This window comes from Pezoporus wallicus, unplaced genomic scaffold (genome assembly GCF_028554395.1).
Source record: "Pezoporus wallicus isolate ANWC-B61680 ecotype Strahan unplaced genomic scaffold, APGP_CSIRO_Pwel_v1 contig_4131, whole genome shotgun sequence".
Taxonomy (NCBI): domain Eukaryota; kingdom Metazoa; phylum Chordata; class Aves; order Psittaciformes; family Psittacidae; genus Pezoporus; species Pezoporus wallicus.
Genome location: NW_026641950.1, coordinates 2706758 through 2778226, shown reverse-complemented (window position 1 = coordinate 2778226; position 71469 = coordinate 2706758). Strand labels below are relative to the sequence as shown.

The 71469-nt window shown below is 42.6% G+C and overlaps 3 protein-coding genes and 1 long non-coding RNA gene across 4 annotated transcripts in view; 1 reads left to right on the top strand and 3 right to left on the bottom strand.

Annotated features, from left to right (window-relative positions):
- The window catches only part of VXN (vexin), a 16716-nt gene extending 3272 nt beyond the window's left edge, over positions 1-13444 (bottom strand). The window contains exons 1-4 of the mRNA XM_057426237.1: positions 12323-13444; positions 9580-9635; positions 4189-4351; positions 311-372 (exon numbers count right to left, since the gene is read on the bottom strand). Of these exons, the coding sequence (XP_057282220.1) occupies positions 311-372; positions 4189-4351; positions 9580-9635; positions 12323-12389 (348 nt within the window). The 5' untranslated portion in view covers positions 12390-13444. The remainder of the gene's footprint in view (positions 1-310; positions 373-4188; positions 4352-9579; positions 9636-12322) is intronic.
- Positions 13445-24601: 11157 nt separating this feature from the next.
- ADHFE1 (alcohol dehydrogenase iron containing 1) lies at positions 24602-42809 on the bottom strand. Its single transcript, XM_057426169.1, has 14 exons — positions 42700-42809; positions 42240-42277; positions 39946-39989; positions 39700-39753; positions 38316-38470; positions 37954-38150; positions 37496-37573; positions 36264-36369; positions 34868-35020; positions 33641-33739; positions 32333-32411; positions 31779-31875; positions 28498-28655; positions 24602-25115 (listed from the first exon to the last, which is right to left on the bottom strand). Exons 1-14 carry the CDS (start codon positions 42792-42794, stop codon positions 25032-25034), a joined length of 1437 nt encoding a protein of 478 aa, XP_057282152.1. The 5' UTR covers positions 42795-42809; the 3' UTR covers positions 24602-25031.
- Positions 42810-44202: 1393 nt separating this feature from the next.
- On the bottom strand, positions 44203-45511 carry RRS1 (ribosome biogenesis regulator 1 homolog). The gene has a single exon (XM_057426217.1). It carries the CDS (start codon positions 45407-45409, stop codon positions 44330-44332), a length of 1080 nt encoding a protein of 359 aa, XP_057282200.1. The 5' UTR covers positions 45410-45511; the 3' UTR covers positions 44203-44329.
- Positions 45512-55932: 10421 nt separating this feature from the next.
- On the top strand, positions 55933-68259 carry LOC130608284 (uncharacterized). Its single transcript, XR_008974499.1, has 4 exons — positions 55933-56014; positions 60043-60182; positions 64831-64882; positions 67511-68259. It is a non-coding gene; the product is annotated as an uncharacterized LOC130608284 (long non-coding RNA).
- Positions 68260-71469: the final 3210 nt, after the last annotated feature.

The following is a 71469-nucleotide window of genomic DNA, read 5'->3' as shown; positions in this document are numbered from 1 at the left end:
AAATGATTTATTTTCCCCAATATGTGAAATTCCCTGAGAAACAAGAGGATAATTCCTCCCAGGTCTTGCGGGTGGCTGAGCCTACCTGTTTCCATCCCACCACCCTTCCTTGAGGGGAGCTGTCCTGTGCCAGTCTCCTCTCCTAGCTAAGGTTCCTCTGGCATAAATCATGTCTCAAGGCCTTAACAAAGACTGCAAAATCTGCACATGCTACAAGAGACTGACATGCTGCACATGATTAATGTGGGACACGTTGACAGGTTTTAAGATGCATCAGACAGTGGTAATTGGTCTTGCTGTATTTACTTACCAAAGATTTTCCATCCAATGGGTGATTACAGGACTTGGATGATTCTCGTTCAGTAATTCCCACTGCAAAGGGTAAGAAATGTGGCATTATTGGTAATTATCCCATTGGCACAGCTTGTATTAAAAGCCTCCTTCCATGAACAGAGCCTAGATTCAGGTTAGACTCCAACCAGACTTGATTATAGCCAAAAGTGCGGAAGTTTCTTTATTATGATCATCTCCTGACATTCCTGCTAGTTGTGCTGAGGAAATAAACGAGGGAGGGATGCCAGATTTTTCATGGAGCCAAATCCTCCTGTTTGGATGTCAGATCGTGGAGGTACCTTATTTATATATTTATTTATTTATTTCTGTTCCTGGCTGCTTTTGGTGTCTGCTGTTCCTTAAAGGATATTCAGGTAAGTGAAGAGCAAGAGAAGTATCTACAGAAACACCAAGATTCATCAAGTCTTCAAGAATATGATTTACAACCGGTGTAACCAATGGAATATATATAATGAGAGCAAACATCAGAAATAGCCATGGCACTGCTTATAGTGCTGCCTCTGGCATGAGATAGTGATCAGTACTTCTCCTTCTGGGGGCAATATTTGACTGTAAGAAATATTTTCACCAGCCTCTCTCTTCCTGCTCCCTGCCCCTGCCAGTAATTCCATTAGATACTTAGCTGTATCCCTCATGTCAAAGTTTAATTCTATTACCTCTTGTCATCTTGCATATTAGGTACTAACAGTATTCAGCAAGTGGCTCCAGGCACTAGTGCTTGGAGCCTGTCCAGCCACTGATGTCCATATCCTTTTTCCCCCTTTCTTATTTGATTTGGTTTTGTTTTGTTTGCCCTTGTATTGCCTGATTTTTCCCTTCAGCTGCGCCTCTGCTTGACAGATACTGAACATGTTCTAGCAAACTTGTAGCAGAATATCCAAACAAATGTAGGTCCTTGTGGCTTCAGCCTTATAAGTGGTCCCCTCAGGATAGCGGTGGTGGAGTGTGGTGTGAATTCTGCTTCCAGAAGGTGCTACGAATGCCCAAGCCTGGACAAGGGTTGCTTCTCATCAGTTGTTCTGACTTGCCCTATGTTTCCAAGATGAGTGCTTATACAAGAACTTGGTACAAAGCTGAGTATTTCTGTCCTGGAGAAGTGTGATTTTTGTTTTGGTTTGTTTTCAGCTGTCCATCCTGTGTAACAAAGCACAGCTTTCAATGCAATCAGTTTCTTCTTGTGGCCTCCTGCTACACTTGCTTCCTTCACAGCCAGGTTGGATGGGGCTTTGAGTGACCTGGTCTAGTCAAAGATGTCCCTGCCCATGGCAGGAGTTGGAACTAGATGATCTTTAAGGTCCCTTCCAACCCAAGCCATTCTATGATGCTTTGATACTTGTGTAGGGTTTCTGATGCTGGCAATACATGTGCTGATGGTCTTAACTGTGCTCTTGTTTACACATTTTCCCCTTACTCTGGAAATTGAATTGTTCAGATTTCAACTTGTGCTTTACCAAATCTGAAGTCCCTTTCATATTCAGCAGTACTTATTTATGGAGCAAACATGGAAACTCTATAGACACAACTATTTCCAGTAAGAAAGCTGAAGGACATTTTTGAAGGGTAAAATTTACATGGAGGCAACATTTGTAGAGAGATGATACATATCCATATGTTTATCTCACTTTGTATCACATAATGCTGGCTTTCCAGCTGTTGAGAAACAGTTGGAGAAACCTTTCTGGACTCTCTCATGGTACCCTATTCTCTGTGTAGGTGTTATTAGTACAGTTAGTACAGAAACAGGACACTGCAGCACATCATAACAAAGAACTATTTGGTCATACAAAGATTCACCAACACTTCTACCTTCCTTCCCTTAAAATGCCAAATCTGTCACTCAAAAGTTATGGAACACCAGGACTGGATCAAAGTGATTTTATCCCCCAAACGACCTAGACACTGAGATTCATTCTCTAATTTGTGATCAGCAACCGTTTTTCCATAGACTTTCTGTTTCACTCACATAGACAGTGTTCACTCAGAAAGCAGCTGATCAGTGCACAGTCCTGTGCTTGCTTTCCCCCCCACTGAATCCTCTGAGGGAAGAACTGTTAATATTTTCACAGGCTCCTCTGTGTTGCTGATCACCGTGGTCAACATCTGCATGGATGTTTTTAAAAAACAGCTTCATCACCTCCTGGGGGACAAGGAGTCACATCAGGAAAGCAGAGGTGGGTGCTGAGTACAAGATTAGAAGGTCTTGGGATCCAGTTTTTCAGAGACTTGAGCAGGACACAGCACTGCTCAGAGCCAAAGCAAATTTTAGTGCATCAGCAACTGAGCGTTCCCCAGTGTCACAGCCAGAGGTGTGAAGCAGGCACCCAGAAAAGGGGAATGCATCGGCTCTGTGAGGTGATGAGCATCGCTGAGGAGTCTGGTGGCAGTGACGGACAGAACTTAGGGGGCTGTTGCAGGAGGTGTCTTGCCATGGTCCCTGAGCATCCCCTGTACTGGGGGGAACAGAGATCTGACAAACAGCCTTGCCATGCTGCACAAGCTTAGGCAGCCCTGCAGGAGCTCTTGTGTCTTGTCCAGATGATCCTGGTGAGTTTGCCTTGTCCTGCTCTTCTCGTTCCCTCCTTTCACTCCTCAGCCAGTCCATTTTGTCTCTCTTTTGTTTTAACTTAAACCCAGTTTCTCACTCTTTCCTATACAGCATCCCAGTTTCTTTGCCCACTCACTTCCTTTTCACCCCTATGAGAACTGTTTCTTCATTTTCTGCTCTTCTTTCTGGATTCCTCCATCTTTTCTCCTGCTCACACCTCTCTGTCACCCTTTACAGCAGAGACCAGCAGTCCTCCCTTCTTTCTCCCCACTGGCTCTCTGCCATCCTTTGCCCTGCAGCTGGTTCCAGAAACTCCTCCTCCTCTCTCTGCTCCAGCCCTGAAGCCCCAGTTCTTTGTTCAGCCATAGCTTGGCTCTGGTCCTGGTTTGAGATCTCTCCCTATCTTCCCAAGGTCAGTTTCTTCCTTCCCAGTTTCCCAGGCCCCACTCTTGTCTGCTCTGTGCTCCTAATGGCATGGCTAATGCGCAGTGCAGCTGCAGACTGGGGGTGTGAAGAACATGCACCTTCACGGTAGTATCTGCTTCACAGATTTAGCACCTTTGCACAGCTAAATGTCCAATATCTCCACCAAACACGTGCCATACCAGATTTTTTCAAAGGATTATGACTTGACTGCATCTGGGTTGTTTTTCAAGGGAGAGCAGAAGATGAGTTTTTGATTAAAAGGCCACCCCTTGCCAAACTGCATCGCCCTGCTCCAGCTTCAACCTTCCAAACGTCAGCGATGAAGGAGCTGAATGACCAGTCTGTTTATGTTTACTCATTTCCTTGGTTTTGCTTTGAAAACCTCTCTTTCCCCTTCACTAGTTCTCACAAATATGTTGAACAAGTTTTGTCTGGAAAACCAAAATCAAGTCTGTGGCCAACATACAGAATCTAAAATTTCATCCCAAATTGTTGTGTTCTGGCAAGTTCCAAGCAACTGAACAGGGATCTTATATAATAAGATGACTCAGGCAAACTCAGTAATTCACAAAATATCATGCCTAAAATATCATCACCCTTTGGAAAGGGAGCGCTCATAGCTCCAAATAAAGTGAGTTTATGACTCTGAATAAAGTGAATTTGACTCTGAATAAAGCGAGTTTATGACTCTGAATAAAGCAAGAGCTACGCAATGCCATGGCTATTTTCTCATTAATTCCACTGGACATTTTAAGCATGAAAGTATCCTTCAGATCCATAACAAATTGCCTGCAAACTGGCAGACTGCAGTATCTAACAATGTTCATAAGTCGCAGAGGAATAAAGCCATTGTGCAGACTCACCGTGCTGGGCAGCACCCTTGGCAGGGCAGGGTCCCCGCTGCTGGCTCTGCAGGCAGCCCAAGCCCTGCACCTCTTCTCCGTTGTACAGCACCTGGAGGAGGTCACCCTGGTGAGGATGCAGCTTCTCGGTCCTGTGGGGCCGGTGGTTGGATATGGCTACCACCTACAGCGAAAGGAAAAGCCATCCTGTTATACATGGCCTTGGAGACGGGGAGCAGTATAGTGTTTGCTCTTCCCACTGCTTTCCCATCATCTGAAGGGATTTGTTGGGTGGGATTTGTGGTGTTTGTTTTGTTTGGCTCCTGCCTCTGTGCACGAGATATATAAGAGTATGGGAAAGCCACATGGGGTCTCTCTGGAACCCACTACTTTGATGCAGCTCTCTGTATTCTCCTCAGGAGAAATGTGGTTCTTTTCAAGATCAATATGCCTTTGAGACAGCTCAAATTGAATTTCTTATTGCATCATGTCTTGGGCAATCAGTTAAATGTGAACTACAAATGTTATTTTTTCATGGCCTTTCCCATCTTTTAGACTTACTTACATTTTATACCTGGTAATGATTACAGAGGGTACAAGGCAATGAATAATTGTGCTCCCAGGGGTTAATGTTCACAGACATTAGCTTGCACAAACAAAACTCACTGAGAGCTGCATCTTTGAACACTACCCCCCTGTATCAGGCTAATGTGAGTTAAAAAAAACAGGAACAGGCTCCAAGAGCAAGTGGATCCATCAGGACTGTTACCCAGGATGATTCAGAAACAGTTTTCTCAAGAAGATTAAAGTCTTTGGGAAAAGGAAGCAGGATTTTTAACTGCATTAATAACAGGAATTACTTAGGCACATTACTGCATCAAAAGGAGCATGACCAGCAGGTCGAAGAAGGTGATTCTGCCCCTTTACTCTGCTCTTGTGAGACCTCACTTGGAGTATTGTGTGCAGTTCTGGTGTCCTCAACATAAAAAGGACATGGAACTGTTGGAACAAGTCCAGAGAAGGGCCACGAGGATGATCAGGGGACTGGAGCACCTCCTGTATGAAGATAGACTGAGAAAGTTGGGGCTGTTCAGCCTGGAGAAGAAAAGGCTGCATGGAGACCTCATAGCAGCCTTCCAGTATCTGAAGGGGGCCTATAGGGATGCTGGGGAGGGACTCTTCATTAGGGACTGTAGTGATAGGACAAGGGGTAACGGGTAAAAACTTAAACAGGGGAAGTTTAGATCGGCTATAAGGAGGAAATTCTTTCCTGTGAGGGTGGTGAGGCACTGGAATGGGTTGCCCAGGGAGGTTGTGAATGCTCCATCCCTGGCAGTGTTCAGTACCAGGTTCGACGAGGCCTTGGGTGATACGGTTTAGTGTGAGGTGTCCCTGCCCATGGCAGGGGGGTTGGAACTTGATGATCTTAAGGTCCTTTCCAACCCTAACTATTCTATGATTCTATTATTTTCTATGTTTCCAAGATTCCTTTTTAGATGTCATGTCAGTAATACCAAAATGCTAAAAAGCAGAATCTTTATACATAAGCTACAGTGCCATTTTCCATTACAGCTGGAGACAACAGCACAATCTCTATAGCATATCTTTCATGAACATCTTAGTTTGCAGCATTTGGCTGTAGCACATTTTAGTGTTCCTTATCTCCTAATTCAAGATTTCACCGTGACTTTGGCTACCTCACCCATTACTGTAATATGTGAAGACTTATCTAGGTCAGGAAACTAAACCTGCTGTAGCACAGTTTTGATCTAAACTGGAGCTGACATTTCTCTAGGGTGCCTAGGGTAAGGCAGAAGGATTAGCTGCAAGTCACTTTTCTTTTCTAGACATACCAGAGAATTAAAACCTGTGTGAATGGCAGAGCCAGCCAAACTATGCAGAATTAGTGTACTGCTCTCTAAAGAGCTACTGGTTTAAGAACCTGTATGTCCCTTGACCTGCTCAGTTTGTTTGCAGGACACCAACTCTGAATTCAGAGCTTACCAAAGTCTCTTTTGTGGACTTTACATACATGTGAGAGCATTCAGGCCTGGCATACCTGCTGTCAGAATTAGCTATGTTAAGCAGGGAGCACAGATGACACAGGAAGGTTGCAGAGCAGAGCAGAGGCTGTTCCAACAATGCTGCTCCTAGACCCAAAATCCCGCTGCCAAACCAACAACCAACCAGAAAAGGTGACAATTAAACATCTGGCTTATAATAAAGCTTTGAAGCTGAAAGGCTGAACAACAAGGTGCTTTGCAGAGTTAAGCCTTTTTTGATAGTCTAATGGTGATCTCATTTTTAATGTGGCAGCACTAGCATGCACAGAGGGATTTGACATTTTTATGCAAAGTAGCCAGGTACTGACATCCAGACAGTTCCACCTGAAGAATTTTGGGGCTAGAAGAGCAAGAGAAGAGAAGAGAAGGATCTACTATCACTTGAAATAACTCCTAACAGGGCAATAGGAACTGCAAATAAGTGTATTGGTGAAACACTCTAGTGAAAAAAAAGATGTTTCCCCTCTCTCTCATCCTTCCATACTCCTGACTGTGCTTTTGGGATGGGTTCTTGAATGTGATGAAAGTTACCCCCGAAGGTCAGTCATTTGACTGTTAAATCACTTAATGCTGCACTGCTTGAGTATTTCTGCAGCAAAAAATAGGTCTGGCAGATGTCCACCTTGCTTGCTATTTTTGCCCTTGCTAAGGATTAAAGTTGTGCATCCACTGCAATCACCAGACCAGGAGATTTCACATTAGCTGGGAGCATTTCCACAGCACTGACTGCAGGCGCAGGTGTAAAAGTGAAAACCAAACAATCATTCTGCTACTTTTCTGTGAGTCTAGAAATTGGCAATCACAACTTCCTCACAGGCATGTGTATTCCAGTACAGGCAATGTGTTTGAACGCTTGTGCAGGAGCTGCAAGCAGCTGCATCATATACTGAAGAAGGGGAATGCACAAAGAGCTGACTGTGCCAGCTGCTCTGGTTTGAGAGCCTTGCTTCTTTTCTCAACTGGAGCTGCAGACTATTCCTCAGGCTCGATGCTCCCACTGCTAATGATGCTGCCTGCATCATGGCTAAAGGCCAATCAAAGGACATCTTTAATTGGGGTCAGGAAAGCCCCAAAGGGAAAAAAAAAACCCTCTAAAAATACAGCAACAAAACAGGGACTTTCTTATCTTACTTTCTTAGACCTTTGTAAGTACTGTACTGTTACAGCAGCTGATCGAATCCAAGTTAAATATCAGAGGTTCCCATTTAGCAAATACAACTCCCTATCTGCTGAGTTCTGGAACTTTGACATACAGGTGCCATATATTTCAATGAGAACTAGCTGAAAATTTTCCAGCTGAATAGTTTTATGAGAAATTCTTGTTAGAAATCTGGTCACTTTGTTGTAAAGTATAAATTTTGTCAAAAAAAAAGAAAGATAAATTATCTGAGCATTCTGTTCCATTAAATCAGAGCAGTTAACTTTTAGATTGGACTTTGATGCTGTTTTTGTAAACATAGAACATATGAATATAAACATATGCTGTTTTGTAAACATAGAAAACAAAATATACCAAAGACGTAACAAATAAAAAAGGGGTATCCCAAAATGGCTTATTTTGAGTAAGACTCCAGCACCCTGACTTTCATCCTCCTTTGGAATGAAAGGTCATTTTGAAACCTGAGCCTGAGTTATAGGACAAAAATGAGATTTTCACAAATTGAGAAAATACACACATACAGAGTTTCTACCCAGACATGACAGACACATTACTGATCCTTCCTGGGTACCGCTTCAGGCATCCTGTGAAGTACTGGGATCCTGTGGTCTGCCATAATAACCAAGTGAGGGGATGGGATTGTGAGTGGTAAGTTTTTTTCCAGCTGCAGGTAAGTGTGGTAAGTAGGGGTGTCCTGGGTTCAGCAGTAGCAGTCATTTTTCTCTGTCTTAGTAGCTGGTGCAGTGCTGTGTTTTTGACTGGCAGCCTGGGAACAGCACTGGTAACATCGATATTTTTAGTTGCTGCTCAGTAATGTTTACTCTGACCAAGGACTTTCTGAGTCTCATGCTCTGCCAGGGCGGAGGGGAAGCTGGGAGGAAGCAGAGACAGGACACCTGACCCAAACTAGCCAAAGGGGTATTCCAAACCACAGCATGTCATGCCCACTATATAAACTGGGGGCAGTTATCCGGAACAGTTAGATCACTGCTCAGGTCGGGCTGGGTATCGGTCAGCAGATGGAGAGCGGCTGTATTCTCTTCCCTTGTTATTTCCGTTATCATTATTATTATTGGTGGTAGCAGTAGTGATCTGTGTTATACCTTAGTTACTAAACTGTTCTTATCTCAACCCGTGGGAGTTACATTCTTTCGATTCTCCTCCCCATCCCTCTGGGAGAGGGGGAAGAGGAGTGGGAAGTGAGTGAGCAGCTGTGTGGCTCTGAGCTGGGCTTAAATAACGACAAGGGGGGACCCACAGTGTTGTGAGGAGATCGGGGAATCATGAATATGAAGAAGAGGCTATTTACAAATAAGGATGGGGCTTCAAAGTGGGATAGGGCATGGAAAAAGAGAAGGCCACGGAGCAAAATATTTTGACAGTGCTAGTGAAGAGACAGGTCTGTAGTGAGAAGAAATGCTTCAGCAGAAGAGTCTCAAAGCTTGTTAAAAGTGCTGTGATATGCACAAGAGAAACAGGCAGTCATTCCTGTAAATCAGAACTGCGATGAGAGGACCATGGTAGGGGTTGTGAATGATTCAAGTGGATTGAAGGAGGGAAAACTAGCTCTAAAGACAGGAAAACTCAGCCCCATGTGTCAAAGTGCCCAGACTTGGAAAGCACCACCTGCAGGGAGCAGGTAAAGCTCCAGCTGTGTACTCTGTGCCAGCGCACAGGAGGTGAGTCGAGGGCAGGAAGCACCTCGGGATCAAGGGACAAGCATCCTCCTGTGGCTCTCTCAGAGCCATCTCTTTGAGTTGAGGTTACAGTTCATTGCTTGGTGTTTTTCTCCCACATTCCTCAGGGAATGGGATACTGGCTCCTTGGTTAATGCATACAGGTAGTGATACAACTTGTTTGCTTTTCATCCCTGGCTGTCCCTCTGGTGTTATCATTAAGGCTTTATGGATAAGAATTAAGTCTGTGATTCCCTCAGATAAGCTGCTGTGCTCATTTTGACTGGCTATGCATAGCAAGACCATAGTTTTTGAAGTTTCAAAGTGCTTCTGTAAATAAACTATAGCTTTACAGAAACTCCCCTTTCTGTTTCTCACCCCACTCCCTGCATCAGACACTGATACACTTTGCCCTGGAAGATGTGCTTCCCATTTATCCATGGCATTTTTAAGAGTAAGTGTATTCAACTAGAATGGAAAAAAAGAGAGGGAGAGAAAGGGAGGTTTTTCTTACGCTCTTTGTTAGGATGTGCTGCGTACTTTTGGCTCGTCTTCGGGCAGGACTACATGCTGTGAAAGAAGAACAGGAACAAGGTCAGGATGAAGGATGCAGTGGAAAGGTACAAGATGAGGTTACACATCCCTCTAGAAGTTCTGCATGAGAATATATTGGGGGGCATGGGGGGGGGAAGGGGGGAAGAAGTAAGGGTTTAAGGAGCATTCCAGCTGAGACAACCCAAAAGAAAGTACTCTTTAATGTCATCTCAGAGACCATGCTCTAGCTGTGCAACTGTGCAATGTGGGCACAGGGCAACAGCATTCCCCAAGTTTCTTCAGCTCTCCCATAGGCTTCAAGGAGGAACCATGCTTCTCCTTCCTGAGTTTTGATCTGGCCTCCCACCTGCCAATGTTTTCAACTTTGGAGAGGCCTATCCTTTTGGCTGCACTGAAGTGACTGGTTGGAGTGAGGTGTTTTTTTTTTTGGACAAAGTGAAGAGTGTTTAAACACTTGTTGTTTCAGTTTGACTTGAAACTGGCCTGAAAGACTCTGTGATAGCCCCAGCTCTCCCTCTCATCATATCTAACCCTTTGCTCTTTAAAGTTATTACCCTCCCCTGTGTTCAGGCTACAGGATTTAGCAGCCACTGACAGAAACAGGCCAGCAAAAACCTGCCAAATGGGGTGAATTAACTGCAATTCTAAAGGTTGACCCCGAGGGCAACACACATGAATGGGGGTTTCCTATTCAAGCTCCATGCATAATCCAAAGGCTTTGAAGAGCCAGGAAGGTTTGTTATGGGATGAGAGGTGACTCTTACTCTCCAGGTGAGCTTTCCATTACATTTTTGGCATACATTCAAATCCAGGAGTTTCAGTGCTTATCACTGCCATGTACAAATTTTTGTAATGAGTTTTGAAGCTGTGGAAGCAGCTGGAGGTCATCCAAGGCTGCTTGTACTGCAGCCAAATGCCTCTCCTCTGATGGCAAGAGTAAGGGACTGGGCTTTCCAGGCTTTGGTACAAGCAGAGCTGGCAGTGGGATCACTCTTCTTAGACAGCTTCTGTTTCCCTAAAAGCCATCCCTTGATGCCCCAGTGAGGTTGTAAGTACTGAGTATTAGGTCTCCACTGGACAGAAACACAGTTTTGGGCTTATCTCTGCCCTCAGTGAAAGAGGACAGTGACAGGGGTGGTGATGGATCTTGTCCAGGGTCCCTGCCAGTGACCCATTGCAGCACAGTGTACTTCCACATGGAACTCATCACAAGTAAGTTATCTCCTGGCATAGAGCTTGAGAGCGTGCTAAGCTGTCAGTTCAATTACAGTCTGTTTTGCATGGTGTAATAACCTCAGGGAACCTGCTGCCTTCTCCTGCAGGGCATGTTTTATATTTTAAACCCTGGTGAGTGGGGGATGAAAACCAGATCAGCACCATGAAGCTGGGCTTTTTCCTAGGAATATGTCGTAAGTTGTTTTGGAAGCTGCTGCGATCAACTTTAGGAATTTCACTGTGTGAGAACTTAACTAATTGCTCACAAGCAAAACACTCAAGTGCAGAGAAGTTTAGCGTTGCAAAGCATTATCTTCTTGTCTCTTACGTGTTTTATGGATTTTACTGGGCAGTGTGAGCAGCACAGTTTATGTAGGTACTGAAAAGGAGCAAGTAATTTTGTGCTGTTACTGGTACCCAGGCCAGTGCACAAGGGACCACAATAAATGTGGCAAACGGCAATAAATTTGCGTATTTTCCGAGTACGTATGATCCACAGCACAACTCACTGCCTGTTGTCTGCCAGAGCAAGAGGCTTACAGGGGCTGAAGAAAGGCAAGGCATGAAAGGGAAGTCCCAGCACCAGCAAACATGCAATTACTTGAATAGCCATTGAAAGAAGAGTGAATCATGGAGGTAGCCAGCAGTGACCCACTTGTGCAGGCGTACAAAGGCAGCAATGCAAACAGTGCTCTCCCTGCAAACATCATTTTCTGCAGGGAGTGGGAGCAGGAAGGGAAGAATGAATCCTTGCAGATGATGTTTCTGGGTTTGCCTGCAAAAGGATGTCTGTACGTACAGACCCAGGTTTCAGGCAACAAAAACAATTACAGTGATGGTTCACTTTGTCATTTCCACTTATATTCTGAAATTAAGCAGCTGAAAGCTCATGCTCGCAGCTTGCAAGTAAAGATCTGACCTGGCCCCACAATTTGTTTTCCCTGTTTTTACCTGCTTTCTTGTTGCTGAAATATGCAGCCATTGAGTTTAAACTAATTTGTTCAATCAAATGCAGACTGGGCTTTGTCCGGTTCTTACTCTTCATTACAAGCAATTAATGTTAATCATGCATTCATTTCCAGGGCATGGCTTTGGAAATGTTCCACTTATTGAGCCAGCAGACTTAAATTCAACATTCATGCAGTTCACCCACTTCATCTGAGCTGCTAACTGCTAGCAGAGCTTCATTTTCTTTTCTATTACACAGAATAGCCACACAGTTGCAAGCTGTCACTTTAGCAATTACCTCATAGGTATATCAACACTGATTCCAGATCTCCCAGTTTTGCCAGTGCAAAGATTTTACACAGCCACAATGTCGAAGCACCTGCACGGATTAGCTCCAGAAACAAGCAGCAAGCACTGGACCGCGAGCAGAGCACAGCAGAACAGATAAGCTGCTCACTTCAGAGATTTTCCTGATGCTAAACACCCCATCCATCTAAAAGACAACCCCGCAGAGGTTGTTACAGTTTTGATGTACTCACATTTGGATGAAATCACAGTGGTGAAAACTTCTAAATTCTCGTCGCTGCAGCTGTAAATCTGGTGCATTTTCCACCTCTCCTTACTGACTGCCTTTCTGCTTCATGCAACCGCTCTGAACTTCTGGTAAATAGGTTTCACTAATCCAATCTGGCTCTGTGATCATTGTCCAGATCTACAAAGGACAGACTGATGCTGTGATCTCATCTCATTCCATATTCTTCATTGCAACATTTTCTGCTCCCATCTGCCTTTCTATGAATACTATTAATGCAAAGATTTAATTTAGCTGTTACTTAAGCATCTACTCAGATAAGAGCATTTTATTTTACGTCTCCTTTTACCCATTTGGAGAATCCTCTGCAATAAATGGCTAATAATTAAAGTCTGTTCTGTGAAGCCAATGTATGGGCGAATAAACATTGACAGAAGTTCTGCCAGGACTTTTAAAATCAGCTGGGTTAATACTTTGTGTACTTTAACACATTTGTTGTAAAAATTGCTCCTCCCATATAATGAGGAGCTGATTCTGAGCATATTAAGAAAAGCATTTTGTGTTTTACCTTTTAAGTTCATAAATTTACACCTGAATCCTGATCTTCTTTAGTCATCTGCAATTTCAAATGCACATGACGAAAGAAGGGCTCGTCAGGCAGACATGCGGATGTCTATATGCCCCCCTGCTTCAGTGGCTGCAGAGGGAGGGCAGGTGGCTCAGTCATAGATGGGTTCCTACATGACTTAGGTTCTGGGGTCTAAGTCCATATTTATACACTTCAATAAAGGGTCTTGTTGCCAAAGCTTTTAATTCCTTAATGCTCCCATCAGAAACTGTTCTTTTCCCCATTTATGACAATCAGCCCCCCCAACTTCTGGTGACTCACTGCTGCCATGGACACCTAGGATAGAAAATACTGGCTCATGGGCTCCAGCAGCTGATGTGGCAGAAACACTTTCAAGTGTGAATAATGATATTAAATTATATCAGTCTAATGAATAGCCTTCATTACTAGCACGTGTGTGTTAATTAACACAAAAACTAGTGCTGTCTTCTCCTATAGACGTCTGCCACCAACAGTCCTAGATGGAAAGTGCCAGCGAACATGTGCTGTCACTGTCTTATCCATGTAGTGTTTCTTATTTGAAATATAAATATTGGTCAAATAACACATCCTGAGCATGGAAGCATTTTTTCGAGTGGAAGGCATCACTGTTTCAAGAAAGAAACGAATGAAGAGAAGCTGATATCACTTGTCACCTCCCATAGGCAGCAAAACCACTGCAGGGTCGGGGGTATTGTCCCAGGAAACAGCACCATGTTTGAAACGGGCAGTGGGACGGCAATGTAATCAAGCAAAAGTTCAATTAGGTTTTGATTTATTGCGCCACATGTTCTGCTTGTATGACTGATGTCATTAACATCAGGCTCGGCTGGCGTGTTCATCTGTCCCTGACTGGCTCCCTCTGAAGGCGCACACGCTCAACAGATGGGGAGCTGCATGGGCGCGAATGCAATTGTTTATCCCTCTATTGTTCCTGTGTCAAGCAATCAAACCAAATCCATTACCCACCGAGAAAAAGATCAGCGCACCGTCCACTCAGCAGTGAATGGAGCAGAGGCAGTTACGGAGGGAGGCTTTAAAGCTTTCAAAAGGATAGAAAAAATAATGAAGAGCAACACTGAATAGTTGACCAAAAAAAAAGAGAAAAAAAGCTATAACAAATCTAACTCACCCTTTATTTCACCTTGGGATACTCAGAGTCCAACGAGAAGGGGCACTTCTGGATCTGAGTCACTGTTTTCCTAATTGTAGGTATGACCTAAAGGTATTTAAAAATCATAGCTGGTGTTTAACATTAGAACAAACACTTGGTGTTTCATTGTGTTGATGGGCAGGGGGATGTGGAAACTGAAGTGAGATTCAAGAGCTGGTTACCAGCTGGCATTTGTTGTGCTATAGGTTAGGTTTTAAGAAGACAGGCTTTGAACACCTATCTTTACAGGGCACATGATGCTCTGGGGACGAGTCACTGTGCAGAGAGCTGACAAAAGGTTCTTGCATTACTTCTACACAGAAAAATACGGCTTAGAAGGGCCCTGTTTTGTGACATGCTTTATGTGGAATTCTCATCTGGGAATGAATTTTCCACTGTTCATTGAAAGGAGTTTGTGGCTTCCTACTGCCCAGAGCTTACAGAGTAGTTGAGCACTATGAATGCCCTGGGTTTTACAGGTAGTCTTCATGTTGCTGCAAGAGGAGGACTGCCCATATTGAATCATAGAATAGTTTAGGTTGGAAGGGACCTTAAAGATCACCAGGCAGGTCCCTCTGCCATGGGCAGGGACACCATTTTTTTAGCTTTATTTATTCATAGAGTTATTTGGGACAAATGTTTTGGTTTATCTAGCTAAAAAAAATAGGTGTGATAACACCTGCCAAGAAAGTGTACTACAGAGCTCAACTGCATGCAACCTGCTGAAGAGCTGAGGAAGCTGAGGAAGGTGCTCTCCACATCTCCAACCAAGGAACTGCTTGCATAGCAGCATCACACAATTTCACATGGTATCTCCTTTCGGATCCTTACTGACTCAGCAAGAGTCCAGCCTGTGGTGGGAGCAGGAAACCAAACAGTTATTGATTCTACAGATCATTACATAAAATACTTAGAAACTAGGCTCAGTGTTTTTCTCACTGCTAAGCACAATTTATAAGCTATGAATTTAATTCCTGTGGTGCCACTGCAGCCATGAGAAGACCCTGAAATACTTTTGCACTGGGGTACATCTTTGACTGAAGACTCCTGGGTGAACATGCAGAATCCATTCCTTGCTGTGGGTTGTGTTTACCAAATACCTGAACTCCCAGTTGTTGTCAGTAAATGATCAAAACATCTGGTGCAAGAACTTGGCAACCAAAGGTGAACAGAGACACCTGAGGAGAAAGACAACTCAGCACACAAGAACAGATATACGGTGTCTGAAAAAACATCCATCTAACCTGATCTGCAGGTGCAGGATGAGGAAGCTATTTGATTTTTGGGAATGTGGGCAGAAAGGAGGGAAATGTGGAAAAGGCGAAGAGAGGCAAGATGAGGCTGAGGGGAAAACAACTGGTGGAAACAGCAGAAGGCCCAGCGAACCTTGTGAATGGGGCAGAACATCCTAGAAAACTGGCAAAATGTCCTTCTGGAGAGATGGCAAAGATGCTTTTCCCATAGGCTGGATCTGTTCAGCTGCATTTGGAAGAAACAAGTGTAGACACTTGTCCTATTTCCCAAGTAAGCCAGAGCTGGTAAGCTTAAAAGGAAACAAATAACAAAATACTAATTACGGTTACAAAAACTGTAATTAACACTTTGAGTGATTTAATGTAAGTATCAGAAACCTCTAGACCTTGTTTATCCTGGCCTTTGGAAACAAATGCCTTTCCAGTGCAGCATTCTTCCAGTGAAGTCAGTGGGAAGCATCCTGGCATATGCAAGAGACATTGCCAAGGGATTCCCTGGCTCACAGAGGGCAGAGCTCTTCATGAGGCTTCTCCCTGGATCTTGCACCCTGTTGCATAAGAGGTGAATCTAATCCATACTGAGCCACTTGAGCCTATTTCTTACCGTTAGCTGGGCAATATGATAAGGATAACCCCAGGTATTTTTGGAATAGGATTGTGAACAAGAGGTATGCACAGTTTAAAAATAAGATGGGATAAAACTCCACATGCACACTGCAGGCACTAACTCTAAAACACGTCTGTGCAATGCAATGCAAGTGGCATCTTTCGAGGAAGGAAAATCTCTTTGCTTCATTTTAGGACCACACAATTTCAATTGCTAATGACTGAAAAGGAAAACCAACAACAACAAAAAAAAAACCTAAACATAAAGCGAGATTCTCATACATAGTTTGTTGTTTTTCTCTAAATGAAAGAAGAGAGATACGTGATCAACAACTTTGCCTCAAACTTACAGCAGTCTGCAATACCAGTTCAAAATTGAGGTAGCACTGCATGGCTGAAAGCTCTGTGAGTAAGTAAAGAATTATCAAACCTAGCATTTTAATTTGCACCTGGCTGGAAGCTGCCATAACAGATTTTATCCAAAAGGCCGTAAGATCGAGGCATTTATAAAACATTCTGAACTTTAAATTCACCATAGGGGACCAGGAGAGAGGGATGCGAGAGTTGTGCAGTTTGAATGGGCTAACGCACTGCCTTCTCTGTTGATCAGGAAAGGAAACACCAGCTGGAGCTGGAAGCCAGGCTGAACACATCCCCCCACTAGTTACAGAAAGATACTGCAGGATCCAGAGCTAAAAAAAAGAAGTCTGGCTGGCTCCTCTTAAAAAAGTTACATATAGATAATTGGACCTTCACAAATTTGCCCTAAGCTTGTAAAACACACTTGAGTAAGCCCATACAATGATTAGCGAGAAACACAATGCCCAGCACTGCAAGGTTTAAGTCCCGCGGACCTTGTGCCAGCAGCAGAGATTGCACTAAGCCAGCATTAAAGCTAGGGCCAGGCTGAGCACGTGGAGGCTTAACAAGCTTTCATATACTGGTTGCGTACTGGTAATCCACAGAAAGCATTAAAAATGTCAACAAAAGAGTGATATGTTCAAACTGGGCTGTGACAACAATAGCTTATTAAGATGCTAAACTTCAACTTTGTCCTTGATTTATTCATTTTTCAAGCTAATTGATCAGTGAGGTCTTTATTCCTCTGATAAAGCACAGTGATTTTTGGATGAGGCTTTTTCACTCCTCATTTTTTCCTTGAAAACATTTTAAGATTATTTTAACTACCAGCTCCTGATAATGAACACAGCCATTTTTGGACAAAGAAGCACATCAATTAAAGCTTGTCCTGTGGTTCCTGGATTTGTGCAGTTGTAGCACTTTTGCTGCACTGTATCTCATACCATCAGGAGGAAAATCCACTACTTGGGTAACCAGGCACAAACTACTTAGGATTTCTTCCACGGATAAGTCTAAAGAATGAGGCAACCTAAACTGTCACCTTACTTGTCTCTAGTGTCCTCAATGCAGCCATCAAGCTCCTTTTGCCACGTACAACACACATGCTCTGTGGGATGAAGGTCTTTGGAGGATATCAGATGGCATTGCCTTCTCTGGCTTAAGTTCTGTGTGAAAATGAGATTAAATTTAAAACAAGGACCAGCATTATTAGGGCACCAGTGCCAGAAATTTAGAAAATAGGAGGTAGGAGAAGCTGCACTAAAGGCAGAGAAGCAGGATCAAATTTATGAGTCTCCTTTTGATCCAGATTTCAGGTACAGTGCTTGCACGAAGCAGCAAGATAGCACAGGAGATGGCACTGTGACAGAGGAGGTTTCAGAACAGAGCAGCAGCATCGGTTCAGAACTGCTGTCTTTGAAATGTGAGACTTCTGAGGTAGCTTTTTGCAAAAAAAGCGTGTTAAATGACCACAGCTGAGAGACTGGAGGGGGGAAACGGGGGGACTCCCTCTGATGCCAAAAGGTTTTCAGAGAGATGAAAAGGTTAGCTGGTCTCATTACTGCACTGGTCTTCAGCCTCTCCACTGGTGCTGCCAGCAGGGGTGTCAAAGATCTTCTGCTCTAAGTACCTGACTTGTTTGTAGGAATCTGATTAAAGCAGATCTCCTCAGATAACAAGAGGAATTAATACTGCAAATACATAGGAGAGGATTTTCAACCACATAAGCTACATAGAGGTCAGTCCTTTTCAAGTCATGTAGCTTCTGAGATCTTTGTTTTTTGGTGGAACTGATGATCTTTAATTGTCCTTTTTCTCTGTCCTGTTAGCCTTTACACTTAAAACCTTACCTTTATTAACGAATGCAGTTTTAGTTGTAATTGCTCAGTTGTTCTATCCACTATAAAGAAAGCATTGTACAGAAGTAAGCCTGGGAGAGAGAAAACCTAAACAGAACAGGAAAGATATTTCAGGGGCTTCGCAAAAGCCATGGCACATTGTCCTCTATAACAACATAGTTTTAGATTCTACATCCTTCAGGTTTTTACAATGCTTTGCAAAATGCATATTCTCGTCTCCAGTGTTGCCCTGGAACCTGATGTTTCTATAGTCTCTCAACTTGGTCAGCCAAAAAGAGGTTGACTCCTAAATCCCAGCTCTTTTACTTTTATACTCTCTAGCACATAACCTTGTGATATATTCAGGCTCAGTATCTCAGCTGTAAGCAACTGCATGCATATGCCTGCACACACATCAGTTCTTTTACCAGTGCCTTGTTTGCTATGCACATGCAGATGTCTCCAGTGAAGGACACGCTTAGACGTCTAGCACCCATCATCCGGCCCTTTGTTCAGCGAGTTGGCATTTTTAGCTTGGCTCTCGTGGCCAGGTCCCTAATTTGTGCTTTACAGTTGGTGACATTATAATTACTGACAGGAGAAGTCACAGACAGTTACTTTACCATCGAAATCTGGCCCGTAGCTCTGTGCTCAGTTTTACCAACTAAGTAGTGCTCATTCTAGGTCTTCCATTTAAAATACCAATATGGTCGGTATGAAGTACATCAGCTTGATCACACTTGGGCAATACGAAGGCTACAGGATGTGCTACTCTAGGATGTCCAGAAATGCAAGCTGTGCCACTGTAAGCATGTCTGAACAGGAACCCCGTGCTCCAGACACCAAAGTGCAACCGGTGTCTGACAGCACTGACATTGCATCGACCCTTCCTGGCTTGGAAAGATGACCCTAGAGAAAGACTGATCCACTGAAACAAGTGTTAGAGAGGCTCTGAGGTTTTACTAATGCAAGACAAACACAATTCAGGCTCTGTTCATGTTAATTCCCATTTCTTGATGCTTAGATAAGCATGTAGTGACAGCTTTCACGAGGCAGGGACCTGGTCCATTGGAAAATGGATTATGACCACCAACTCTTGCACATAATCTACTAAGCAATCACCTAATGGTCACTAGAGAGACACCATAGGTCTGTGCTGGTGACCTAGAGGTCAAATGACTTTCTTTGTCATTTTTTGTCTGAATCCCTGAGGCATTCAGACCCCTGATCAGGCAGGAAGTTCTGATCTAAATGACCATTAATCTTCCTCAAGGTGAAAAGGTCAGAAGAGCAAGTTATTCAATGTTAACTAGTTTTTATGCCAGCAAAAAACCTTCTTTATTTCCAGTGCTGTCTTAAAATATGCAGCAACACTTATACATCCAAACTTTCACAGTGGTTATTTGAAAGTGATGTCAGCTTTTAGACAGATGACAAGGTCCATACACCATGTCAGCCCCCCACAGCTGTGTCCATAACCGTACCAACAATGCCAAACAATGGTGTCCTTAAATCCCATTAAGGCAAGCGACAATGCCACAGAATGAAGCTATAACATATTGGAGCTGCTGACAATCAGTCTTTAACATGTGTTATCCATTTGACTGCAGGTGTAAATCAGCATTTCAATGTCAAGTTGCTAATTTAAGGCTGTATGGTCAAACATCCAAACAGCGCAGCACAGGATCAGCACAAGTGCATTGTTAAAGTAGTTCAAAGTCACTGCAAGGCAGGGAACACAGAGGAAAAGTTCCACATCAATAAACCAGTGTTGGTGCTATGGTGTGTGTATATATATATATATATATTTCATGATACAGTAGTATTAAATTAAACATTTAATGGGAGCTCAGACTACAGGGTAGGTGCAGCCATCATTCTGTTGCTGCTCAGTTGACTTTGTGGTGGGGTACATGCTGTCACCAGAGATGGCCACAGAACCGAGCTCTGTGGCTCTACAGCATAGTGTGAATTAACATGGATCTCCAAAGGATGCGTGTCACATTTCCTCTGCTTCCACTTAACTGTGCCACCCCATGGATATGCATTAACTTCTTCCCCTTTAATTCCCATGTTCAGAGAAATAAGGAAAATATCTGCTACTATTTGTTGTATTTGGAGTTCTCTGAAAACCAAGCACATCTTATTTTTCAAAAGAAACCAAAAACTGAATGTACTTTTTTCATCCCCTCTCCCATTATTAGGAAAGTAGTTAAAACCCTGATTAACATTCCATTGAGCTGTGTCAAATGGTTCTTCCTCTTATTGTTGTTATTTGGCTGTACAATGTTTTCTACCAACTCACTCATGACAGCTGTTTCAGTACAATGGGGAGAAAAGAAAATTAGTAACATTTTACTGGGTTATTTAATAGGAGCCTAAAATTGGCAAAATACAAAACTGCATTCAGAAATGCTGCATCGAAGGGAACTGCAGCCTTCCTAATGATAGCCCAGCTCTGGGGCTTTTGTCTCAGCTTCACTGAGAAATTCAGACCACCAGCAGAAGCTTCTGCTTGTTCTCATGAACAGCTATACACAAGAACTATGTACTAAACATTTGGCAGCAAACTGAGCCTGCTTGATTCCTCATGTGTGTACTTCAGCTAAGTAACTGCCTGTGGAAATAAAACCGTGTGCAAAGAGAGCTGAGACCTCTGCAAATTCACTCATTACAGTCCTGCGACACACAGCATTGCTCAAAGAGGAACCTCTCCTTCTGCAGATGGCCTGGTGACAACTCAAAGATGGAACCAGGCTTTCAGGCAGGATCAGCACGGGCGGAAGATGTGGGAGACCCTCTTCTCACTGCCCAGAGATGACTCTGCAGCAGCCAAGCTGTCTGTGTACTCCTGCATGAGCTACAGCTCCTGGAGAGATCAGGAAAACGCTCTCGCTGGTGTTTGAATTTAGATTGAGTTCCTTTTTATTTAGGAAGCACATAGGGATGGCCTCAGGAAAAATGGAGACCATACCTTTAGGCCTCCTGCTGCATTGCATCAGGTTGCCTTTGTCTCTTCTGCACAGACATGCTTAATGCAGTGATGGATTGATTAGGTTGGAGCTGTTGAACCCAAGGCATTCTGCATGTCCTGGAGCACTGTGATGCTTAAGCAGGTTTACTTGAGGGTGTGCCCAGACATAGCTTGGATGTATCTCTCAAGCATCACTCTTCCTCATCCATTTTTCAGGCCTCAAGGGGATGGAAAGCCAACCACAAGACAGAAGACAACAGCCTTGGCACATTGCCTTGAAGATCGTACATCGAGGAATGAGCATGTACACCAGCCTATCTTGTGGATCCTTCCAAGTTTATTTACACAGGATGATGGTGAGACTTTTTGCAGATTCAGGCACATTAGTTACATATTTTTCACTTCATTCCCTTTTTGCTTTAATTGCTTGGAAAATCAACAGTGGGAAGGGAAGAGGCATAGGAAAAGAGGGGCTGGACAAACTTTTGTACCAGCTGCCCTCATTTCTATTGATGCCAAGCAGCAACCTTGAAAGCTCCCAGTACCTTCTGAAAGGAGTTGGCTTTCCATTTTGTATTCCAGGTAGAAGTACACCCATTGGCAAACTATTTTCACCAGCATTACATATGCACTTGTTCATACTTGCTCCCTAAAGCTAACCTTATCACTGTAGATAATTGAGTGAGTAACCAGAAGGCCAGGGTTTGGTTTGTGTTTGCCTGCAGAGAACTCAAGAGAATACAGGACTAGGGGAGAGAAGTAGCAAGTCAATGCCCACAGCAAGAATCACGAATGTGGTAACTCCTACTTTAACAGAAGTCCCTAAAGCCTCTTCAGACCATTCTTCTGTCATTACTAAATCCTGCCATTTATGCTTACTTAAAACTTAAGTAAGTCTCTAACTCCACACAGAAGAAGAGGGACTCCACAAGTCCTACTGCTAAGAAGTATGACATACAAAGATTGCTGGCGTTGTCATGAAATATGTAATAATACTTACAAATATGTACTGATAATTCAAGATTGAGGTGTGCAGAAACAGTCCAGTCTTAACTGTCCACAGAAACACTATGCAACAGTTTGGATGCTTTTATTTCTGGAATGCCTCTACCATTGCTCTCTGTTGCCACCCAGATGCAATGATTTTGTCTGCACAGCGCCAAGCTCACTATGCAAACGACTTTGCAAGAGAAATCATTATGGTCTGTGAAGCCAGTGAAAGCCTACTTTCTCTGAATGGCTTTGGTTCAGTTACTTCATAGGATTGAAGTTAATGTGACAGAGTTAAACGCTGCTCTCAAACACTTCCAAAGAAGCTTGTGTTTATAGCAAGGACAATATTATTTGTTATTTGCATTTCAGTATTATCTAAAGGTAGTAACAGATCTGTCATGGAAGGCTTGAGTAACAGAGCAGTAACAAGAGCCACAAGAACAAGCCACCCCAATTTCACATAACCCTGATTTCAACCCGGTGCCCAACCACTGCCAGGCACTCACAATTACAGTCAATCCAGCTCCCATGGCAATGCCAGGCTCATGAGCACAAAACAAGCTTGTTCAAAGATATAGATGTATTTGACCAACTAGATTGTCTCAGTACAGTGTAAGTTAGTAAGATAATATATGAAAAAAACCACATAACTCTTCAGTTGTGAATAAAATGACCATTGCCTAGGAGCCAGGGCATGACTCCCTGTCAGACCATCGCTATTTGAAGGAGAGCACTGTGGGGTGACTTGAGCTCCCTTGATTTTTCCCAGAAAATTTCCAATAGTAGTTAATAACTGGTGGTGAAAGAACACTTGTGTAGCTGATGTCTGAGTGAGATTTCACGACCATTTTAAGCCAAAGACCCTGATGCTGCCAAAGGGGCGTGGAAAACAGAACTGAACTGGCCCTTCTACAGCACCATCTGCTTATGTTGGGTTAGGTATTACACCAAACCTTTTGTCTCATCTATAAAACAGGGATAAAACCTACTACATCGGAAGGGGGTGTGAAACTTCATTTAAAAACTAGCAAGAGGTCTGGGTTACCTGGTATAGGAAGTGAAATGTGAGATTCTGTCAGCTGAAAATGCAGCCTGTCATTAACTGCCATACTGGCATAAATGGCAAATAAAAAGTGTGCTGGAAGACATACCCTACCTTCCTAAGTAGCCCATCAGAGTGCTCTGCTGCACATGAAATCTATGTGCTGTTTCGTTCCCCAGAAAGTATATTCTCTCCAAACACAGCACAGGTGCTATGTATAAGGCTGCTGGAATAAAAAGATTCTCTTTTCAGGACTCTGCACTACTACTTCAGCCTGGAGAGACACGAGTGAAAGACAAAACAGATTATATACAAACAGGTTTGACAGAAAGTTGTGTGGTTTTGTGTTGGTTTTGTTTTTTTTTCAAGCACGGCAGCTTTGCACAATACAATAAAGTGAATCCCTTACCCCTTGCTATTACATCAGCCTTTGTGACAGAAGTTCTTGTGGGCAATTTCATCCGAGGACAAGATTCAGAAGGACAATGGAAATCAAATGTGTATCACAGGATAGGCTGAGGTATACTGGCAGTGCAGTTCCTATGGACACTAAACCCATTCTGTGGTTAAAAACAGTATGTCCAGCCTCCATCCACCTATTGTAAGAGCATTAAGTATAGAGCCTTCTACTGCAACTGGGTGACTGAAAAGTGCCCCCTTGCTAGCAGACAGAAACAAGCACACCGGAGGCTATGAGGTTCTTCTTGTGTTTGTCTTGTGCTGTGGTAGATGCGTGAGTCAGATGCTGCAAGGGTCCAGCATGAAGCAGAATCTGATTTAAATGAACTGTACACACAACCATGTGCAGTTTTTAAAAAAGAAAAACAGTATTAAAATATAAGTTTCATTTCCCCCTTTCCCACTTCCCTTTCTCAGTTGACAGTCAACCAGCTGGTTAACTGCTCTGAACCTGCACACTCACTCCCATGTTTAACCAGCGCTCCCAGCGGGACGCTGTGCAGCCATTGCCACACCGCCACTTTTTAATATTGAACCACAGCACACCACCACTTCCTTAAGCTGGTGGCTGCACTCTGAGTGACAGCACCTGCAGGAGCTCAGCAAAACCAACTGCTATAGAGAAGCAAGGTAGAGTTGTCAGCTTCTTTCCACGAAACACAGCAGGAAAAGGGAGCTGTTGCCTCCACAGAGATAAAATGACCATGATGGATGATGTCTCGCCGTTATGTGGTTCCTGCTGACCATGTGGCTGTACTTTGCTCTGGTTTTGCTTCTCCTATGAGCACTTCCTATAGATCTTAACAAGAAAGAGAAATATCTGACAAGACACAACAGAATTTTAACCCAAAGCAAACTTTCAAGAAGCTTTTTCCAAACATGCATGAAGTGTGTAGGTTTTTTCTTAATCTAACAACAAAAGAGTACCCCAGTTCAACAGCCTTCTTAGCGAAGCCAGATAGTAAAAAGATGATGAAGTGGAACAGAATATAGTAAGCTGACAATTTCTGCAGGGGACTCAGCCTTCTTTATAAAAAATTACCTCAATTATTTCTTAAATAGCATGACTTCTTAAAGACAATCACGGACAATTTAAATAAAAACATGATTTGTGAAATGGTTTGGAAGATCCCTTAAAACATTTTTCCACCTCTGACTACCATTAAAGCACAAGAAAGCCTTCAGTAAAACTCCAACTTTTATGCAAGTTAATACCACTGACTACTAAGCAAGAAAAAAACTACCATCGAGCCTTTGCTTCGAAGCACCATTTAGCTGAAGATGAATTACTTGACCTTTTGGCAGTGCACGATTCAACAGAAGTCAAAGATACCTGAGTTCTTCCACTCTCTAAACAAATTCAGCCCTGTTTCTGTCAGAAATTACCTTTGTGTTAGAACAGGACATACTTTTTAGAACAAAATGTTTAAGCTAATAAAGCTTCATGGAAGCCTCGAAGAGGGCAGATAAGTCTTCTTCTGTTTGGGGACGTGGTGATAGTTTGGTCACTCTCTCCTGCAAGAGTAATGAAACACTGGATTATAGAAGGTTGCCAATAAAATGAATCAAACAGTAGCTGAACTATATGCCTTTGTACTAATGTCCTTCACAGAGAATAACAAGATTTTGCAAATACGCAATCAAGTAATTAAGGTTGAAGCATCATCAACTGTACAATACTTTCAAGAATATATTAGTTAAAATTGCCTGTAATTAACTACACAGAAGCAAGATTAGAATGCAGCTCAGTTGCAAAGTCATGTACTTCAAACAAGGGTCCTATCAGTCACAGACGTCAGTATTCTGGAGGATATTATCCTGGGAACACACTCCATTTTAAATTCATCTGCCAGAATTGGAATGAGGGAGTTCAATTTCTAGGGACCAAGCTTTTCAAAATACAACACCTCTCAAAGCCCAAGAACTGCTGTAGATGAGGAGAGTAAACAGCGCTTGCAACTCAGACTCCAAAAAAGAGACACAGCAAGGGACAGTGGTGAAACTGCTTAAGAAATAGGCTGACACCTTGGAATCAGACTACAAAACAGCTGTAGTTGGTCTTTATTTGGATGGTGATTCAACAAAATTTTCAGGTGCTGAAGTCCCCTTCACTGAGATGAAACTCAGGTATATGCTTCACTGCTCTGCTTGACAAAATAACCACAAAGGCAAGGATGGCAATTCAGAAAAGCTCCATGCTACTGAGGATGAGGAGCTGTATTCGTGTAGGTATTCAGCCACTGCAGAAATACTCAGCTGAAAGGCCTAACATTAATGTACTCATACTGGCTACTATTAGCACCTCTATGCTTTCAACAGTCAATGATTTTAACATTTATTGAAAAACTGGAGAGTTACAAGCACCTTCAGAGACACTGGAACAGGCTGCCCCTAGAAATTGTGGTGCCCCATCACTGGCAGTGTTCAAGGCCAGGGTGGACAGGGCATTGAGCAACCTGTCTAGTTGAAGATGCGCCTGCCCATGTCAGGAGTGTTGGAACTAGATGATCTTTAAGGTCCCTTCCAACCAAAACCATTCTATGACCCTATTTTGGCAAGAGGGAGTTTCTTCTGCTATAACCTATTTCAACACCTCCCTCATGGAAGAGGCAATCCCAGTAGAAGCTCTAATCCTTTTTCACCCCTTTTTTACATGTGACACAGAGGATGTCATTTGCTAGGGATCTTGCTTTGTGCACCAAGTGGGGTGATGGGGAAGGGGCTCCTCCAGTCCCCTGCCTCAGTAGGAGGCTCAGCTCAGATGCCTTCGAGAGTGGAGCACACACCGTTGGTCACCACAATGCCACTGTGCAATGCTGTGGCTGCTCCACTTCCCTTTCAACCCACAGGGTTGTGATTTGTGGACAGGCTGGATGTGGTTACACAGCCAGAGGCCACCGCTCTGTAAACTTCCCATGTGAAATAGCATGGTGAGGAAGTCAGCTGTGACATATTCACGGTTCATAATCATGATCATCATGGTTAGCGTGGCTTGTGATGAGTATGAAAAGTGCAGCTTTGTGTGCATACCTACCTACACGAGCAGCTTTGCTTGTGCAGTAGTAGCAATCAAATGATACCTCTCTCCCCATCCCTGACCAGTGCTGCTATGCACACAGATGCAGCCAAAGAAAAGGCAAAGATTCTTCTATGCAGTTTTGAGACCAAACAGAAAATTCAAACAGCACCAGAGCAAGAGAATGTTGCCCTTTTCAGCCTCACAATATGCAAAACATAACTCCTCTGTGCTCAAGTGCTCAATGAATTAATCAGGCTTGTATTCCAAAACCAGGCTTATATTCCAAAACCATGTAGATGAGGCCCTCAGTGATACTGCTTTAGTATTGGTCTTGGCAGTCCTGGGGTAATGGCTGGACTTGATCTTAAAGGACTCTTCCAACCTAGTTGATTCTGTTCTATTCTGTTAGGGCACTCTGGGCCAAATTACAGTTTTACAGCCCTTTATGGTCACATGGGGTGACAGAAGACTATCACCCTTGACAGACTATAGCATTTCCCAGCTCTGTTGACAGAAGGCTGCAAAGGGATGCCCCTCCATGCCTGGGCAGAGGCACCACCAGCTCCTCTGCAGAAGCCTGTTGATACATACTGGTGCCCAGACAGCAAGGCCCCAGCTCCCTCAGTCTGACTCAGTGTTCTGGCCTAGTGCCAAAAATGAGCAGCTCCCGGCTCAGCAGAGGCTCAGCCCCATTGCAGCTGCCTCTGGGATGTCTGCAGGGGGTGGGTGGGCTAGAGAACAGCCCTTCCACAGTCTCTCATCTTCAGTCTACCCCATCTCTCCTCAAACGTGAGCACAAGGCCAGCCATCCTAGACCGTGGGACAGCATCTTCTTTGCCACACGCTCTTGTCTGTAACGAGATGTTCTATTTGCGATGACCTAAATCCAACAGTTCTAAAGGAACAAAGGTCAAAAATGTCCCACAACAATTTACATGCATAGTCTATTTGATGGGCCCTCAGAGACTTTAGGTTTCTTCCTGGCCTTGCCACTATTCTGTTGTGTGTGACCCTAAATGCACCTTTGTGTCATTTTATCAGGTATGAAATGGGAATATTAATACTTACCCTTTGTTATAAGTCTCTCAGATTTATGAATGAGAAGAACCAGACATGGTAAGAGGTACTGCTGTTAAAAGTTACTAATCTTTCAGCCTACAAATTTTCACTTTCTCCATGGTCTTTATTTCCCTTGCTACTTGATGGAAGTAAACCCTAAGTAGACAGAAGAGTCCATAGTATACAAATAAAACTGCCTTTTTACAAGGAAGACACTGGATTTTGCTTTTGGAGCAATGTGTTGCTTTTTGCAGTGTCTTTGTGAGCACTGAAACAATAAAGGGTATTACAAGTTTAATCTGTATTATCCCAGGGGACCTTATTTCAAATTCTGATGGGGGTCAATGGAACAAAAAAGCCATCTGGGAAGAAAAGTGCAACTTCTCAATATGGAAAAATGTAATGCAAAGTGAGCTCCATCATTCTTACCAGATAGCACTTAGTCTGAAGGCTTTATCTAGAACCCATTCTGCATACATAATCAGCAGAGATAGTTAGGAAAAAGCAGCATCTCCTACACAGATCAAGGGTCTATGAAAAACACCCTGTTTTTAAAAACTGTGATTTCACAAAGCCAAACACCTAGCCATTCTTCCTGAATCCATGCAAAGAACAGACTGCAGCACGCACTCCATCTCATTGAAGAAACAAACCTGAACTATACAGAGAAACAAAATACAGTTGACTATCCATAATGCTCTCCATTTTAATTGTTTTCCTTTAGAAGCAGAAATAACATTTGCTTGAAAAGGAACCCTTCTGGTTTAAAAAATATGCTCCATTTTATTTGACAAGAAAAACTTTCACTTTCTCTCTTACCTGAGGCAGTGTGCCTTTGACTAAGGCAGGGATGTCTGCTTTAGAATAACCAATTGCAGCTAAGCCATCATCAACATTCAGATCAAATAGGAATTTCCGGAGCGTGTCTGCCAAAATAAGCCCTGCATCTTTGATTCTTGCAGTGCGGATGTCAGCTCCTAAAATAAGACATAGTGCCTTGACTGTGGGGTGGAGAGAGTGGAGAAAGCCTGTTCTGGACTTAATTTAATCATATTATCAGCTGAATACATATCCACATATAACAGTCACTGCCCTAAAAGCAACACTAAGTAAAACGAGGAATCAGTCTTCATTTTACAGTTGGAATAGTTTATGAAAGGTGAAATAAAGCAACATCAGGAGAAGCAGGTATCTGCTGCCAGAAAGACTAACTGCCACATGAGGTTAACTTCCTTTTCCTCTGTGCTCACAGGGAGAAGCACTTTTCAGTCTGACTAACTGCTGGGAGGAAAGAAACTAATAGCATGAGCGTCAATGGCATTTATTTTTATGGACAGTCTGCCAAGTGCTAACTTTATTTTAAGGCCTTGAGTTTGCTGACATCTAGAGGACATGGAAACTGCTGACTATTCTCTTCAATTACACGTTCAAAGATCATGTAGGCCGAGAATGACAGAAGAGGGCAGAGCAATATTCAAGGGGTTAAATAAATAATAAACTTAATGCTATTTGAATATGTGCTGACTTGTGTAGGAGAACATAGAACATAGAGGAATACCAGTATCTTTGAAATATCTACTGAACAAGTCATGAAAACATCAATATAAAATGAAAGACGGCCAATATTTCTTGCAGAATAGCTTGCTTCCCCTTCTTCAATGAACAGTCAGGATTTAAGGGTAATGAGAAAAACATGTTCAGACAGAAGACACAGGTTCCTCCTTACAATTTCTTTTCAATGTAAGCTGAGCTAAATTTGTTCTCTGCGTAACCTCAGTGATGTTACACCAGAACTATGTCAGGCCCAAGTGCAATACTGAGAGATGAGTAATAGCACAACATAGTTACAGGAAAAATATTTTCCCTGATACTTACACAGTTCAGTGTAATGTTCAAAGGGAATGAACAGGAGACCAACAAGCTCATTTGAGGAGCTCAGACATACAGGTAGTAAGACTGGCTGTACTGCAGAATATAATATCTGGGATAAATTGATAAACAAGGTATGACAGTCTTGTACAAAATCTTATGCTACTGGGATTATGCCATGCAGTCTGAGTATAGCCTGGGGTTTGATGTACAGAAGTAACTGGAACATAAATCCAGTATCTTCAGAGAGTGAAGTAAAAGGGAAAGGGAGGAGGGGGGAAAAAAAGACAGCAAATGTGAAGGGCAGTTTTAAAATATTGCTGTAGTTTTAGCACTTTCTTTTTGCTCAACCTAAAAGATACATCAGTCTTTGATTGCACTTAGAAAATTTTTGGCCACACACACATATTTCAAGAATCCACCTAGGGAGATATTAAGCTTTTTTTCTGGCTGTACCCAATTTCACAGCTGTACATACACACAACATAACTATTTAGTAATTTGCTTCTCATCATAAAACATCTTCTTAGGCATCACATTTGGCAACATGACAGATTTGAATTAGCCACTGTAGTCAGTTGGACTCTGGACTGGAATCAGAAGTAAACACCCTAGGTGGGAATTAACAAATTATTTCCATGTGACACGTTTTAGCACAGCAAGGCAGACAGTAACATAGCTAAAATTTCTATTGAGAAAATGAACACATCTTTTAGAGACAGGATTTATGGCCGCAGTTCATACCACAAAACCTACAGGAACTGCTTTGCAACCACTTCTTTTAAAAATCAAGGAGCCAGAGTTCAAATTCTCAGATACACTGTGCTGCCCAGTTATGCAGAAACATTTTTAGTCAACTCTGAGCTGTGTGTTATTGCTGTAAGAACACCAACATTCTGTAACTTAGTATATGATTCTGACTACTTTTGTGTTTTGGTTTTGGCCGTAGGTAGGACTGCATACTTTGGAGGAAGGCTGAGCCACATATCAGCCAACATTTACAAAATAAAGTTTTCCCCTGTTCTAGTTTTTCTGACCATGTTGTTTTACATCCGCTTTAAAATATTGTGATATTTTCATTGTCTATATAAAAGTCACACTCCTTTGTGAAATCCAGAATTCTTTTGGATTACTTACTTACACAAGGAAGCCAGTCCTACATGTGACTGAGTAGCAGTGACTTGCATACCGAAAGCTGACCATACAAGGAACTGAACACAAATTTTCCAAACACAAGGGAAGTTGCCTTAACCACTTTCCCTCTGCTTTTTTCACTGCTGCACATGTGGCTCTGATGGCTCATTAGTGAGCCTGGGTATTAGCAGCAATTTAGCTACAACACAGAATCTGTTGCAGACAAAAAAACCTGACCTTAGATACAAACAAATTAGCCCATGGCAGACCCATGCTGTCACAGCTAGACTGCTAACAGCTCCAAGAGTACCTCACTGAAAGCTAGTTTAGTACACACAGTCACACTGGAGGTGCAATGAAGAGGTACCATTTCTCTAGAACACCTTCTGGTGATGGGTTGCACAGATAAGAAACCACTGTATGAAAAGGTAACCTTTAAATGAACTGTCAGCTTGCAGTATTTACTTTTCTAAGAAGCAGAAAAGGCCACTTTGTTCATTAACTCACTTCTCAGCCATCACAGAACACCTACTCCATGCTTTGCCTTGACACTGGCCGCTGAAAAATTCCAACATCTACAAACAAGCTAAGGCCTACATTAGGAAGATGGAAACACACAGCTGTGTGCTACAGAAAAAGATCAGAAGCAATTCAAAACATCACTGTCCTAATTCATTGCCACAGCAGGGAATTTGTTAGGCAAAGTGCTTCCTTTTAGCTAACAGATGCACCTAAGTACTTGTTTGTTTGATGGTCTCTAAGATAACTACTTTCCATTAAGCACCAAGACAGATGCCAATCACAGCTACTCTCCCCTGATTAGTAACAGATCTACAGTTAATTTCAACCTTTCTGTCTTCTAGCAAAGAAGCACGTTTCTCCAGCTTTCTTCTCTAAGTACATCATCCAACATCCACGTTTAGCATCATTCTACCTAAGTTTGCATTATGTGTAACTCAGACTCCAGAATCCTGTTTTTAAACTTAAAACCCCTGCAACAACCAACTACAATTGCTTGTACACATTTCTTTTTTCCTCCCCAAAAGACATTTTGGAAAGAATTCCATTTGTATAAGTTGTACCCATAGAGATTCTACCTAGTATCTCTGCAGCTTCCAAGTGCCGCTCAGGATGCATCTGTGCCGTGAAAGCAAACACTGCTGGGGATGTCAGCACCACAGAAAGGCCATGTGGCTGGGAGGGGAAAAAGAGAAAGAACAAAATCACATCAACAGGACACTTATTTTCAACTTCAATACGCTTTAATGCTCTTTCATAGAATCATAGAATGGTTAGAGTTGGAAAGGACATTAAAGATCATCTAGTTCCAACCCCTCTGCTATGGGCAGGGACACCTTCAACTAGATCAAGCTGCTCAAAGCCCCATTCAACCTGGCCTTGAACACTGCCAGGGATGGGGCAGCCACAACTACTCAAAGGAACCTGTTCCAGTGTCTCACTACCTCACAGTAAAGAATTTCCTTGTCATGTCTAAGCTAAATCTACCCTCTTTCAGTTTAAAACCATCCCCTCTTGTCCTGTCACATGCCCTTTTAAAAAGTCCCACTCCATTAATTTGATATAATAAAGAATTGAAATTATACTATAATTTATGTATACAATACAAAAACAAAAATAAACCAAGTTTTACCACTAAAGAGTGATCCACATTATAATCCTTTGGTTTGTAAGTTTTCACCAAACCAGAAATAGGGTAAGACATTCCATGGCTGGAACAGAGTAGAGAGAAAGTGGTTAGGGCAGCTCTCCTGGTATTTGGAAAATCTGTGTTCATTCCCTTGTGTGGTCAGCCTTTGGTATGCAAATCTCTTCAGTACAGATCATAGAATCACAGAATCATAGAATGATTTAGGTTGGAAAGATCTTAAGATCATCTAGTTCCAATTCCCCTGATATAAGCAGGGACACTTCGCACTAAACCATGTCACCCAAGGCTCTGTCCAATCTGACCTTGAACACTGCCAGGGATGGAGCATTCACAGCTTCCTTGGGCAACCCATTCCAGCGCCTCACCGCCTTCACAGTAAAGAACTTCTTCCTTATATCTAACCTGAACTTCCCCTGTTCAAGTTTAAACCCATCACCCTTTGTCCTATCACTACAGCCCCCGATGAAGAGTCCCAATACTCAATCTGTATGGATATTAAGTACAGATGACTCACCTCCTGCACCTTAGAGACCTACTTGTAAAAAGTAGTACCTCCTTACTTTGCATGTGCAAAGTTATATTACTCCATTGACTGCACTGGAAACTGGAAACTTTAGTTCAGTTACTAAAGTAATAGAGATATGCCCAAAATAGCATAATCTGCAATCTTACATGATCACATTGCCTAAGAAAAATAAACATGAATTTTGAAGTATCATTAAAGAGTGTATTTTTTCAAACAAAAGGCATGAAAGAAGGCCTCCAAAGAGAATGATTGCTAATAAATTCTCCACACAATTCAGGCTTAGGCTTTGCTCCTTTGAGATTTTCACCTGTATGAAACTACATTGCCTTGCAATATTAATTGCAGCTCATTTTAGCCTGCCATTTGCCTACCCCATAGACAAACTTAAAGACAATTGCACCAGTTCAGGAATTACCTCACTGCTGTCCCACTGCAAAATATCTCATATGAAATCCAACATTTTACATGCCACTGATTTTTCTTTTCCCTATGTTTTTTACTGACAAGGAAGGTAAAGAAGGCCATGTTTTGTAGCTTCCACATGTTTGGATTTGAGTATCAGAAGCCAGAATACACAATCTTTATATGCACAAATGCCAAGGGCCCATCAGTTTCTCACAGCACAGGACTCCCCCTGCATCACAGGCCAGGCTACAATGTCTTACTGTATATTCAGCAACAAAAGCAGCAATGTGATTGACAATCTGAAGCAAACACTAGCTAGAAGCTGACTTTGGATGGGGTTAATATTTTTCCATACTCACCAGAGATGAACACCAGCATTGCCAAAGCCAATACCAGCAAAAGCACTTGCTAGGTGCATGTTGGCTCTTGCTTCACGATCCTCAGGATTTCTGATGGCTCTGTGCACCATGGAGACAATGGTACCAGTGAATTCACAAACAGATTGGTAATTCAGGATGGAAAAGCCAGAGAGGGCTTCTTTACGGACAGATATACAAAAACTTTTAAGATAACCTGAGATAAAAATGCTGGAAATAGTATCAGGTCACAGTTCAGCCAGAGAACTGCTTCTGAATCGATACTTAGATCAAACTGGTTCACTGAAGGGCAAGTTTCCTTTCATTTTTTTCCCAAACAGGAGTAAAGAGAGTGAATTTAGCCATATTCACCTCAGCAGTTTAGCAATTCTGCTTAGGAGCATTGGCAATCCTCTGTACCACTCCAAGATCCCTCCAGCTTTTTCACCATCTCATTAGGTGGTGGTCTGGACCTCACCATCTGTGTGGAAAGAGCTCCTTGCCTTCCTATGCATCAGACTGCTTGTATAGTTTGACAAGATGAAGAAAAAGTCTCATGAATAGGTTCCACAAGGACAACAAACAATTACTTTGACTCGCCAGGTACTGTACTTAAAAAATATGAAATCTCACACTGATCTTTAATAGAAGCGCACACGGGATACAAAAACTGTACACAGGCTGAATATATTCTTTTAGGGATCAAACTGAAGTTTGGTTCCTACCAAACTGATCCCATTTAAGTAAAAATGTAAATTGAAGATCTCCTAAATATGAGCTAGTTTTCAGTAAATGCGTAATTCTGCACTTTCCTAAGTGCACATCTTTCCCTTCTTGGTGGATGTATAAGTATCTTAATTTACACTGAAGGTCACAGAAATCACAGTATTTCATTCACTTTGTCATATATTCCCCTTATACTGTCATTGAAAACGGATCCTTGACAAAAATACATGAATGTTGCTCCCATACTAAATGAGCAGCTTGAAATACCTTCAACTAAGGATTTAGGAAACAGATCCACAGAGCATTAAAAATCTGTCTCTTCAAGACAACCTAGTAACCCTGATTTTACTTTTGAAACTTTTTGCTTTATTTAAGAGAAATCTAGGGTAGAAAATGAAGGTTTAATGTTGTAGTTCGCCTTATTTTAGCCTAAAGTTTACATTCTAAGCATCCCTTTTTGGACACTGAACATACTGTGAGGGAGGTACCTGTTAAATGTGTTACCTTTTCAAATACTTAGCCACAATGCGCAGAGCATGGAGAGCCCAGACGTCACTGATGGGGTTGCTGCCTTGGTAAGCTGGCCGGTTAACTGGATTTGAAGGGCAGGGACTGCGCATGTTGTAAGGAAGAGCCGTGTACGATTCTAGAGCGTGGCTAAAAGGAAGATTGAAACATGAATTATATAAGTGGGAGAGCTCCTTTTTACTCCCCTGCTGTCCTTTGAATGCAGGTTCTTCTCATTTATTTCTGGTGTTCTGGTGTTTTAACAGTTGCCAAAAATAGAAATACAATCTCATAGACCACTGGGAGATTACTGGGCACCTCCAGAGCACTTCACTCTCCACACAGAAGACAATCCAAACACCATCACAATCTATCAGGTCACACCATGCTTAAATTTAGGCTGCATGAACTGGCATCTTGGCGTGTAATGCTTTTCACCAAAGAGCTCTGTACATCTGCAATGGATGTGCTTCCTCTCTGTTGGACAGGGACCGTAAGAGACTTTAGCACTGGAAGCTAAACTTGTAAACTACCTTTCTTTCAGAGGTATAGACTGTTAAAAAATTAGAAGTATGATATTTAAGCTGAATGAAACTGCCAACAGTCTCATCTCCCAGAGACTCATGAATCTGACCACATAAAAAAGGGGCACTGCCTATATAGCCACATTCAGATGTACAGAACTACAGCCAAACCATTTTCACACATGAACAAAGGCCTCAATTCCATTAAAGACACTGCAGTTCAGGATACTTCACCCAGCCTGAGAAACCAGTTTCATTATACATCTTTTACTTCAATATAAACAGCATCCAGAGCACAGTAAGCTCTGCCCCTCTGAACAGAAACTTCCATGCATTTTGTGCAGTTAAAAGCTGTAGGTTTAGGGTGAAGAAAATTTTGTGCCAAGTGAATAGCAAATTCTGAGACAGGTTTGAAAATGGTCTTAAATGGGCTAAGACCTGCCAACATCCCACAAGTCATCAGAAATTTTTGTTGACACATTGTGGCTTTTATCAGAAAATCCTTGTTCTCTGCTCCCTGCTATGTCTATGAGACATGCTAAACGCTGCCGCAATTGTGATTAGTCATTTACATGACCTCTTAAAAAGGGATGCCTGGACTCTTTCCGGACAACAACCATCCTGGAAGCAAATGGCTTCTCCAATGCACTGCAAACATACTAAAATTTCTGCAAATGAGTGATTTCTTCCTATACATTCTGAGGGAGGTCGTGAAATTAAATAAAAGCATAACAGAGACTACTTTCACAAGAGCAGGAAAGGAAGAAAAAAGATCATCCTTTTCGGTGCCTTGTATTTTTTCTGCAATCATCACAGTAAAAAACCAAAATTGTTAGAAATTCAAGTAGCAGCCTCTATAGAGAACTCACCAAAGCACATCAAAGCCACTGTTGGCCACTATTCGCTCAGGCATAGAGAGTGTGTGTAAAGGATCAATGATGCCTAATGCTGGCTTAATGGCTCTTGAAGCAATACCTGCAATATGTAAGTAAGAAAAAGGAGTTAAAGATTTTTTGCAACAGAATAGGAAAGGCAAACTTAATGTTCAAAACTTAACAATAATGAGGGGAAATGATTTGAAACTATGAAGATAAAAGAAAAGAGGAAGAAGGGACACTGAGGAGTACCTATGAATGTAAGTCTTACCAATGATTAAGTCCTTGTGAGAGTTAGATGACTTGAGACTTTTGCCTGAAGTGAATTACACCAGAATGCTCTCTCTCCATTTTTAACCCTTCCTGAACACCCTGTGCTTTCAAAATGTCTGTGCTGAACAGCATCTGCAACAATATTCTTAGATTTGTATCTTCTGTGAACAGTCAGATGGCAAGACTGGTTTGTGTTTACAATCAATTGCCATTGCTAATTGCTGTCTTCAGTACTCATAATAACTGTGCCTTTATATTTTTGTTATGGGGGCACAGAGGTAGCTTTGAGAGAGACATACAGACAGACTGACTACATACAGACTAGGAAACTTAGCTATGGGCAGAACTCCTTAGCACACCCATTTGGGTCCCATGTACTGTAGACTGTGCAGCATATAAAATCCACATGTTAGAGTAAAACCTCAAAACAGGTATGAAGCTTAAGATGACATTTTAGCCTTAATTTTTATTTGCCAGGGATGAAAAGGCCAAAGGAAGACAGTGCCCAGCACTTGCAGAGCATCTCAGGCCTGAGGTTTCAAAAGTCAGGAAAAAGAACATTTGGTTGCAATTATACAACAAAGAAATAGAAGTCTTAAAAGCAGAAAGAAAAATACAGAGGAAATAAGGAACAGTTGGTTGACCCTGGATGTAAGTAAAATTTCCTTTGCAATTAAAATTTTCTGCCATTTAAGGACTTGAAAGATCTTAGTTTCCTGTTTTGCCTTCAAACTATAATCCACTATATTAAATAGGTATTTCATTATGTCACTATGCCATAAATTTAATTCAAAGAGGAAACCTTTAAGCTCTTCAAATTTGCCTGTGGCAGTTCAATCAAACAGAATGACATCTGGAATGACATGCAGTATCCCTTTATTTTAAGGAAGAGAAATAATGAAGACATTGGAAAAGTCATTGTCTTGAACTGCAGACAAAAAACCAAACCTCACCGGTTTTTACTTTTAGTTCTTTGAAGTCAAAAATGGCAACACCAGTGGTTTCACTTCCAGTTCCAGATGTTGTGGGAACTTAAAAAGAAGAATGGGGATAACAACAAATAATAAATAATACATAATATTGCAAAATAAATAAATAAAACCACAATAGCAATGCCACCAAAAATACAGGACCCAGGAAATTGTGGTGGTATCCCTGATCAGAAGCCAACAAGTCAAAGAGAAACTTTAATCTCTTTTCTGAGTAAAAGAAGTCAAATTTGGCTAAACTAGACAAACTAATGACAAAACCTGTAATTTATTTTCAGTGAAGTAAGTAAATAGCAAAATTGCTGCTGAATACAACTAGAGGAGCAGTAAGCTGAAAGGAAGCTGAAATAGTCATGGTAAGCTGATTTCAGCAAAAATATCATAGAGAGTATAGAATGAGTCCCCTTCTCCTCCTCCTTTACCTGCAATAAGTGGCTTGAGGGGCACAGTGACTGGCTTCCCTTTCCCAATAGGAGCATTGACATAATCCAAGAAGTCTGACATAGGGCTGGACGAATAGAGGTTGGCAGCTTTACAGGTGTCCATTACAGACCCACCTCCAACAGCAACATAAGCATCAAACTCTCCCTTTTTAGCAAACGTAATGGCATCCAGGAAACTTGGAAAACAAGAAAAGCTTCCAATTAGTCAGAAGAAAAACAACACATAGAGAAACTAACTATTAAGACCAGCATACAGGTCACAAGGGAGTTTTTAAGCAGCTGCATGGCATGCTATAAAAGCCAAGGCGCTAGCTGGAGAAGCATGTTATCAGAAGTAGTACCTTTGGTCTGTTGGCTCCACCCGGACATTATCATACATCTGAAACTTTATACCGTATTTTGTCAAGGAATTCAATACTGCATTTACAGGAGGGAGTTGGGAGAGGTTTTTATCTGTCATCAAACAAACTCTTTTAGCACCAAGATTCTGCAGGTCCTACAATAACAATGAAATTAAAAAAAAACAAAAAACTGGTATAAAATCATGAATTAAACTATTTAAATACTAATCCAAATCAACTGCAATAATTTAAAAATAATACAAAACCCAATCTAAAAATAGTTGGTTATACTTGTAAAATTTTTGAAACAGTATCAGCTAAAGAAAAAGAGGATTAACCCCATACATAGAGGATGCAGAAAACAGCATAAAGAATAAAGGTACCCAACTTATATAGGTGAAGTCTTATGATAGAAGAAAACTAATGATAAAGATGTTGAATAAGTGAAAACCACAAGGAGCCACTTAAGACTACAGTAAAATGTGAAATATTTTCTTGAAGTATTTTTTTCCTACACAATTTGTGTGACATAAAAAGCTTTGTACACAGGTTAGGTCTCCCCTAACTGCCTACCAAAGCACAGCATTAAAATCTTCAAAATTTAAGATTGAATATTAATTTACTGAGGAAAAATCAAAATAAGGTAGGAAAAAGAAGAAAAATACTACTACACACTAACCGTTGCTAAATTAATTGTCACAATAGCTACTGAATACATGCAATTCTAAATAATCCTAATGTTGTTTAAAGACAGAAGTTCTGTCTAACTTCACTTACTATCTATTAATTTACTTTACAAATTTGCAAAGAAAAGAGAACTGTTAATGCCATAAATGCCAAGAAGAGAGGAAAAAGTGACAAATGAAGAATCCCAGTGACAAAGGCAAACTGGAACAATGTACTCAGGTGAATCATCTCCCACTGCTGAAACAAAAACTATACATTTTCACAGTGCAAATTTAGAATATCCAGCTAATTTAATGGAAAGTCTCTGATTCATTTTAATGAGCACTAGAAGAGACAGAAGTGTTCTTGAGAAAATCCTGGTGAGTCACCAGTATTCAAAGCTTTTTGCATTAAATTCCCTGTCAGAGAAAAATATTCTTGTATAATCCTGGTAAATCATCAACGATCTCATTATCCACAAAGCTGCATTTCCTGTGCTCACTTTTACCACAGCAACATCGATGTAAAATGCTTCTGTTCTGTAAAGAGTATTTTCCAACCTTTTTTACACTTACATATGTTACTACACTGACTGCAAAGCAGTAGAGATTCAGACACACCATATATAAGTTTTCCCTTATAAAATGGATTTTTAGCATGAGCAGCCCTTTAGAAAATAACTCTTCACCAGTGACAGACATACACTATGAGAGCTTACCATGCCAATCTCTTTAGTAACTCCTTCTCCATATCGGATGGTTGAAATGGCCATCTACCAAAAAAAAGAAAAAAAAAAAGAAAAAAAAAGAAAAAAGTATTTTTTCTGTAAAAATTGAGAAATGCATCTAGTCCCAAGCAGTCAAAGGGAAATATAAATATTTACCAACATAAACATTTTTTGAATGACATATTTGTAAGTATAAAAGATACTTTTAAATCAAACATATTTTATTATTCAATCTACCTCAAATGCATAGTCTGTATTTCCCAGGGTAGGCCGTTCAGGGACTAGAATGGAAATGAAACAGTAAAATTAGAGAACAAAAAGTGATTTTAATCTGTATCTCAATACTAGACTGACAGATTCCTTTGCTTTTAAAATCACTAATACATTTGCGCAGGTCATCTTGGCTTGTCTGGGTAACAGATACCCGTTTCAACCCTTGTTGTTTGTGAGATTAAATGATCCAAGTACTTGATTTGATTCATATAAGTCAAACCAAGTGTGTTTTTTTCCTTCTGTCAAGAGTTAATTCTTCTCTGTAAAACCTGAGTAACTCAGCACGAAGTCTGTATGAGAATTTGCTGTCTGCAAAGACCAAAGCAGCACATACCAAATAGCACTGATTATCTTCAGAGCATACAGGCTGCTACATACAGGTTGAGAGGAGTTACAAATGTGTAGGGGCTACGTGATAACCTTCAGAACAACTTTTAAGACAAATCCATGAGACATCCTCCATATGCATATGGACAGAGAACATCTTTTGTACACGTAAGAGTGATACTAACAGGTCTTTACACTTCCTTTTACTTCTGCCTAGTCGTGAACTTGCAGCTGAAACTGAATTGCTTGCTTGAAAATTAAGAAACTCCATGCATTGCTCATAATAAACAGGGTTTTAAAAGGGGCAGTGGGTCACTATCAACTTCATTCAGTGGAAGAGAGAAGATATTTATAAGGATAGTATTTCAGTCACATCCCCTCTCTGCCATGTCATTCTTGCATGAATCACCACAACTCTCAGTTTCTTACATATCCTGATTTTGCCCCAAAATGGAACAAACTACATGAACTGAAACAACCCATTCTTCTCCAAGAAAAGATCAGAAGAGGCATTCTGCTCAAGTCATGCCTTCTGTCTGCTATATTAATTGAAAATATGCAATTTGGATTCAGATAGAATGAGTGAAGCCATGATAATGAGTCTTACTGACACGCTGTCGTGCACTGAAGCACTGACCCACAACAGTAACAGATAGATGTATTAAAATCCTTTATGTGCTTTCTATTCAAGCTCAGGCCAGCTGCTATCAGCTCTTTCATTGCTGTCTCTTGCCAGGCTGTACATGTTTGACCTCTCCTGCAGTTTGAGTTCGCTGTACTCTCAAGTCATTAGTTTGACAGGCTCAGAATATGTCAAAGCCATTTACTCTCTTGCTTTCTAATAATACAATAGATGCCCTGCTGTTATATTCTTGAGCCAAACTTAACTTTCAGGAAGAATTCTACTTAGTTGAAAATTCCACTATTTGCTTGAACACTGGCAAGAAACAAAACAAACATTTTTTGTCCGCTACAGCCATAGTTAAATCAGTTCCCACTATTTAGAGACTTACTGAACTGATACCATCTTGCTACATTATAGACTCAACTGCTGCCTAAAACTTTCAGAGAGGGTTTTTAATGAAGACTTCTATTTAGCAAGGGCTTAGCTTGAATTGACTGAGTAGGTCATCAAGCAGACAAGCAGAAGAATGAGATTTCTCACCTGTGCTATTGTTTTGCTGTATGATGGTCTTGAGCAAAACAAATACCTGAACGTATATATGACTTTTCCATATGTAAAATGGTAATGGTAATTCTTTAAAGAGTATCTTAAGTAAAGCAGGCGAAACCAAGCCACTCAGAATTACGCACTGCTGAAATTACAGCCTGAAACACTAATTCTTATTGGATCTGGATATTGATCAGCACACGGATAGCTATTCCCATAGCCTCCCTGCAGTCACTGCAAACAGAAATTCCTTCCAGGATGACACGGCACAGCCCTCCTGTTCTTACTCCACAACCCTGGCCTATGTGAGCTGCATTCTCAGGGCTAGTTGTATGAAACCCCTAACCTACACTCCCCAAGCCAAAGCAGACCTTTGTGAACAGGTCCTTCTTACCCATATCACTTCCTGTTTCTTTCCTAATGTAACAAATGCGCATTGTTCCCCTCAAAAGAAGATCTTGAGATGGCCGTGGTGATGACAGCAATAGTACCAGCCAGAGGAGATTTCTGACCAACTTGCCTCATAGTAAAGGCGGGGAGGGACAGGATGCATTGGTTGTGGTTTATGTGGAAACAGTAAATCTCTCCGACAATAACCACTATAATTGTACAGCTGGAAAATATCAGAGTGCTTACCTTATCCTATAAATAGTTCTCTTTCCTACCTGCTACCTGCACCATCTGCCCAGGTTACACTGGTATGTTTGGCTCTACAGGACCATGGTCTCCTACAGATTTGGAGACGCAAATCAAGTCTTACCTTGGGAATAAGTGTGGGAATGGCTCGGGCACCGACATCTAGGTAAAAGAAAATGGCAGGGTTAAACGGGAAAACTAAAGCAGAAACACAAATCTGTCCTTGCCAAGTGTCCTATGTGCACCCGCCCTTCATGCCCAGCCCCAGAGAGGCCTGCCTGCACAGCCCGCCGCTGTGAGGAGGCCTGGGCCGCCGCGGGGAGCGGCAGCCCGCCGCTGGGATCCCACCGGCAGGAGAGCACGCGTAGACCCTGGTAGCTGGCCCATGGGGTACTCATGTGAGGCGGGAGGTCAGCGCTAGGCTAGGCATTGGGAGACCCCCGCGGCTGCCGCCAGACCTCACCCCCCGCCCCACTGCCGGCCCCTGTCCATAAAGGGAGGGAACCCAGCGGGCGGCTCCGCCGGGCTCCGGCTCCAGCCCCGCTGAAGCGGTGGCTCCCATGGCCCGGCCCGGCAGCACTCACGCGGCCTGTTGCAGCTGCCGCAGGAGGCGGACTGCCCGGTCCCTCCCGGCTGCCATAGCCGCTGCTCTGGGGGCAGCGAGTCGGGGCCGAACCATCAGCAGCGCCTCCTCTCGGGGCTGGCGGCGGGGCAGCGCTGGCTCCCGCCCGCTCCCCGACCCCGGTGTCAGTCACACGGGGACCAAACCCCTGCTGCATCGAGAGCTTCCTCGCTCAGCTCCCGCAGCCAGCGCTCCTGAGGTAACAGAGGGTCACCCAACTGCAAACGCAACCCACACCTGTTCTAAGGACGCACCCGCCGTGCTCTACGGAAAGAATCAGAGGTCTGGAATATATCTCAAAACAACTTTTCCCACTTGTCCAAACACTTTTGCTCCTGCGCTGCCTATCTGCTTATGCTGAAGGCTTGGTATAAGTGGGTTGTGCCCACAAGACCATTTGTGCCACCAGGAAGTCCGAAGCAGCCTGTAGTGGTGCAGTTTGCTCTGCACAGTGGTGAGGCACGTTTAAGTGGCAAGGAACAACACATCCTAAGCAAAGCCCATAGGTTGAGCACTATAGTCAGTCCATCAGACACCCAAATCCCTTCAGCTCCAAGGTGTATGTACCCCTTCTGCCCTCAGCAACTGCCTTATAGAGGTTTTGCTTTCTGCACATGCTGCCATCCCACTGAACTGAAACAGTGTAAGACAACAGAACTGGAGTCACCTTTTTCAAAAACTCTTTTGCAGCGAAATATTGTAACAGTAACCACTCATGAGTTTACTACTTTCAAGTTTGAGAACTTAATTTACTTCAGATTGCTGGAACTTGTTTTACTTCCGCTATTACCAAGAATGGCCCCAGGGAACAACATCGGTCCTGTAGGTAAGCTACACTTTGGGGCAGCAAACTGTGTATTCTTTTATTTCACATGTACAGGAGACACTACAAAGTCAAAAACAATAATAAGCAGAAGTCTGAGATAACTTCTGGTCTCAAACTGCTTAGTAAAGAAAAACACTGAAACGATTTCCATGAAATGACATATTACTATTAATACAAGGAGAAACTCATGTTTTAACTGCTGTTAATATAAATTTCTATTTCAATGGTTGGTCACCAACTTTGTTGTTTTTTTTTCTTTTACTCAACAGAACTCTCTAGGAAATCTGTACTATTTCTTAGGCCCTGCAGTAAGGCTTACAGTAAGTTTTCACATTCCTTCTCTAACTGAGCCCGTTACAGAGCTGAGCAGCAACAGTTGGTTTACAGAGCAAGAGCTCCACCATGAGGCCACTTGCCCTGAGCAGAGCACAGCTCTGCTTAACTTCAGCCCTCCCTGGGAGTCCTGTAGCCACGGCCAGCCGTGAAGTATTACCTGATAACACTGCCTGACTGTCCCAAAGAAACACCCTGCCTGGAGGGACCCGGGGCTCCTGACACCCTCGACGCACCACCAGTTTCCCCTGGATAGAGAACACAGCCCTCCTCGGCTGCCAGCTAAAAGCCACACGCAGAACATGATAAGAAAGGCCGGACCATGTTTATTGACAAATAGGTGTGGGAATAGAGCACGAGGCAGGAGGCTGGCAGTGACAGTCCCTTCCCACGCCTCAGCAGGCGCCTCTAGCCCCGTGCTCCATGTAGTCCCTCATGCTTTCTTTCTCTTGCTGCCACCAGTGCTGCCGCCCCTAGGCCGCTGCTGCTGTCGCCGGGCCGCACTCTTCTTGCTGCTGCGCCCAGTCCGCTGCTGCCGGCGGCCGCGCTTCCCTCGCTGCGACTGCTTCTTGCCCTTGGCGGCGGCCGCCTCGGCTTCCTCCTGGCGGAGCTGCTTGTTGACAGCACGGGTGATGTCGAGGACAGGCTTCTTGCTGCCCATGTCCTTCAGTAGCTCCAGCTGCCGGCTGCGCTCCGCCGCCAGGTTGCCCAGCAGCGGCTCGAAGCGGCGCTTCCTGCCGCCGCTACGGGATGGCGGCTCTGCCGGCTCCTTGGGCAGCCGTGGCTGGAAGCGGCCGAGCGACGCCGTGGAGACGCGGGCGACCCGGGCGACGTGGCTCAGCTCCTCCTTGCTCTGGTGGCCGGTGGGGTGGAGGGGCGCGGCGGGGACGGCAGCCCCGGCCCGGTGGGCCCGGGCCAGGTTGCGCAGTCGGTTCAGCTCATTACGCGCCACCCGCTCCCGCTTCTCCCGCCGCAGCCGGGCGAACTGGTCCTCCTCCGGGTCGGCGCCCGCCGGCACCTCCGCCAGCCAGGCGCGGGCCGGGTCGCCGCCTGCCCGCTGGTACCCCCAGCGCCGTCGCCACTCCTTGGCCTGCTCGTCCCACACCAGCGAAGTCCGCTTGCGCCGCCGGATGCCCTTCAGCCGCGCGAATTGCTCCCACCTCGTCGGCGGCTTCGGTCGCGGCGGCGGCTTCTCCCGCGGCAGGCGGAAGGTCGGCTCGGGCAGCCGCGCCACCAGCGGTCCGCCCGCCCCGCCGGCGCGCTCGGCCGGCAGCTCCCACAGCTGGGCCACCAGCAGCTGCGTGTTGTCGCGGGCCAGCGCCAGCAGCTGCTCCTCCCGCTGCGGGCCGGCCCCGCGCAGCCCCGCCGCCGGCGGCGGGTTGCGGTCCAGCGCCAGCAGGTTGCCCAGGTCGAACTCCAGTTCCAGCTCCTTCTCCACTACCACGCTGCGCCGCTTCTCCGCTTCCTGCTCTTCGGCGGCAGCCAGCACCTCCTCCACTCGCACGGCCGCCATGGCGGCGGTCGGGCCGGGCCGCGCGGCTCCCACACGTGCGAGCTACTCCCACCGGGAGACCCCGGAACTGCAGGGAAACCCTTCCCGGTCACCGCGCCGGAAAGCGCGCCGCCGCGCCTGGAATGGCGGTGTCCGGCGGGAGGGCTCGGTGCAATGCCTGCCGGGAAATGTAGTCCCCTCAGCGCCGGGGGCTATGGGGTTGAAGAGGACGCGTGTGGGAGCTGTTACTTGCAATAGGCTCTCTCTGGGCCTTCCCCGAGGTTTTCCATGGGTTTGGTTTTTTTTTTTTTTTGGTGGCGTGTCGTTATGTGAGACAGTCACTGGTGTAGGACAGTGCCTGCAAGCGCTAGTGGCCGGGTCAAAATTGCAGTGCTGGAGGGCAGGTCCCCATAGAGCGAGGCAGGTGGTGTGGGTGAGCCCGCTCGCAGCGGAGGGAGAGGGCAGACAGGGATAGGGACCAGTGAGGTGACAGTGCCAGCATTCCCGGGTCAGCCGGGTCAGAGATACTGCCCTTCTATTAATAAACAGCCTGGCTCTGGGAGAATATACAGAGGGTCCTACCCAGTGATCTGGTTTATATGGCCATGACATTCTGAGCTGATTCTGAGAAAAAACACATGCAGCGTGGCCTTGAATGCCATCCCTGGAATGGTGCATCCACCACCTCTGTGAGAAACCTGTGCCAGGATTTTGCCACCCTCATTGTAAAGAACTTTTTCCTCACGTCCAGCCTGAATCTCCCCTCTTTCAGTTTAAAGCTATCATGCCTCATCCTGTTGCTACAGGCCCTGCTGAAGCATCTCTCCCCAACTTTCTTGTAGGCCCCTGTTAAGAGCTGAAAGGCTGCTCTAAGGCTTCTCCTGAGCCTCCTGTTCTCCAGGCTGAGCAAGCCCAACTCTCTCAGCCTTTCCTCATAGGAGAGGTGCTCCATCCCTCTGATCATCGACACCTGGGTCAAGGCAATCCCAGGCACAGCTACAGGCTGGGCAGAGAAGATATTCAGAGCAGGCCTGTGGAGAAGGACTTGGGGGTGCTGGTTGATGAGAAAATGAACATGAACCGGTTGCAGCATTCAGGCTCATGTGTTCTGCTCACAGCCCAGAAAGCCAGCCGTATCCTGGGCTGAATCAAAAGGAGCGTGACCAGCAGCTCAAAGGAGGTGATCCTGCCCCTTTACTCTGCTCTTGTGAGATCTCACTTGGAGTATTGTGTGCAGTTCTGGTGTCCTTAACATAAAAAGGACATGGAACTGTTGGAACAAGTCCAGAGGAGGGCCACGAGGGTGATCAGGGGACTGGAGCACCTCCCGTATGAAGATAGACTGAGAAAGTTGGGGCTGTTCAGCCTGGAGAAGAGAAGGCTGCGTGGAGACCTCATAGCAGCCTTCCAGTATCTGAAGGGGGCCTCTAGGGATGCTGGGGAGGGACTCTTCATTAGGGACTGTAGTGGTAGGACAAGGGGTAACGGGTTAAAACTTAAACAGGAGAAGTTTAGATTCGATGTAAGAAGGAAATTCTTTCCTGTTAGGGTGGTGAGGCACTGGAATGGGTTGCCCAAGAAAGTTGTGAATGCTCCACCCCTGGTGGTGTTCAAGGCTAGGTTGGACAGAGCCTTGGGTGAAATGGTTTAGTGTGAGGTGTCCGTGCCCATGGCAGGGGGATTGGAACTAGATGATCTTAAGGTCCTTTCCAACTCTAACTATTCTATGATTCTATAATCATTTTTGTGTCCCTACTCTGGACCCCCTCCAACAGGTCCTTGTCTTTCCTGTACTGAGAACTCCAGAGCTGATTCTCAAATTCTAATGCCTTGCATATCACAACTTACATTTTGTAAGTCTAACTATACTAAAATATATATATATATATTTTTCTGTTTTCAAGTTAGCAGTTCTGAACGTTTTGTATACTGCGGAGCAGCGGAGTCCCCGTCCCTGTGCATTTTTGGCAGAGACAGCTTTCCCGTTTACCACAAGATGGCATTGCATTGAATAATAAGTTTGTTCCCTGTCTCGGACAGCTCATACTTCTGCCTGGAATTACAGATAAAATAATTTTTTTTTTTAAAGGCAGTTCTTTGAAGATATGCACATGCACTCTTTAGATTTAAGCATAAATTCATACTTTTGAACTGCAAGGTCTACTGTTTCAGCAGCCTGATCAATACCTTTTCACTGATCCCTATACCCTCCCGGTTTATCCTTATGCAGCTAACTCTGAGTTATTTTGTGTTGTACTATTACAAAGCACAGAACTCTTCAAGTGAATGTCTGCAACTGAGAGGAGGTAATTGGTAATATCTGTTGCACTTCCAAAGTTGCTTTAAGCGTTCATGATTTTACTGTGTGTCACAGGAACAGAATAAAGAGTGCTTGCCAGGAACTGGTCTTCTTGTTTTACCTGATAGCATGAACCTGCTAAGGAAGGTAAAAAAAGACCCTGGGAAGGCAAGAATTACTTTCTGGCAACTACTGTGTAGAACTGAATTTCAGACTTTTTATATATTCCAGAAATTGTTATTTATTGCATAAGTGGTCCCAGTGCAGTAAATGGGCCTGTTCTTTTACTCAATTGCTTCAGTGTGTTTTTTCAATAACAGTGTAATAGGGGCACCCTTATGATTATGGATCAGTGTCAGGAAATTCTGTGCTTTGTCTCAGATGGAGCTCAAAGGTGAATTTTGTTTAATGGCCTTTTTTCTCCTTTTACTGTTTTTTTGTTGTATATTCCATTGCTGGAGGAGATGAATTTATTCAGTGTATTTAGTCTGCACAAAGGATTCAACAGTAACAATTATAATCAACAGAGGAAATCTGTAAATGCTTGCGTGTTAGTGTTGTTTTTTTTTCCTGTTTACAAAAATCTCACTTTCAGCAAATTAGCTATGTCTCAAACTTGTCACAAGTTCCAATACATTCTTAAAACTATTTCAAGAAATTCCTTCAAAGAAATAATCTAAATATCTGTTTAGAGAGCAATTCTGAAAAAGCTTCTTGCATCTTTTCAAGGACTCAGTCTTCTAAAGAGCATGGGAGAAACTCTGACTGAACTGAAATCTTGGATGGTTTTACTGTATTCCTTGGCAGAGTCAAGCTGTACTTACTACAAGCAGAACTTCGGTAGTCTTAGTTTAGCCCTCTCCTGATGTGTAGAAGAAAATATCTGCTTAGTTTCCTGGCAATGACAAACCTTTTAATCTTTAAGTACAGGTCATACTGAAGAAGGAGCCTCGTTCAACTGTGCTTCAAGTGTCCTGAGCACAATGGTACCTGGTAGAGAAGCCTGGCTGCAAAATCATAACTGCTGTACTTAGCGATGGTTTATTAGTCAGACAGGACATTTCTGAGCTTGTGATTTCACAATGTGGTTGGGAAGGTGGCATTTGGAAGAATATTTGAATGGATTTGTAAATCAAACAAGATTTGTAAATAAAGTCATGGATATTTTGGGAAGTTATCCCATTGTGAGAAGTGGCTTCTGAGATGCTCACTGTCATAATCATAGCCACTCTTCCAGCTTGGAATGCCTGGTTTAGAGCTGAGAATTACAAGCAGGCACAGAGCTTCTCATAAGTGAACAGGTGTGTCTGTACTGCTGAAAATTTGGGCTTTTGAAAAGATGAAATGGTGACATCAATGTTGAATTAATAGAATTAGCTGTTAGGAAACATATGATTTTATTATCTCATGTTTCCTCCAGCTTTCTTAATGGACTTTTCCAACATTTTTTTAAAGGATGAAGTTTTAGAAATGTTTATTCATTTTTATCATCTCTGCTTTTGGGTTCCTAGTTTTAGAATCTCAAATATCACATTTCTGGAACTACCTGTGGATGCATTTGCAAGTGCTCAGCCATAGGACTTGAAATAAGTTATCCCTAACTGTGGGCACTCACAGTCTATAGATACTTAAACAATTTCATCATTACTCTCTCTGTCCATGAGGTTCTGTATCTGTTCAGTATGAACAATAGTGACACATGTCATGGCACATGTGTATGTGCTTAATCCCTTAGTGTTTGCTTACTTTCCTTACTGTGATATGATCATACAGAAATTGGATGCTGTTGCAAAGTGCGGGCTTTTTTTGAGGTGAAGTTAGTAGGGCTTTGGGTTGCTTTTTTTAACTACAGTTGGGGTCTGCATGAAAAACAAAAGATAACAGAGTGTAATTTGCAGAAACACTTGTCCGAGACGTTAATAGAAAGCATAATGCAGGATATACGTGATGCACCAAAAGAACTGTAGCATCAATGTGACATACTGTTGGTTTTGGTTTTCTGCTGGAAAGGAATAAAGAATTATCCTACTTAACTTTTATTTTTTGTAGTTTCTGCTCTGCTGGGCTACAGCTTTTAAGTTTGTGTTTGATAGGAACTGTTCTAATCTACAGTATTCGTGTCTCACTGTTAGATACCATTAACTTAGATTTACTTTTCAAACTTTTGCCAATTACCTCTGGATGGCAGTAGATGTAGTTACAAGATGATTCAACCAATTCGTAAGCCTGCTGTGAGGATCATTATGAAGAACACTTTTATCAGGAAAACCCAAAGTGCTGGTAATTTTGGCAAATAGTAGAAAGTGCCCTTAAAATACCCATACTGTCACCAGCTCATTCCTTTCCACTGACTTTGTTCAGTACACTTTGAAGTAAAAATCTGTGTTGTAGAATTTCTTCCTGTAAGAGAGAAGTTGTTTGCTCACTGAATCTAAATTTAGTACAACAGTTTGTGGACCAAACTCTTCTTCCTGATACATTTTTTACCCCTGTAAAGTGTATTTAATGTATTTCAGTGTGTATCTTATTTCCTGGGGCTTGTAACTGCTTTTGCAGTCCAAATAATAAAGCACAGGAGTGAAAATGTGTCTAAACAAAGACTTTTTCCTATTCATTAGTCCATATCATGTGAAAAAACTGTCTGTAAGGAATAAAAGAAAATTTCAAAGACCTGAGCCACCATCTTCGATAAAATACCAGGATTTACTTCAGCGGTATAGAAAAAAATATGCCTAGGTAGTCATGGCTTTTACTATTGCAAGAGTTAAATCACTCATTAAACATAATGGGTCATTCCTACTTGTGGTTTCACCAATGTAAGGCCTTAATAGAAATACACAAAGGGGCATGCTTAATTCTAAGCAAGATCTATTGATGTTGATGATATTACCTGTGCTCATGCTTAAAAACATTTCTGGGTTGTAAATGAGCAGGATTAGATTTCCTGTCATAAGATTTAATGTGATTTTAGCAGAATGCTAAAAACCCCATGAAGATGGAACTCAGAAAGCTGTAACTCTAGCTCCAAAACTTAGACTGGGTAGTTGGAAATGCAGTTATGAGTGGATACTAAGCAGAACCTGATTTTTAGTTCAGAAGCCAGAACATAGATAGCTGGCAAGATAGCAAGGAGATTCGGATGACTGCAGGCATTATGGAAAGTGATTGGTAGACCATAATCTATTTTGATCAGTTGACTGGCTGTGCCCGTGTGGTTTCATTGAGCAGATTTTGGGTAAACAAAAGTAAGCTAAGCTAATTTGCGGCCTTCCCAAGTGCTTGATTCCTATCTTGCTATGCATTAGGGAATCAGGCTGTGATGTGGTTTGCTTTTTTATGAGCTTTACAGTGACCTAATTTATTTTTTTAAAGAAAGTTTTCTTGTAGTGTGGTCTTAATATTAGAAATACCAGCAATGATGTGCTTGGTTTTATTAGGTGTTTTTAAGGACAATTTAAAGAACAGAGTGAGAACTTCATCAGACAGTGATTGGGAAGAACAGCAGCATAGTAATGTGTTCTTTTTCCAGGGTCATTCCTTCTCATCACCTGTCTACAGTAGACCTACTTTTTGACATAAGATTACTTCTACAGGTTAAAAAAAAAAGACCAATGAACATATTTTTGCAACGAGAAGAACAAAACCTGTTCCTCTGTTCTTGGGTTGGTCCATGGTTGGAAATGTCTCTGACACTGGGAGGGAGATGGAACATGCAAGTCTTCATCGATGACAGAAAGGATGTGCCATAGTCACTATGGAGTTTTACTGGCAGAAGGACACAAATCAAATTCAAAAGTGAATTTGAGAGTAACATTAATCTCTGTATGTCTGCTGACAATGACTGTGCCAGCTCCTATATTCTAATGCCTTCATTAGTCAATTTTCTAACCGTGGCCTTACAAAAAGCTTCCTGGGACATGTTTTCAATAGGAAAATCAGCCTTTTATGTACTGCATACATATGGCTAAGTCTATCAGATAGCAACATTCATGTGTGCATGTGAGATCTGAATGTTGATTTTTATTAAAGGAAGAGGGATGAAACTCGATCTCAAAGCAAGACAGTGCAGTGCATTTAGGACAATCATTCTTCAGTGGCTTATCAGGGAAACTTTCAACCTGAGCCTAGGCATAGATCAAAGCATCATTTCATACACATGCCACAACCATTTCATGCACCACAACTGCCTGAATCTTCTCCCAGCCCTTCCTGTGTGACAGTGATTGAAGTGCTGCTTGCCAGAGGTGTTTTCAAAGCCTCAGCACTACATGACAGTTGGCAAGGAAAGGGGTCCCCAGACCCTGTTTGTAACCTTTTATCCTCCACATTTACATTTATCAGCAAGGCTGATAAATCAGGAGGGAATTTTGTCCTCAATCTGTTTTCAGAGTAGTGTGTTCTTAAAGCTACCCTTCACACCAGCGTGATGAAATACACGTTGAAGGCGGTGTGATGAGGAGTGGAGACCGTGCATGCAGGTTCTTCCATGAAGCAGCAAAATTGTTTGTGTGTGCAACTCTGCCTCCCACAAGCTACTTTGATAATGTACACTGTAGGTGTCCAAGTAAAAGGTATTAAGTGCTGCGCTTCAAATTTGATATTTCAATTCCATTGCTTGTAGTCACTTCAAGGTCTTGCAAATACGTTTTCCGCTGATGGTTATCAATGAAAGGGAAAAAAATGTCTTGGTTTAGATCTTTCTGTACCCAGGAATATGGCACTTTATAGGTTCAATCCAAGATATTAGGAATGTTTTCAACCACATGTAACCACAGGTGATTCATGTAAGGCAAATATCTTCTGTAAGCTTCTATGAACTTCTACCTATGGTGTATGTTGTGGTTTGGTGTAAATTAGGTGAATTTCTGATAAATATATTTAATTTTGAATGTCATACAGCTTAAAGCTGTGCCTCTATGTTGTTACCCAGTGAAATCAGATTTGGTTAAAATAGTTCTTGCACTGAAAAAGAAGTCCTAGAAATTAACACAATCAATTCACAGGTTTTAGAGCATGCTCACAAGGTAGCTGAATCAGCATAGTTGAGGGAGGTAGCTTCTGGGGTGGGGTGGGAGTGTGAAAGTGTGCCTAGGCATTCAAGAGAGAATATCAGTCTCTCAAACTGGCTTTGTCACTGAGGGAATCAGCCACAGCTTGACTCACAAGCAGGGATGGCTTCCCTTGGAGGAGAAATCATGGTTCATGCCTACAGCAGCCTACCTCTTCTGGAAGAAGTCTGTCTTGTGAAGATGGCATAACTGCTCATGTAGCAGCAGAGATCTCCCATGACTCCTCCTGTAGCAACCACATCTTGTAGCTTGGTTCATTAAAGGAAACTGAAAGCAGTTCAGTGTTACCTTATTATAATACACTATAAACTAAACCAGTGGCTAAATAGGTTGCTCAGGCATTCCTGCAAAGAGTTTGGGAGCATCTCAGAGGTGTGGGGGCATAACTGGGAACAGGAATGATGTTGGCCATCACAAGATAACCTCCCTGCTGATGATGAATCTGAGCCCTCAGAGCTGAGACAGGAAATCCCTGTCCTAATCTGCAGTCAGAGCTCTTGAGTCCTCAGAGAGGATGAGATTCTCTGAGCTGTTCAGAGCCTCCCTCATGCCACCACAAAAACAAATCAGCTGTTCTGCACATTGCATCCTTATTCCTCTAGTTTTCTGCAGTGTGCCTCTGTTCAGCAGCTTCTGCCCTACAGGGAAAGGGGCAAACCTGCAAAATGGGGTAGAATCTCAGTTTCCAGACTCCTTCTACAGGCACTGTGGGAGCTGCTCAGTCTGTAATTTTCCTCAGTTACTAAGGAAATTCTAAGGCAGGGGGAGGGCAGTTCTGTGTGTAGTAGTAGTTAGAAGTAATAAAATGAAGAGAAATAAGTATTTTCACATAGTAAATGAAAAGGAGAAAAGTTTTGCTTCTTTAGCCAGGGGTAAATGAATCTGCAATAATGTTAACTCTTGGTTTAAAGCCTACAGATGTCTCACACAGCTCATGTTCTGTCTTTGCTGCTGGGACTACCTGTTAGCATGAGGTGCTGCATGGAAATAGGAGTGTGTGTGCTGGGCTGCACTGTTGCTCCTTTCTTCCTAGTATTTACAAGGTCAGGCATTTGCACTCAAGATCTCCAAATATCCCCAATTCTGACAAAGGCATCTTCCTTTTCTCTTGAAGATGATCCTGCACCTGCCTCCTCTCTGGGCTTCCCAGTGCTTTCCTGACTTCTTGCAGACCCATCTGGAGTGCCTTGGAGGTGCTCCATGTAACCTGTCACCTGGATCCTTGTTTTGCTCTCATCCCTTCTGTCATTTATCCTTCACTGCATTAATGAGCAGACCTCAAAGGCCTGTTATTTCTGCTGTGTTTACTTATTTGCTCTTGTATTTGAAGCTATTCTTAGTCTATACCATGATCATGTCAGTATTTCTAATTACTTCTGTGACTCACCAAGCTTGAATTCCCCTGATGTGTGGGGCAACTTTGCTCCAGTCCACAGTGTATCGCTGGACTAGTTTGTTGGTGGACCAAACAGCCACCTGCTTTGCCAAGGTGTGTGAGAACATGTGTTTCTGCTGCAGGTTTGCAGATCACTCCTGGGGACCTGGGAGAAGTACCTACTAAATTGTGTGAGTGAGCCAGGCTTATCTTTCTTATAATGTACTGATAAAAATGGTGTAATATGTTTGAATGGTGTCATAAGTGTGAGAAACAGGTGGTGGTAAGTTTGAGAAATAGTTGGTGGTAAGTTTGAGAAATAGTTGAGTTGTGAATTAAGCTTATGACTTAACCGTTATTGATGTTATCGATCAACTAGAGGATCATGGAAAATTCCAGCTTTACGTTTGGTGTGGGCAGTGCTATGTATTGGAAAGCAGTTGCTTTTCACTCACTTGGTAAGACCTTTGCTGGCCTTTGTATCCTACATCAATGAAAATACAGACATTTACAATTGGAGAGAGTAGAGGGAGGAAGAGGAAAGCTACATGGAAAAATACTTCATAAATGAGTTGTAGAGGATCAGTAGGGAAGAAGGAGAGCAACATCTCTTTAAATGAATGGTTTGAATGACTGCAGCTTTTCCTTCACTCCAATTTACTCAAGCTGTGCAAAACAGCTCTAGATAAAGCATATTCTCATTATGTTTTTTGCTGATTAGAGAAAGCAAAAAAAACCTTTAGGTGGCTTAGGGCTGTACTGAGGATATACACAGGTCTTGGGAGATGCTCTTGTTCAGGCTATGAATTATGATGGAAACATCTGACACTATGCCTGTATCTTCTAAATATACCCTCTAAACTCAAACAGTTTGAACAAAAAGAAAATTAGATGGATACTGTCAAACATCTCCTTTGCTAAAAAGGCTGCTTTTGGACTTTAAATTCCCAGATTTGTGTACAGTCTCAATGGATTCAGCAGTAAGTCTTCAAGGTGGCATGGAATCTTTGTTCTATATATAGGAAAAATGTACTTCTACTGCAGTATTGATTGCTGTCCTTTTCCATGTAAATTATACTAGTTTAAGGTTACATACATATAGAAATAAAATATGCTTGTAAATCTGTCTTTCTACCTACGTTCAGCTAAGAATGATTGTTTTGCAAGCTAACCACGCGTGTTTCCCTTTGTTTAGATTTTAATGTTTCAACGGGCAGATAAAATTGAGCATGAATTTAAGAACCTTCTGAACTGGAGCTTTGATCCCTTCCTTTTAGAAACCTATCATTTTTTATGCGCAGATTTGCTGAGATGTGATCCATTAGGACACAGGCTATGATTCTGAATTGATTTCATTACGATATAGAAAATTCAACAGATTGTTGCAAACTTAGTCTTTGCAAAACGCCCAGATGTACATGTCCATGAAATCACTTGAAATACTTTTTGTTCTGCCATCTTTCAGGGTGGAGCATGACAGCAATTTTCAAGGAAAAGTTGCTTTCAGACTATGCTTCTGTCTGAAGATGAATGGGATGATAGAACTTCAGAGTCCAGAAGACACACTTTAGCTGTATATTTTTAGCAAACTTTCACTGTAGCAGCGCTAAAAGCATGCCATTACATGACTGTTAGGTAGAGAAGTGCAAAATTTAGCCAGGTTTTCCGTGAGTTGTGGGCAGTGAGCGGGGCTTGGCAAGGTAATGAGAGCTAATGTTAGATGAGAGCTGTTGAGACAAACCAACATATGTTGGCTGCTATCTGGCTTCATCTCTCAGCTTCATTAGCTAAGCTATGTGGGAAAATGCCAGTTGTTTGCAGCCTGATTCAGGAAGGTATTCAAGCACATGAAGAGTCCTGCTGATTTCAGGGTTTGAAGTGAGGTGTGTATTTAACTGCAAGTTTTGGATGAAAAATCCCCCAGTGGTGTATTTCACTGAGCAAAACATCAAAGCCCCTCATTCTTACTGTGGTATCAAAATGAAGGAGCCTATGTGCTGATAGAGCATGGATGGTTGGACGTATATTTTGTTTCAGCATACATATTTTATCGGAAGCACCTCGCAAAGAAACTGTTTTTATTTTCAGTGTAAACCCTAAAGCGGAAAAGTGGAAGTGTGCAAATACCTTCTGTGATACTTAATAACGGTTGCATGCAACTTTTAGAGTTTCTTAATGAACTTTTTCTCTGCTAACAGAGTCCTTGTGTAACTGCTGGCCATGAGCACCATGTTATAAGAACTGACAAATGAAATGCCAAATAATACGTTAATTACCTCTTGTTGAAATGTGTCATTGTGACCTTTTTCTGTGTGGCACAAACCATTTATTTTTTGCAGTGTCTAAGATAAGTTATTTAAATGCATTATGAAATCTATGCAGGGCCTATTCCTGAAAGCTTTTGTGAACCAAATATTCTCATTGCTGCAGTACAGGTCTACAGCCTAATCCTTGACAGGTGTGATTTGGCCTTGGGTTACATCAGCTCTGCCAGCTATCCAAGCCTAGTTTTGTGCACAGACTGTCAGTGGGACTAATTGAAGGGACACATCTTTACAGAATCAGGCTGAAGAGTTGCTCTGTGGTGTTTGTTTCTGAGGATACAGTTAGGACACAGTTAGGCGAATATTTGCAAGATACACTTAGGTGTCCTCAAAAGACACAATTAGGCCAAGCTGTTGAAAACAGTATGTGAGGGGAAAAAAAGTCTTGCAGATACTCAAACAATTATTAACGTCCTTGTAACTTGCATTATATCCACGTGGGCACTGTGATGAGCCCTCAGCAAGACAGCCTCTCCCACAGTTCCCTACAGTTCCCTGGGATCTTTAAAAGTATCCTCAAGAGAACATGTTGGTGTTTGTGGGCTGGAAGAATTGAGTCAGGGATTCAAAAATGACACACTTGCAGCATGGCAAATGGGTAGGACCTCCAGAAATTACAGTGATTATAGTTTTGCTTTTAAGCCATCCTTGTCTGTTGCTGGTTCTCCAGTCTTTTTATTCTTGTTGCTGTCCCCCTGGAAGCTTTCAAATATGCCTACATCTTTCTTAGGCACTGATACCCCAAATGAAAGTCAGTAACGTGCTTCCCAGGTCTTGCCAATGGCCTCCCTTTTAGTACCTCAAATTGTAGAATCATAGAATAGTTAGGGTTGGAAAGGACCTTAACATCATCTAGTTCCAAACCCCCACCCCCCCCCCCCCCCAAGACTAAGACTGGCTAATTTTTTTATTTCATCATCACACACTTGATTCATATTTGGCTTGTGAGGCAGTATAACAATGTTTTGTGCACAAGTACTGCCTAATGAGAGGTTCCCTCTTATAGACTGCGATACAGTACACAATATACCATAGTACAGTACACAGTCCGTACTAAATTGAGAACAGTAAGCTGAGCATCTCAATAACATATTAACTCTTTGCAGTTCTGACCTGTGTGAGATGACTAAGGCCTCACAACCAGCATTAAGTTTTCTGATTTCATACTTGCATGTAGTGTCAGAAAAATATTGAACATGTAGAGAAAGTAAAGAGCAAAATATCAAACAGAGCAGGTGAAGCCATCGGAATCCTTCACTGAGAAGTGAAACTGGCAGGGAATTGGAAGAAATGACTGCAAAGCCTCAGAATTTTCTAGAGTGCTGCCTAGAAATGGCAGGGTGAGCGGTCCCTTAGTCTTCCAGAAACAGCAAGTCCCATGGTACTGGTGGTACTGATCAGTAACACTTTCTTGTGGAAACATGAAGTAGACCACAAACTTCTTAACAAAGACATCTAGAAATGTCAAGAATGCTTCAATTGACAACAGAATGTCACTTGGAAAAAAGCACATCTTGACACCAAAGCAGATGGCAGAGGAGACAATTGAGCATTATGCCACATAGCTGCACAATAAATAAGTGAAGCTGTATGAATTTGAACAGCTACCAGCCTAGTTAGTGACTTAATAAGTTGTTTTCTAACATATCATAAGGTGAAAACAGGATACAGGAAACTCATCTACTAAGAATAGTTGGGGTTGGCAGGACCTAATGAAACACTGTCCTCTGCTGCTTATAAATTCAGAAGTGATACTCAATCTACCTTTCAAGAAGAAAGCCTAAACTGTTAGAGTTTTAAAAAGGGTGCATGAACAAAATCCTATCTATTCTAACTCTACAAAATGTGCAGCCATTTATATATGGAATATTGCTGCTCATCCCCTCTAATTAATATCTTCCTTACTCTGTTTTCCTATTCATTATTTCTGGTGGATTTAAAAGGATTTACTTGTTATGCACTTCGGGAATGAAATGGGAACTGGGATCTTGAAACAGGAGTGAAAATTTATGTGTGATGGCCTGATTCTCATGTAGTTAGACATCCCTTTGCACTTCTCTGTGTAACAGAATTGTGAAGCAAATGTGAATGTAATCTATATAGCCAATGAGATGCAAAATAGATTTTGTATCAAAAAGCATCAAGGCTGAAAATGGCTTTGCTCCTTAGGACGTGAGCATAAATGAATTAATTTCTTCTCACATATGCACTGTTATAATGAGCCAGAATTCAACTGGAGGCAGTTAGAATTAGAAATTAGTGTATTTACATACTCAGAAACTTAGTGTGAAAAGAAAATGAGATCCACCTAGTTCCTCATTCATTTCCAGGTTTCTTCCTATTAGTTACCTTTATTTTAGAAAATACTTTGTAAAGCATGATTAGTCTTTATAGAATACTAAAATCTCTCTGATTTTATTAAAAACTACCTTGAGTTTCATTTGCACAATAATTCATTTATTGTGAAGAATTATTGAGAAGTGTTTGACAGTGAAGATCTCTAAATACTTAAAATTCAAGTGCTGCAGAGGGTCTCATCCCATTAGAAAGCAATCAACCATCTTGAGACAGGTTAATAAAAGCATCTTAAACTCATCATCAAAAGGCACTCTTGACCTCCATTGTCAGGCACAGGACTCCTAATGATTCATTGATCACATTTTCTCTGTTCCAGAAAAATATCATGAGCCTAAAGGTTTCAAGATATCTAACATAAGAGATTTTTTTTCCTGCTTCACAACTACATTTGACAGATGACCTTTAGTCTTTCTTTCACATTAGTGAGATATTTAACAAAGATAATGCAGATACATTTTTCACAATTATCTGATGCACATGCTCACAGAATCCTCTATTTGGTACCACACAGTAAACAGATAAAGAGTCTTGCTTCTGTAAATGCCTTCATTATATATAAGTGCCCTGCTTTCTGCTTTCCTCTTCCAGTACCATCACAAGGTTTAAAAGCCTCTGAATGATTCTGTGATTCTATGAATGCATAGTTAACCTGATGCTGTTTCAGAGGGAGATTGGTGCAGGTGTAGGTACACAGGAGGTTTTCAGGAGGGATGTGTAGTCTGTTTACATCCCTTCCATCCAGTGTGCCAACAACTGCACTTGCGTTTTCAAAGTACCAAGAGGTCCCATGTACTCAGTGTTTGGGTTTATTCCTCTGCTGTTCTGCAGTTCAAGGGGCAGACTGTGGCTCTCCTTTCCATCCTGAGCTCACCTGAATTTTCCTGGCATGCGTACAGATAACAGGCGATCCGGGACATTGAGGACATTCGCAGCCAAATGTTCACCCAGGGTCCTGGGTAGATTTGCACAGTCTGTGCAGAAATGCTTGCTGTCTGTGCCAGAGCTAGCAGCTGAAGGTGACTCAAGTGTGCCTGGAAGAACTGCAATCACACCTCTGGATCATGGAAATATTCCAATTTTCAGTGCTTCTTCAGCCCTGGCAAGTGCCTCCTGCCTAATTCAGGTCAGAGGTGTGGAGGGCACAAAAGTGTTGGAAGAGCTGTGTCACCCCAGAGCTCCCCACTGGTATGTCAGAGGTCCTCACTGCACATCCCCACTCTGGTTTGCAGGTAAAACCTGAAGTTATTCCACTGAAGTTAACAAGTTTGAGAAATGTGGCCTTTTCTGTCTGAAGAATGTTTTCTGCTGGATAGAAGGGGGCAAGGGAAGTTGTCCTGTTGGGGTGAGCCGGCACCCCTGAGCTCTGCAGGTGAGAACTGGGAGGGAAGCGAGAAGTAGGCAGGGAGCATCACAGAACAGCTGGCAGAACACAGTGAGCTCAAGGTCATTTGGCTGTTGGCCCAAATCCGTCCAAAAATACTGAAAGCCAGCAATTAGTCAGGCTGGCAGCCCAGAAAAGAGGAAAGTAGCTGAGCCATGCCATTGTTCAGCAAGGGTCTGCATATTCTGCTAGCACCCTCTGGAAGGCCACCATGGACATAAACTGGGATCATCACCGTTCATGGCCTAACTCATCAGCGTGAATTGAAATCAGCATCATTTTACTTGAATACCTGCCTGAAAACATATTCAAAAGTAAATTCTTGGATGGATCATGAATTCCTAGTAACTTTTCAACTTCTCTTGGGAAGAAGAGGTGGATGACTAAAAATAGCAATGCTTTGATGCAAGATGCCTGTTAAAAGCAGGAAGTACAAGCTCTGGACAGAAGCTTTTCGTGACACTGAGGCTCATACAAGGTTCAATCAATTCTGAGACAGCTGAAACTTTCTTCCCCCCTCTATTAATAAACACAAATGTGTGGAAAATTACCCTAATCTTCTTCCAAAAAGGATGTGCCTCCAGAATCACTTCCAGAACCAGGGACCTCAGAATTCTGCTGCCATATTTAGAGGCGATAAAAACAGTCCTTGAATTTCTGACCGAAATCCAAATATAGTCTATTTCTTTCTGCCAACTGAAAATGTACCTTTTTATTTCATTCAGTTTTGTTTAAATTGAACTTTATTCCAAACTTTTCATTCTATAAATGTCTCTTTCACTATAATTATTTAAATAAAGTGGGAAAGTGCCCAATTTAGTGAACTGAATTAGTATGCTGCTTAATGTGCCTGCTATTGTCATTCTACTAGGGCTTGTGCTCTGTTTCTATTAAGGCTTCTCCCTGATTTCAGCAAGATTTACACAGGAGCTGAACCCAGCCTGTGGAGGGCAGATTACCACAGGCAGTTGTATTTGGCAAATTTGAAGTAGACATAGTAGCTGTTTCTACATTATTTATCAAAGTCTTCACAGTGGGGGGAATACACTGATTGCTACTTGTCCAAGACATTGGCTTTATGGCTAGAAACTGGCTGTGCATGTCAGTGATACCCTGGGACATCTTAGTCTACCTGTCTTGTGTATTGTGTGCCAGGTCCTGGTTTCCCAAGCATTCAGCTGATCTCCAGCTTGGCAGTATGTCAGCTTTTGTCTGATGGGCACCTCTCTTTGAGAAGTGGGAAACACAGAGCTCAGAGTATGTCAAGAAGCAGATGAGACCATGCAGGAGTCTGGGGGACATTACTGTGGTTTTAACCTCAACTAAGTAGGTGTCTACACTATAGATGTCCATACAGAGCTGGTTGTTTAGGCTCCTTTTAGAGTCAGTGGAGAGAAACAAGAAACACTAGATATTCTGGATATCTCCTTTGAGACAAGGCAAAGCTTCCCCTAGGAGTGCCTTTTTCTCTCAAGTAAACTTAGTGGCAATTTGAGTAACTCAAGTATAGCCCTTATGTAGGTGTCACAGGTAGGTGAGAGGATTCTCTCTTTCTTGTGTGGGACCTTGACAGGTAGAGACCATTCCAGGTATTACATATATATTCCTTATCCAGAATCTTTTTTCCTTCTTGTTTCCTTCTTTTTATCTCCTCTGAAGAGTTATTTTTTTTCCTCCTCCACTCTTTTTTCCTGTTTCTTTTCTTCTGTTGCTTACATTTTTAGTCATAGTCTGTTTTTCTTCTGCACTTGGGTGCTTTGAGATGATGCTGAAGCTATAAATGGGTGTGGTAATCAAAATTCTTAAGGAATTCCTTGAAAATCTTTACTGATTTCTTGAGGGCTAAAGGTGGAAAGCAGGCCAGTCAACTGGCCAGACTCATTTGACTGGCCTTGCTAAACGCTCTCTTCTCGCCCCAACTATGTCTCACCTACTTTCAATTCTTTGACCTGAGATACCAGATGCAGCTGGTCATCCAACCTGTAATGTCAAGAAGTGGTTGTGCACGGCAGTGAGACTGGTGTTATCCAGTGGATCCTGTGCTCAGAGATCCTACTCCAGGCAATCCTCTGTGCTACTTGGTAGCCTCTCATGGCAGCTGCATGTATTTCATCCAGCGCCAGGAGACTCATGCGCTGGGACATTCACGGTGCAGTGATAATACAGATAACTTCTTTAGGGGCTGTGTGTTACCAAAAGAGGGTTGTGGTGCCATTTTCTTCCCCTGCCTCCGTGGCTGTGGAACCCTGCCACTCCCATGTGCCACTGGCACTTGCCTGACCTCAGGTGACCGGCAGAAAATCGCACTAGAAATGAACAAGTTTTCTTGTGAGGGAAAGAAGAGAGGTGGCAATTTCTATTCTTTGTTCTCTTTGAAACTACAGGCTTTCAGGTACAGCAGCCTATGCTCTGGGTACAGTATAAAAGCAGTAGATAACGTCTTTAAAATGTCTGTGAAGAGGTAGTCAACAGTGATCCAGTCCAGCTCCCTCAGAAATTTCCTGTTGGTTTCAGTGACTCAGGATTTAAAGCTGTTTACTTGCTGCTCTGTTTCTATAGTGCTGTCAATATTCTCTTGCTTATTCTGCATGGTCAAAGACAAAGATACTGTAAATATTTCAGTATAACATTAAAACCAGGGTGCTCCTTGCACTAGAAAGCACTTATACAGCTATGCTTTATGTATATCTATTACACCAGGCTGCACCCTGCTCCCCACGCATGCTACCAAAATTCAGGAGTGATTCCCAAAACACCTGTAGGTCAGCTCTGTGGATCCATCCATCACAGGAATGGGGAGGGAGTAAAAGTCTCCAATATCTTTTGCTCTGTACTCCTGCAGACTTTGAGGGAGAAACTCAGTATGGCCTCCCTGAGGGCTTTGGATGTCCCGACCTGCATGAAGGGGAAGCCAGATTGTGTCACTGTCCTTGTAGCTGTAGCCAGGTCCTGTTAGGCGAGAAGGGGTGACTAGTTTAAGGTATTTGGCCAAAGCCCCTTCACTTGTCCCCAGTAGACCTGATCCTGCCTGATGGCTGAGGCACAGCGTTCCCAGCTCACTGTTGCAGTTGCTTCTCATTAGAGAATTCACCGGATTACTTGTTGGAAATGAGCTAGGAGTGTAATCCCAGTGAATTTGTTCAGAAATGCAAATCAATATTCACAGCAGGTTTGTTGTTTCTTTGGGGGGGGTAGTGACATTTGTTCAACTGTATTCCTTACACTTGAGCTATAAAAAGAAGCAAATTAAGGCTCAATGTGAAGCTACATAACATAAAATCGAAAAGTGACAGCAGAAATGTTTCGGTATCCACCCACCACTGTCACAAAGGAATGAAGAATAGTGTCTTGCTTGTTCCAGAAAGACTATCATAGTGATACAGCCTAACAAGCCATAAAGTCCAGTCCTCCTTAAAGCCCTTTACAGTTTTGCAAGTGCTTGTGCTTATGTGCAGCTGTGAGCCAGTCTGCTGGTGATTCATGTGATACTGGAGCTGGGCATGCAGGGGCATCCTCCACCTGGACAGTCTGTCCTGGACTCAGTTCCCTTTCTGGAGTATTTGGGATTTTTCATTGCTTGTTATTATAAAATCAGTTTCCATATGATCAATATTTTTTGTCAATCAGTTATTTTTCCTAGCTCTAACCATGTGATACCTCTCAGAAAAGAGAGATATCTCATTTCATGAAACTGAAATGCCAATCCATGTCATTTTTATAAGTAAGTCTTGTTTCATTAGCATAGGGATATGACCTATCCCAAAGTCTTTGGAAGTAAGTCGATTATTCACGCACACAAAGCCATTTGTCTTCATTTCCTATACCAAAACCAGAGGACAACGTTACTGTCTACCAATTACCACCTTGTATTGCTCTCTGCCTCTCAGGTGGGTTTCAAGTCAATATTTTAATGTTCTAGTTTAGAAATGGTCCCAGCAGTAGTTACAGACGCTATGTGACACATTCTAGTCCACCTTTGCTATTCCTTAAGGGTCAACCTAGTGGACACTGAAGGCAGCTGGAAGTCACTGCAGTTTGCTTTACATCAGGTTAAGTCCTTGGCTGCACCTGAATTGCTGCAGCTATAGCTTGCTTGTGTTCCTCCCAATACAGAAAGACCTTTAGAAGCTGTATGGAAAAACATAAAAGAAGCAAAGATTGTCTTCTGTAGGAGCAGATGTTTTTGTAGGGATGAACCAAATGGTGAGAATTTGCACCCAAGCAGATATTGCTTGTCTGGAAATGCCTGTCAGAGATTTGGTCTAGTTAGGAGCAACCTGAAATGTGTAGTGCTGCTTTGCTTGCGCAGCTGACTGTTCAAACACATCTCAGGCTGCTGATAAAGTTCTGCAGTTTCTTGCCGCATTGACCAAAAAAGTAGAGCTGAGTTGGAGTTCTTCTAAATTAATAACTTTCTAAAACAAAAGTTAATGAAGTTCATAACAATTGAATTCCTCCTTTTTTGAGTATAGCTGCTTTCATATTTGGGATATCCTGTCTTGAGAGCCTCTTCTGTCAGAAAACAAAAGATCTATATACACATATAATTTTTTTCATAATATTAAAACAAATTAGCCATTTTTTATTATTATAATAATTTTGCATTAGATGATTTTTTCTTTTTTTTTTTTCACAGTCATGAGAAAAATCATCCTGGGATGGAATTCTAGAAAAACAATCCAAAGCTGGTAAGTCAAATGCTCTGTTACTGCACCAGACAGAGGGGAAGTAGTAGAAGGAGAAGCCTCTGATGGTGCCATTCATTAAAAGAAAAGTAACTCAAAACCTCACAACATAGCAAATTAACTGTTAGGTACATCTGACTTGATGATTGTATCTGTACTGTGGTCTGGGCCAAAAGAAACCACCACACTGTGTTTGTCCTCCTGTGATTACTTCTGAAGCACTTCAGTACTGTCACATCCCCCTGGCTTTGCTGTTTTCATTACTCCTGACAGAACGTTTGGGTAAATGCAAGAAGAGAGAGGGATAGTATAGCAGTTTGACAGCTCTAATTATGAATATTTAAGAGCTGCTTAAATGCGCTCTCTTTTATCACCTAATTTCCTATCAATGACAGCACTGGAAGCACTTGTCTCATTTTTCAAATCAAAGCTTCCTCAAGCAAAATGCTTGGAGACTGAACAGATTATGCATTCTATTAATCACAGAGGGTGGGAAAAGATCCATCAAGTGCTTCAGATACTTTGAGAGTGCTCCATCCTTGTAGAGCTTTCACTTCCCATTTCTCACAGATGAGTGCATTTGCCTCCTGTGAATGATCTTTGTGATTCTTCCAGAATGGTTTCAGATCTATCTTGCTTCAACAGTACGTCAAATGATGCCTGAATATTTATAAAAAGAGTAAATTCTAATTGGGGTTAGTCATAGATAAGAGGACAGAGTAGTCATATGTTGTTTTGTTAAAGGAGGATAGCTCTCATTCTGCCTTGAGTGGGTCAAGTTTCATTGAAGAAGTGTTACAGTTTATGTGGAAAAGAGTAACTGCTCCAACTTTGAAATTAACTTTCTTGTTTTGAGCCAGAAACAATATTGTTGCCTGATGTTTATTCTGTGATTACTGTTACTTTCTGTACTTCAGATTGACATAAGGTCATGACAGCAAAATGATCCCAATTAGTTTTATTGGAGTTTTGTTCTTTATGCATATACCGAAGGGAAGTGTCTTCTTCTTGCTAGATAACATTAACCAGACTCTTCCCAGCAATTCAATTTAAATTATGCAGGATGAGATTAATTGCTGCAGCTGGAGAAGGGGAATATCTTCAAAGACATGCACACCACACCTGGTAATAGCTAGGCTTGGCCCTACACCTCCTGGGGGACTTCTGATGGCTGAACAGCATGATAACTTCCCCAACTTTATGAAGGAGTCTGTGACTTCAGGACTTGTTCCCTCCTGTTTTGTGCTACAACTTGTGAATTTACATTCCATATGTTACTGAAAGATGACATGAAATGAAACCAGTCAATACTTCACTGAGCAACATCTTGTGGTATTTCCAGTATTACTAGAGGGGAATATCATTCCTCCTGGTGTCATCAAAATTAGGTAGTTTGATGGTATAGCAAGGAGATCTCCAGACTGGAGATGTGTGGGATTCAGCAGAGTGATGTGTTTCTTTGTTTGAAAAGAACGGAGGAGAAAAAGGTTTAGATAGGGAAGCAGAGTGAAAAAAGTAGCTGAAAAGAAATGGTTTGGAAAATGAAGATCGGGTTCAAAACCCCTTCATGTACATAGACATGGCTGGATAAAAATGTCCGCGAGCTCAGAAATACCTAGTCCCACAACTCCCACTGAAATGAGTAAGATCTGCATCCAGTTACCTAAGAGTGAACCTCTTACCAAAGACACCCACAGCTGAAAATTTTGGAGTTTTGTTTTCAGAAAGTGTTGTTTTACATCCTATATTTAGTCTGCATCTTCATGGGTCTAAACTTAGAAATATTTTGGTCCAGCTGCTGAGCTAGAGGGAGCTACCGAAAAATAAAGCTACAAACCTTTTAAATAGAGTTCTGCTATTGTTTCAAACACTTACACCATTGATTATATTTCTAGTTTTCCAGAAAAATCACATTTTGCCCTCTGACAGATTGTTTTAATTTGCTTCTGATGCACAGTCAGTTTTCATAACACAGCAATTTGTTTCTCACCATTTCTCACTGTTTAAGGGAGAATCTGTGTACCATTTTATACTCACATTGCTGTGTGCATTGTTGTTAATACATTCCTTCAGACTGTCTTTAAAAACACCTTGAAACAGAGCTACAGCTTTAATTATGTAAGGCTTTTGTTGGTTTTGTTGAGGGAAGGAAGGCCAGCTAACCAAGAAAAACAGGATGCCCTTTGTTGGAAGGACAAACTATGTCCTGAAAGAACTCCTGGGATTGTGGATTTCCCACTGGGTGACAGGTGAGACTAGAAAGAGGGCAGGTTGCAGCCAAATACTGAATTTGCCCTCAAAGAGAGGAGACAATCCTAACTGCACTTTATGGATTGACAGAAATTAATAGAGACCCTGTGCATTTGGCTGTGAGGGAGAGTATGCTTTCATTTTTCAGTCAAAATTATTAGATTTTGTTAATTGAAATGATTAGGACCCAAGGCATATTCACTGTGCTGTTCAACCCAGTGTAAATGAGCTCACCAAATCATGTGCTCTGCACAGAGTTTAAAGTGGGTCAGAAATAAATGGAATCATTGACCTTTTCCAGTAGATTTCCCTAGGGCAAAGCAGAATGTGCCATGTGCCCGAGTAATCTATTTACTTTTTACAAGGTTCTCTTTTCTGCAGAGGTTTTCAGCAGTCTCCAAACTTTGGTGCCTGAGTCCTTTGGTGCTCATGAGGCAGCCTTGAAGCACTTGGAATACCCTACTGACACAACGCAACTGGCGCTCCTCCAGACCCCGTGAGTGAAATAAGCACAGGCTCACAGAACAGCTGAGGTTGGAAGGGATGTCTGCAAGTCATCTAGTCTGACCCCCAGCTCAAGAAGGTCCACCCTAGACCACATTGCCCAGGACCATATCCAGCTGGCTTTTTAATATCTTCAATGATGGAGACTCCACAACCTCCCTGGGCAACCTGTGCCAGTGCTTGGTCATCCTCACAGTGAAAAAGTGTTTCCTGATGGTCAGAGGGACCCCCCCCGTTTCAGTTTACGCCCATTGCCTCTGGTCCTGGCACTGGCACCACTGAAAAGAGCCTGGCTCCATCCTCATTCTGTCCTCCACCTTTACATCAATCCATGCCAAAAGACTGAGTTGCTGTATTAATCACCTTAACAAACTTCCAGGCTTGATTAGTGGGGTTGTGTGGTGCAGGGAGCAGGAAGAACTATTTCAATAGGCTTTTGATGAGTTGATGTATAAAGAAGCAAATGAATTATGTAATTTTTATGAATTTTTCACTGGAATCCATAGTTACTTGTGGTATAAGAACAAGAACAAAGAACTTTGATACCACAATCCTCTGTGCCAATTAATGTTTGTGGTTTATATCAGGCAGCCATTTGATGAAATAAATAATAGCTGATGCAGAAACTGAAGTGCTGATTTCTTCTCTCTCAGATGAGTGCTCTACACATCTGATTAGATGCTCTCATGTATTCTTTCTGTCTACAGTTTCTTTTCTCTGCCTTCAGAGAGAGCTCTGGAGGAGTGGTATGTAAGGCTTAGAGTACGTCACTGAGCCCAGGTCTCCAACCTGTTGACTGTTGCTTTGACTAAATTATTGGATTAAAATGAGAAAATTGGTCCTTTTTGCTGCTTTTCTGTGGGCCCTTATGTATTAGAGCACACACAGCTTTACTCCTTCAAACATTCAAGTGCTGCAGATAAAACAGAGAGCTTCTACAAAGATCCTGAGAGGGTACAGACAGAAGCTGAGGAGCTAGGAGTTGGTGCTGCCTGGGCTGAGAATACACAGGTGCAGAGTTTTACATTGTAGGTGTACTTGCAGTGTAGCTGTCCTCAGCAAGTCCTTGAACTAGGAACTTGTACTAGGCTGTAGACTTTAATCAGTGTCCCTTGCACAGCCACATATCTAAACACAAAGGGTGGGGGGCATCTCATTAAACTTTAGCTGGTTATTAGATAGCTATCCTCTCTCATCAATCATCTAGGTTCGTCTATACAGAGAGAGGAGCGCACCTTTAAAGAGAGATTTCTCCAACTTACCTAAATGAGCTGAACTGCCTCTGGAGCTGCTTCTCTCTCAGCACTGCTAGGAAAGGGAGTCCAGACAGTTGGCTCAGGCAGGACCCCTGGAGTGGGATTTAGCTGCAGATTACAACTAGGTGTCTACAAGTAGGACTGTCCGTGGTGTGGAATGGTGTCTAAATTCCTGCATACAGTCACTGAAATTCCTAAAATAATCTAATGTACTTACTCAGGGCTGGCAGATAGGCCATAGGAGATATCAGCCCTTCTGAAGCAGCAGCTAGATGTCAGGAGGGGTACTCTAGGACATCCCAAAAGCACAAAATACCTATCTGACAGAGAAATCATTTATTCATTGCAGATAATGAAGCTTGCTTCCAGGGACCTGTGCAAGTCCCTCTGACTCAGTGGGGTGCAGCTCTTCCATCACTTGGGAGCTCTTTCGCTTGGTCTCTAACAGAGCTGCAGTGCATGGGTGCCCCTGCATCACAGTGCAGCTCCCTGAGCCTGACCTTGGCTTCTTGATTTGGCTTTCTGGCCTCAGGTCTGCCTTGCCACTACAGACTCATGGGGCTTTCAGCTAATATTGCTCAGCTCTGCTCACACTGATGCTCCAGGACTGTCCAGTGTCAGTGAGGACACAACTTTGCCTGCCCTGCTGCCACTCTCAGCTTTCATCTCCCCTTCCAAAGCAGAACCACTCCTGCTGCTCCCTGACACTCGAGGTAGTGATTTAGCCCACTAGAAAGTAAACAGCTTCTGTCTGCGCAGCTCTTTACATCCCCTGACTGTATTGACTAGAGCTCCACTGACAATGATGGGAGCTTAGACATGTATCCCATGGCAACATCTGTCATAGCTAAATTTAGATGCTTAAACTGAAGAAGAATTTCAGTTTTATGATATAGACAGTCAAGGCTCAGTTCAGTTTCCCTGGAATAGGCATTCAGACATGGCCCAGCCCATGGCAAGGCTGCAGGTGTACTGCAGGAGTGGTGGGAAATCTGTGCCTTACTGGAGCAGTGCTGGAGGCCAGGTGGCAGAGCCTAAGGGACCTTGTACGGCACTGCCTAAGGGACCTTGTGTGGCACCAGGCACTCATATTCAGGCACCTGGATTCTACTCTTAAGATCAGTTGAGGTGAATGTCCCACAAGGGGCCTGAAACTTTTGCCTTGAACCAGTATGTTTTTATATACAAACTGAACATAAAATGCCATTGTCCACCCTGCTGTGGCTCAAAGTCAGACTGGCTGTGTGGAGCCAGTCAGTGGGGCACCAGCCAGGAACCCACCACCCCAGTGGAGGATAGGCAACTCATGGACAGGTTGAGGCTGGGATGGAATATCAGTCCATGGGACGGGATCAGGATCAGGCGCAGTGAGGGGAAGAGAGGTCAGACACAGACCATGATGGCCAGGTTTGGTTTCAGACATGTCATCCTATGGACACAGGGATGGGGGATGCCCTCATCTGTGCCAGCACTGCACTGCCCTGAGCCTGATGGCTAGTTCCTGGAGTAGGGGATGCATACGGGGCCCTGCTACTGTCACTGTGGCTCCTTGTAGCTCTGCAGCTCCTTCTGCAAACACCAGTGTGTGCCCACTGTCCCCTTTGAAATATCTGAGAAGCAAATATCTGCCTCTAAAGTGCACCTGCTAGTCCTTTTGAATTCAGTAAAAAGCAGAGCAGATTCGTAGAATGTGCTTTCTCAAATGATGAACTTGCTTCAGGTACACTTGTTGTTATTGACATAAGTGACAGTAAGTTATAAGGACATGGAATTATTTTATACCTTCTGTGTTTGTAAAGCAGTGCTAAAAATCTTAATTCTGCTACATGACGTTTTGTGGTTTTATATGCAGAAGGAGTGTAAAACCCACCATCAGACTGAAGAACTTCTTGTTGCACGTTTCTGCATCATTACTGAGGTTTTGCAACAGTTTTCTGTATAAAAACATTCCTAAAATAACTGTATGGTTCCTGCATCTTATCCATAGCTGTATCAGGAGATGTGTAGGAGGTGTCAACAAAACCACTAGGTGAATTTGAATACCTGATTAGTATAGTGGGAGCTTTGTTAATTATTTGCAAGAATGTAACTATTCTAAAATGTGTTTAAGATAACAGCTTCCATGTTTAATTCTTGTTATGGTCTTCTGTTGTATACCAAATGATGGCACTGAGGAAATTACCAAGACACCCACCAAAGGCACTTGCTCTCCCATGAGTGGATCATTTTCTCATTCTTGTATGTAAAACAAAATGTTGCTTTTCCTTTTATATTGAAACATTCCTCTGCCTCAGGATCCTGCTGTCTTTCTTCTTCTTGGAAAAGAAAATAAAAGAATTCTTCAATATAATTAAACAAATAAGACAAATGAATCAAAATATTGGGGTATTTGGGCAGGAGATCATTTCAGTATTTTATGTAGGTGTATAAACCTTAAGCTGTATTTGTCTTTCAGTTTTCCTTCAAGCTATAGGTTATAAAAGGTAACTTGACCTTTAGCTCTTCTTCAGACTAGGGCAGTTATGGTAGCAGCCAACTTTTTGTAAGAAAGACAAGTTCATTTTTGTGGTTTTAGGTCAG

Excerpts from the sequence above, each read along its gene's own strand:
- ADHFE1 (XM_057426169.1), bottom strand. The coding sequence starts at position 42,794 with ATGGTTCGGCCCCGACTCGCTGCCCCCAGAGCAGCGGCTATGGCAGCC. Across the intron at positions 39,754-39,945 it reads ATACAGACTATGCATTTGAG|ATGGCCATTTCAACCATCCG; the intron begins GTAGATTGAATA and ends TTTTTTTGGTAG. Across the intron at positions 36,370-37,495 it reads AGAACTAAAAGTAAAAACCG|GTATTGCTTCAAGAGCCATT; the intron begins GTGAGGTTTGGT and ends TACATATTGCAG.
- RRS1 (XM_057426217.1), bottom strand. The coding sequence starts at position 45,409 with ATGGCGGCCGTGCGAGTGGAGGAGGTGCTGGCTGCCGCCGAAGAGCAG.